Source organism: Leucopleurus acutus (assembly GCF_964270905.1).
Source record: "Leucopleurus acutus genome assembly, chromosome: 11".
Classification (NCBI taxonomy): domain Eukaryota; kingdom Metazoa; phylum Chordata; class Mammalia; order Artiodactyla; family Delphinidae; genus Leucopleurus; species Leucopleurus acutus.
Genome location: NC_139152.1, coordinates 10540654 through 10612742, shown reverse-complemented (window position 1 = coordinate 10612742; position 72089 = coordinate 10540654). Strand labels below are relative to the sequence as shown.

Here is a 72089-nt window from a genome sequence, read left to right as displayed (position 1 = left end):
CTAGTGGGCGAGACAGACATGAAGCAAGTTATGAATAGCGTAGTATTGCGAATGGCGATAAGTACTATGACTGAGAGGAAGCCAGTACCGTGAGAGACAATTACAGTTAGAACATAGCTTAGGCCGGGGGCAGAGGGGGCGAGGAGATGGCTCTCTGAGAACCCGAGGCCCGGGGAATGGGCAGAAGTTGGCTGTGTGAAGACCCGGGTCAGAAAAGAGCTTGGTTCTGTGGCGGAAACCAGCAGCCCTGGAGGCCAGCTGTGCAGAGAGCTGGTGGTGAGAAGCAAGAGGTAACAGCATCCGGATCACGCAAGCGACCTCCAGGCCTTGACCTAGAAAGACTTTGATCAAGAAGGGATGTGATGTAGTTGGCTGCTATGTGGAGAATAAACTGGAAGAAACCAAAAGTGGAGCTGGGGAGACCAGCTACAGGAAAGAGGTCATGGTGGATTCAGTTACTCATGCTTTGTCTCTCGGACACAGTGTATGCACAGATTCTGACTTTCCACCTGCTTTCCTGTTCTGGCAAAAAAGAAAATATGGGTGCTGTTTATCTTCCTCTTATCACACAACCTGTTGAAGCTTACAGAACTCACATTCCTTCTCCTGTGAGCCCGGCTGTAGATGGGACAGTTACCTACCCCCGGTCTGACGCATACCTGCCGCTCCAACAGCCAGGTTCCCTGCAGCCACAGATGGCTCTTATCCCTTGGACCTAATAACACACAGACACTGAGGCTCCCTGGACCTCTCTGCCCTGAGGGATGCCCCCGGCTAGGTGGAACTATCGCCTTAGATGACAGCCCAACACACAACGTATGGAAATCTGTCACAAAAGGAAGGTGAATGGCCATCCTATGAGATATACTATATAAAAAGTTCTCCCTAACATACAATCATGTTAAATACTAGCCATTATTCACATTCCTGTACAATTAACACTTTCAGTCTTCCTTATTTGAAGCACATTATAATAATGTAACTTTTGAATAACCTAAAAATTGTTTCTCAAATATTTGACCTAAAAATTATTTCATACTTTTCATCCTCTAATTATTTCTTAAATATTTTTATTATAATATTGCCTCTAAAATAAACTAACAAATCCTGATGACCAGGTACTTCTGGCCATCCTTCTAGGTTTGGCAGCAAGCTTGGTTCATCAGCCTGGGGTTTAATATAACACAGTACTTGATGTGATGCTTAGTTCATCGCTAGGATGTTATCTGAGGTTCTGAGAGGCGCAGTGGCAGAGCCGAGAGGATGTATGTAGCCACAGACTGGTCAGAGGTTGTGAGACAAATAAATCTACTCGACATTTGCCTCCACAAATATTTTCATTCATTCTTTTTTCTTTTACTTTGTTTTCCTTCCAAGTGCTTGTCCTTAAAGAACTAAAGGCTCTGAGAAAATTTCCAGAAACTGTGTCTATAAAGCTGCCTTTTATTTATCCAGTTCTTCAGATCTCATTCATTTCTTTTACTTCTTCCTTCTCATAAATTTTATTTGAGTCATCAAAACCTGTGAATTTTATTCTTTCATCTAAGTAATTACTTTTCTGTTTTTTGCGGTACGCGGGCCTCTCCCTGTTGCGGCCTCTCCCGCTGCGGAGCACAGGCTCCGGACGCGCAGGCTCAGCGGCCATGGCTCACGGGCCCAGCCGCTCCGCGGCATGTGGGATCTTCCCGGACCGGGGCACGAACCCGCGTCCCCTGCATCGGCAGGCGGACTCTCAACCACTGAGCCACCAGGGAAGCCCAGTAATTACTTTTTTTAAATTCCTTTACCCCAGTCTTAAAGACCACAGGTGGGCACTTAGAGATGAGATTTTGCATAAAGCTGTTTCCTCCTTCCCAACACAACTGTCTCGTTTTATTTCTTTCTCTGAGTTAACCTTAGAAACATGAGTTTTGTTCTTCACTTGGAAGATTTTGCATGAGGCTAATCTTTCCTCCACTTCCCCCGTCTTAAAAGCCAGCACTGGTCTGATTTGAGGAGATGTTTTGTAATGGGTTTCTATATTTTCTCCCCATCACTTTTTGGGGGAACACTTATTTCCCAGTCCCATATTTCCACATAGAGGCATTTCTGCTACAGCACCATGGAAGAAGTGAGTTTTCTGATTGGTGAGATCAGAAGAAGGAAGGAGGGCATGTTAGCATAGCTTCTTCCTCTTTGGGACTCATTCATTCATTCATTACTTTTTAAATTATTCATTCAACAAATATTTGAGTGACTACTACTTTCTGGGCTCTATTCTAGTTGCTGGGATGTAAGATCAAACAAAATAGTGGAGCCAGGTCGGGGAGAAGATAGATAAATAAATAAAACATATAGTGTATCAGGTGGTGATAAATGTCATGGAGAAAAATAGAATAGGGAAGGGGGAATGAACTGTGAAATTTGCTGGCAATGGGGGAGGGGATTCCCATTTTATTTTTATATATGTATTGTTTTAAATTATTTATTTATTCATTTATTTTTGGCTGTGTTGGGTCTTCGTTTCTGTGCGAGGGCTTTCTCTAGTTGCGGTGAGCGGGGGCCCCTCTTCATTGCGGTGTGCGGGCCTCTCACTGTCGCGGCCTCTCTTGTTGCGGAGCACAGGCTCCAGACGCGCAGGCTCAGTAGTTGTGGCTCACGGGCCCAGTTGCTCCGCTGCATGTGGGATCCTCCCAGACCAGGGCTCAAACCCATGTCCCTTGCATTAGCAGGCGGATTCTCAACAACTGCGCCACCAGGGAAGCCCCCAATTTTAAATTTGATGTCTAGAGAAGGCCTCAGTAAGAGGGTGACCCTTGCACACAGATTTATGGAGGTGGCATGAATAGCAAATGAAAAGCCTCTGAGGCAGAAGCATGCCTGGACTGTTTGAAGACCAACAAGAATGTGGCTGGAAAGGATGGTTCTAGGGGGAAATCAACAAAAGATGAGCTCAGATATGGCCAGAGCAGAAACAGGTTATGTAGACTTTGCAGGTATAAGCAAAAACCTTGGCTTTTAGTCTATGTGAAATAGGGAGCTATTTAAAGTTTGGGGATACAGAAGTGTTGATTTTAAAAGACTTAGATTTTATCACTTATATGTGGAATCTAAAAAAAATGGAACAAATGAACCTATTTACAAAACAGAAATTGAGTCACAGATAGAAAACGAACTTATGGTTACCAAAGGGGACAGGGGCAGGGGGAGGGATAAATTGGGAGATTGGGATTGACATACACACACTACTATATATAAAATAGATAACAAATAATAACCTACTGTATAGCACAGGGAGCTCTACTCAATACTCTGTAATGGCCTATATGGGAACAGAATCTAAAAAAGAGTGGATATATGTATACGTCTAACTGACCCACTTTGCTGTACAGCAGAAACTAACACAACACTGTAAATCAACTGTACTCCAATCAAAGTTAATTAATTAATTAATTAACAAACAAACAAGTAAGACTTAGATTTTAAAGGGATCCCTTTGGATCAGGATGGTAGTGGTGATGAATAGCTTTTGGCCACTGCAATAATCCAGCCGAGAACTGATGGTGGCTCAGACAAGGGTGGTGGCTTTGGAGGAGGGGGGAAGTGGTAAGATTCTTAATTTATTTTGAAGTTAGACCCCATGGGAATTGCTGATGACTTGAATGTGAGAGAAAGAGGAACCAAGGAGGCTTTGAGGCTTTGGCCTGAGCACCTGGAAAACTGGAAAAGGGGAGCTGGAGGAGAAGCAGGCTAGAAAGGGAGGTCAGGGGTTTGGGTTGGGATGTGCTAAAGTGGACATCCAATCGGACGTGCAAGTGGAAGTGGGAACTAGGCAGCTGGATATAAGAACCTGGAGTTCAGGGAGAAGTCCTAGGGGAAGATGTGAATTTGGGAGGCATTAGCATATAGTCCATATTTGTATGAGGTCACTAAAAGAGTGAGTGTGAAAAAGGAGAGGGGGGAGGGGAGGGGAGAGTGAGCCGTGAAGCATTTCAGCATTCACAGTTCACAGAGAAGAGGGGGAACCAGCAGGAAACCAGCAGGAGTAGCCAGTGAGATCGAAGAATGACCAGGGGAATTTGGTGTCCGGGAAACCAAGAGAAAAAAGTGTTTGGGGATGAGGGGTGCGGTATTTAATCAATTGTTTAAATGCTACAGAGAGGTGGAGGAAGGAAAGACTAGGAGTGATCTGCATGCTTTCAGGGCGTGCATTTCGGTCTACTCTGCTGCGGCTTAACGCGCGCGCCTGCAGTTCTCCTGCTATGCCAGACTGAGTAAGCCTCTCTAATTCAAAGAGAGAAGCTGCAAGCCTTTTTGGGCACAAATCTAAGCCACGTTTTTCAGCCTAGCTTTCGATAGTGAAGCTGATCTTTTTATCTTCATCTGCGTATCTCTTTGGTCTACTCTCCCTTCAATCGGAGCTGTGCAGGGAAGATGGGTATTAATTTATTGGCCCCCGAAAGCTTCAACGATCTCAAATATTCTTTTTGTGTATCTCTGCTTGATAGATGTGAAGTTCTGTTTTGTTATATATAGTAGGTTTCCCCAATATTATTTTCTCTTCTTCCTGCCCTGTTTTAGAAAGATTCTCCCCCAAGCTACTTACTTCTTCTCTAGTCTGGCTTTTAACACCCACCATAGGAGGTATAGATACCTCAGTGTGAAGCCAGGGACCCTAATCCAGCCCCATAGTGATTCTTTCTTCTCCTGGGAAGCAGATGGGATTCACAGACCTAATAATTCCTAATGATTGTTCTTAAACAAGGTACAGCAGGATTCATAAACCTCTTCCCAGAAGCCAGGCTGAACATCGGACACAAGCATCAGAATTTTTCTACAACTGCACCACTAAAAGCCTCTCTTTATGGAAAAACCATGTGTGTGTGTTTTCATGTTTCTAAGAGGATAGGAATAAACTTGCCCCTTGGTGACCCACATGAAGTAGAGAATATGGATACCTCCATGAACCCCCAGGATCTGCTCTGAGCAGAGTAACACATGGAGTGAAAAACAATCTAAGTCCTTGGAAATGTCACCGGGTCATGCCTGTAGACGCTCAGTTGCCCTCTCTCGTTCATGTCCTGATGGACGAAGACACTGAATCTGGGCAGAGGACCACGGGGAACTTTAAGGAAGACAACCTCAGGCAGAGAACAGGAGCCACAAAGTTCACAAAGATGATGAGAAATCCTCTGATGGCCTCTGGCTCTTGGGGTCTGAAATTTCCATCTCAAGATCAAAAGCATCAAGGTACAGTCCAGCTGAGAAAGGGCACTTGTCCTAATTTGGGAAGAGGCTAAAAATAAAACCAAGGAGGAGTTTTTGGAGAGATGATATGGCATGGGGTTACTCGTCCATGACATTAGACATATTTCTTCTTCATTCTCTCTTTCTCCTTGGAGTTACAGACCTTGGGGGTTTCTGTCGTTGTAGTTTTTGCCTTATCAATAGCTTTAAAGACTATTAGTAGTATTCTTAGGGAGATATACAGGAAGCTGTTTTCTTATTACCATCACATACACTTCATTTTCATTCTACCACCCTCAGAGGTAAGATATGATTCTTTTATACTTTCTCATTCCTGTGAAGAATGTTTATTTTTATGTTTCTCTTTAATACCTTGGCCTTAAAGTTGTGAAACTCTGTTGTCTTATTCCAGAGATTTTTATTTACACAAAACTACTCTCTCCTTCACTAACAAAATCTTTTAAGACAAGTAGATTTCTGATAGAGGACATTTCACACAATATTAACTTGTTCTTTCAGAAGACAAATTTCTTTCTTCCTCAGCCTTCAATACATAATGATCGAGTTCTCTTATTGAGAAAATCTGTGCACGTCTTTTCTCTTTTACCTTGAAACTAGGGCTAGAAATATTGGATGCTGAAGAATTTCATTTCACTACCTTTGGCTTTATATTACGTAATTCTTTCCCAGTGGAGTGACAATTTAATTTCCAATCTGTCTTCCATTACCCCATTATCCAGGTTTTAAAATATTAATCTCATTGATGACACACCATCTCTTCCAGTTTCTAGTACATGGTAAACTAGATATTTGTAAGTATTAATTTAAAGGAAAAAATTTGGCAAAAAAAATTTAGTTTAAACTGGAATGATAAATAAAAATCTTCTTTAATCTTCATCACACTCAATATATTCGCCTCAGATGCTGTTCATCGACCACATTTATTTATTTTTTATTTATTTACTTATTTATTTTTTGGCCGCACTTCACGGCTTGTGGGATCTAAGGACCAGGGATCCCACCCAGGTCCTCAGCAGTGAAAGCACGGAGTCCTAACCACTGGACCGCCAGGGAATTCCCCATCTACCAACTTTAACTTCATGCCTTCTATGCAAATCCAGAATGGCAATTTCAAAGGAAAGAACAGTACAGCCTTCACACGGGGGCAAAGGGGGCTTCTGTTGGGAGCCTTATGCCTCAGGGCTCCCCGGGCTTTGCAGTGTCTTTGTATGAAAGTGCTCTAAATCTCCTCCAGCATGTGGGCCATTCGGTTTCTGCCCTTAGGGGAGCTCTCTGACCCTGCCTCCACCCACATGTCCACGAATTCTGCCATTCATTTTAAATCAAACTCTTTATATTGCTGAAGCCCTGCTAGAAATATTTCCCGAGGTCATCCCTCTGCCCCCATCCGCCAACAGTCTCTCCATGGCAACAGAGCCATCCTGTGTCACTCCCACCCCCGTGTCCAGTGTCTGCCTGGCTGAATGGGATTTGAGAGTGTGTGTTTGTTTCTTTTAATAGCTCTGGATCTCAATGTTGGACAGGATCTCAGAGCTCTGCAAATCTAATCCCCGCTGAGCAGGAATGGCTTCTGTAATCCTCCGTCACGTCACCCCTGCTTGGACATCAGCTCCCGAGAGCTCGTGGTACGCAGCCGAAATCCACTGCTGGGTGATGTGACTGCCGCCTATGCCCACCGGCCCGCAAAGCTAATTTTCCCTCCCAAAGCCGCAACGAACAAGGCCTAATCCCTGTTCCATATGGCGACCCTTAAGAGGCCTGAGATACTGAAGCATGTTTGCTTGAAGTTATTTCCTCCTTTCTATCAAAAATATTTTCTCTCCCCCCTCCTTTCTCTTTCCCTTAAGCACATGAAGTTTTGTCTCCCAACGCAAGAGGTTTTCTTTGACGTTAATTTCTCCTTCAGTAGTCAACACTCACATTCCTTAGGGAGAAGGTTTTTTTATGGAATTAATTCCTCCTTCCCCTCAGAAATGTTTTCTCTCACTGCTTGGGCTTTAAATCTTTAAAGACATTAGACATTAGACATGTATTCTAAAAGCTGAAAATGCCCAGTGAAGAGCAAGAATTTATTTAGAGAAGAGAATGTACCTGGAGCTACTGCTCCCTATGACATCACAGAACCCGCCCCTTGTTTCTTTTTCTGAGTTAACCATAAAGACCTGAGGTTTTGTTCTCACGTCTAAGAACGAAGCTCTTTTTCTTCTTCACAAGACCAACCTTAAATAGAGAAAGCACCTTAGAGAAAGGGTTTTTACATGAAGTTTTTCTGCCTAGTCCACATAAATTCTTTTTACAAATTCTTTTTTTAACCTTACAAATTCTTTTTAACCTTACAAATTCTTTCTTTAACCTTAATTTTAATCCTGCATCTCTGTTTTCTTATCTGAAAAATTGTTGAATATAGTTTCTTCCACTCCCCAGTCTTAAAGGTCAGGGATGCAAGCGTCTATCTGCTTCCGTTACAAAAGTATTCCTTGCGCCACCAGGGAAGTCCCACCACTTCAGTTTATATTTACAATGTTTTAATTTAAAAGAATAAAAGAAGGTATAATTCATTTCAGTTGGATTTTTGTGTATATCATTTCAACAAAATAAAAATATAATTTATTAATATGTGTACAAAATTAATTTTAGCTACTCAAAATAATGACATAGATCTAAATGGACTAATATGAGAACATGCCCATCATAAATTTCAGAAATAAATCTATAATGCTCTATTGTGTGTATGTGTGTGTGCGTGTAAAAATGATTAATGTGTATAAAAGGTGCGATGGGCTGAATATTTGTGTCCCCCTGAAATTCATATGTTGAAACATAATCCCCAATGTGATGTTATTTGGAGGTGAGGACTTGAAAGGTCTTAGTGCCCTTATAAAAGAGCCCTACAGAGCTCCCTTGCCTCTTTGCTACATGAGGACATGGCAAGTAGACGGACTTCTATGAACCAGGAAGTGGGCCCTCACCAGACACCAAATCTGCTGGCGCCTTGATCTCGGACTTCCCAGCCTCCAGAACTGTGTGAAATAAATTTCTGTTGTTTATAAGCTACCCATCTATGGTATTTTTGTTAGAACAGTCTAAACGGACTAAGACAGGAAAGATAAACACAAAACTGTCAAGAATGATTATCTACGGGAGGTGTGTTGCATCGTATCCATGAAAGGAGAGAAGTGTTATAAGAGAACTTTCACTTTTGACTCCATATTCACTTGTATAAGTGGATAATAAGCATATATTTCTTCTAAAAAATGTTAAAGTTGCCACCAGAACAGAAATAGAAAAGAAAATATACTGAGAACCTAGAATCAATCTAGAGAAATTATATAAAATGTAGATGTTAATTTCCATTGAAATTCTTTTCTAATAACTATTTACATTTTATTAACCTCAAATTATGTCATCTAGTTTCATTTCATAATCTACGTCTTGTTATTTTAATGGTGATCATATTTAAGGTTGATTGTAACTTTTCTATGAAATAGTCAGTGATGAACTTTGACATCTTTCCCATGCATACTATAGATCAGGGAATACTTCTTAAGGAGACCTTTACCCATAGTAGAACTTCAGAGTTCTTATAACATTTCTTCATAAAGAGTCAATTTTTTATATTTTCACTCAGTTTGCAGTTCCTAGCTTTGTTGAGTCCTTGTTTTCCTGAACCTGACTCTAATCGGGTTCAATCTCTTTGGGATGTTTTCACAGGCTATTTGAAAAGGGATGATAAACTAGAGTTCCCCCATATTTTTTCCTCTTAAAAAATAAATATTCTTTTCCCTTGCTTAATTTTAAAACTCAAATAGAATTTCTGGTTCCTGCAAAGATGGTGAACTGGCACAGATGGCTGGCTCTCTTCCCCAGAGTCAAACAAGGAAAAGCTTCAAGAGAACATGAATTCCAGGAACTAATGACATCGACAGTAAGAAACCTCTGGGGAGGTAGAAGCAGTGCACCTGAAAGGGAATTCTATTTTTCCTTTAGACTATATCTTACAAGGAAGGTACACATTGCTGTATTTTGAAGTTATTGAATTAATTATTTTCTGTATAGTTAAGCTATCAACTTGATATATTTGATTTTTTTGTTTTCAATTTTCAGGATTAGTATTTTCCTATCTTGATTTAATTTTGTTTTATAATTACATAAACCATTTACGTGGTTTATCTACCTGAAAGGGGTGGGGGCATATGGGTTGGCTAGAGCCTGGGGCAGAAGACTGGCTGGGAGAAACACATTAGTGAAAACAAGTTGACGTTCCCTCCTGCCTCTTCCATACTCTGTTTTGAGGCAATGACTGCCTTCTTGTCCATCAGGGAAATCAGTGAAATAGGGGTCCGGGGGGTAAAATCAGGCAACCAAAATCTCAGCTAGAGTTAGGAGTTAACAAACACAGGGGTGACGTGACCAGCCTGGAGCATTTACTCCTCCACCCCTTCACCATAATCCCTGGCTATTAACTTCCAAATTATATGTCCAGCCTGGACCTTGCCCTTGAACTCCAGACTTGTCTATCCAGAACAGCCTACTCATAACTCTCCTTGGATGTCTAATAGGCACCTCAAACAAAATGTGTCCTCAACCAAACTCTTGATATTCCCCCCAAAACCTCTTCTTTTTGCTGTCCTCCCCATTACAGTAAGTGATAATTCTATTCTTCTAGATACTGATTCCAAATCTCTTGGTGCTGTCCTCCATCTATACCTGGATAAATTCATACAATGGAGAACTATGCAGCTGTGGGGAAAAAAAATAAGATTCCTATGTACCACTACAGAGTGATTCCATGATGCAGAGCTAAGTGAAAAAAGCAAGGTGCAGGATAAAGTGTATAGCAGTGTGTGCACCTTTACCTAAAAAGGGATGCAAAATGAGAAAATGCATATATTTTCAAAAATGGAAGAATAAATTAAAATGAAATGGGAAATGACTACTTTTAGGAGGAAGGAAGAAGCAGGTTCGAGGAAAAAGGGTTAGAAGATAAACTTCTCTGAATATACTTTGCTTTATAGCTTTTAACTTAGAAACCATGTAAATGGTTTATGTAATTATAAAACCAAAATAAATCAAGATAGGAAAATATTAATCCTGAAAATTGAAAACAAAAGAACCCAAATATATCAAGTTGATGGCTTAACTATACAGAGAAGAATTAATTCAATAACTTCAAAACACAGCAATTTGTACCTTCCTTGTAAGGTATAGTCTAAAGGAAAAATAGAATTGCAAAGTAATCTTAAATTGTATTCAGGAGTCATATTGCTAATAACAAAAGTATGAAACTGTTAAACACACATATATATAATAGGATAAAACAAGTAATCCATTAATGATGTTTGAAACTATTATATATACACATAGAATAAACTAAGGCAAATTAAGTAATTATGCTAATGAGTAAGCATAAAGAGACACAAATATAAAATCAAAGAAGTTAGGTTTTGAAAATGTGATATTTTATTTGAATTGGAAATACGAGTATTAACTTAGAATACAAGAATAAATGTTTCTAGCTCTGCCCAAGGAAACGACCTAGAAGCAATGACCAGCCCAATGAGGACCCCTAGTGCCCAGACTGTATTCTCTAAATACCATTTCCCGTGAAAAGGAACCAGGGCTCCTTGGGAAAATGGATGAATTCCTGTCAGAAGCAGGAATGAGCCTGGAATACCTAGTCATACTAGAAAACAAGGAAGCGATTAAAGTTCACTGGGGTCATGTAAAACAGTGCACGGGAACCAGTTTGAAGGAGCTCCCAATGGTCAAAACTGAAACAATTTGCAGGAGGTCCCAATAGCCAAAGATGGAACATTATCAATAAGAATAATGATCGAAGTAGAGTGAAACATATAAAATATGTTAAAATCCACAAGTTTATAATGATACTTTTTTAAAAACCTCATTGATCACCTTCAGAGGATACAAAAGAACCAAATAATTTTTCTAAAAACTGGAAATGCAAGAGAATTAATACCCCAAGAAGCAAGCTTCCTACAAGGACAGGAGTCAGTGTAAATACCCCTTTCTTCTCTTTCAAGCAACAGTTCTTCGCGGGCACTCTACATGACTTCCCAGGGTGTCCCTAGCAGGATGAACTCCTAGTTCCCCACAGCGGGATCAAGTCAGTGAGGTGCTCTCAGGTTACCTTTTCCTCCTTTCCTGCTTCAGTCTCCCTTCTTCTGCTCCTTGGAGGATCATTTTCCAAAACAATGACCATCATGCAAGTCCTTGTCGCAAGCTCTGCCTTTTTGAAGAACCTAGGGTTCTTCAAGAGTTGTTCCCTCAGAAGGAGATTCTGGAACTGGGTCACTGATAGGTCAAACATCAGTAATGACTCCACTACTGGTGATAAGTAAGAAAGACTATGGCTTTGGCTGACTTTTGTTCATGGCCTTAAAGGCCTTGAAGAAAAAAAATAAAAAAAGATGGGCTCAGGTTAACCAGACAACTCTAGACATACTGTGAAAGTGAGAAAGCCTCCATGGCAGTGTTTAAAGAGGTTCTTACCCTTTTTCACAGGGGCCTGAAAATCAAGTCCAGGATGTAACTGCTAGGCTAGCAGAGCTCAAAGAATACTGAACAACAGTCTAAACAGGTCTCACATCAAGTTCAAGGATCTGATATCATGATGCTGAGAATCAGAGACCTACCATGGGGATATCTGGGTGCATGAGCCTAACCACCTTGAACCCCGCTACCTCTTAATCTTCCAGGTTGGCAAAAGCAGCTTCCTCCTCCCTTGCTAAAGGAGAACAGCCTCCGTTAAAACGGAGACTCCCAAAAGACCACACCTGAGGCAGGTAGTTCACAAAATGATGCTTGGTCTCTTCTAGATCTGGCTCCATCTTCCCTACCTGCCTTCAAACCCATGACTAGGGGCAGGTCCGAGTGGAACCCAAGTGGGGAATTACTCCTCTGGAAGCATATTGTATACGCACTCTGTGAATATGAATACCTGGCCGGCATATAGCAACAGGAGCTGGGCATGTACGGAGATGGAACTCAAGGCTGTTAGCCAGAGAGGGAAAGATAAAAGTCAGGGTAAGGGAGCGATTGTTGACATGGGAGCACTGTTTCATGACCTGGGGCTAACTGTCCTGACAAGGGCACCTGAATCAGTCCTCAAATGCTGCTGGGAGGACTCCTTCAAGCTTGAACACAGTGTTGGTTGGCCACGAGATAGAAATGCTAGAACTGCCTTGACAGAGTGTGGAGGAAGGTTCAGGAAAGTAGAAATGTTAGAATGATTGCTATATGACTCGGAGAACCTGATACCTAACTAGGTCCCCCAGGAGGGCCCAGAGGGCACTCCCATCACGAGAGCAACAAGAGATGACACTGGTCATGGGGCACCAGAATCTTCGAGAAGTCCAGCAATAAGCGGGCCTCTGTACGACACCACTGACTGCAGGCGATTCTGCCATGGAGTCAAACTCTCTGTTACCACACGGGGTGACAGGGTTCCAGACCTACGACACCACTGATTGCAGGAGATTCTGCCAAGGAGTCAAACTCTCTATTACCAAACGGGGTGACAGGATTCCAGACCAGCAGAGGCCAGATGATGACACCTAAACTTAAGAGTCAAGATGAACAGGATTCTTGTAATACAGACCAAGCTTGGGATGATAGTCAAGGTCCCCTGACCTACCAGGACCTGTGGCAATGGCTAATAGACCAGGGTGTTACTAGGAACAAAACAGATGGACAACAGATTAGAATATTACTTGGTTTATGTAACCACACAAAAATTGAAAGCGAATGAGAAAAAGGTTGATATCAGTCACTACAATGGTTACTTACAATCTCATTTATCAGTTCTAGGACAGTTCTGAGACCTAGAGCCTACTGACTGAAAAGGATGCCTAAACCCCTTGTTAAAAGTCCTTGCAGTGCCACGTCAAACACATACATAAGCATTTCCCTATTCCTTCCCCAGAGGAATCTGCAGCCATTTTCTAGACACACTAGGGAAAGGGGAATACTACTGGATACACGGTCTGGACTGACAGTGATGCCATGGGACCCAACATGCCATCAGAGTTCCCAAGTGAGAGTGAAGCTTATGAAAGCGAGGAGAGAAATGGTGTCTTAGCCCAAGTTCATCTCACAGTGGGTACAATGTGTGCATGCATGTTGTCAGGTCCCTGAGTGCATCCCTTGGATGGATATACTTAGAAACAGGAAAACCTGTTATTATGTAGTCATTATGGTAGAAATGGTCAAGTGAAAGCCTCTGAAATGACCTGTTTCCTCTTCCAGCCATGATAGTATATCAGAAGGAATACCACATACTGGGAAGAATTACAGAAATTAGTACCACCTTCAAAGTATTCAAGAAAGCAGAGACGGTGGTCCCCATCACATCCCAGTTTAATTTACCTTTCTAATCCTGAAAAAAGAAAAAGAAAAAAGATTGACAGCTGCTGGTTCACTACCATAAACTGATATAAACTTAAGCAAGGGATAGTCCCAATCACAGGTGCTATACCAGATGTGATACCTTTACTGAAACAGAACAACATAGTTTCTGTCACTTGGTATACACTACTGACCTGGCAAGCGCATTCGTTTCAATTCCTAGCAATAGAGAGGACCAAAATCTTTTTTTTTTAATGTGGGACGGACAGCAGTACTCATTCACTGTTTTGTCCCAGGGGTATGCTCACTCTCCCAGCCTCTGGCATCTTTCATCACGGATCTGCATTTTTTCCTTCGGCCAAAACACAAAGAAGTCAAAGGAAAAGGTCCATCAGAAGGTGAAGGAGATACAGGCTTCTGCTCCAGGCCAACAAGGTAAACCAGCAGCTCAGTGATAACACGTCTGAGTTGCAATAGCAACTGATGCCCTACACTGACCCCGAGAGCATTAAAAAAGGGCTGCTTCTTCCCTTCCACCTTTCAGAAACTTGCACAAGTTTCTTTTGTCACCAACCCCAACCTGGAACCACACAGGGAAAGAAATTCTAAGAAAGGCAGTTCTAGCTTAGCTAGGTTCAAACACCCCACCAACTTTCTTGAGTTCCATGTAAATTATAAACAATAGTCCTCAAGTTTTATTGTGCAAAAGTGTCATAAGGCATTCTGATTGCCTACTGCTACAGACTAAACTTCCCCCAAATTAGTGACATAAAACAACAGCCATTTTATTATTCTCAGGGCTTCTATGGATCAAGAATTCAGAGCACAGTGAGGATAACTTGTCTCTACTTCACAATGTCTGGGTCGCTCAGGTGAAAAGCCTTATAGGTGGGGATGTCGCAAATGGCCGGAGGCTGGAATAAGCTGGAGTCTTCTTCACCAACATGTCTGATACCTGGGCTGGGATGACTCAAAGGCTGAGCTCGGGCTTCCCTGGTGGCGCAGTGGTTGAGAGTCCGCCTGCCAATGCAGGCGTCACGGGTTTGTGCCCCGGTCCGGGAAGATCCCACATGCCGCGGAGAGGCTGGGCCCGTGAGCCATGGCCGCTGAGCCTGCGTGTCCGGAGTCTGTGCTCCGCAACGGGAGAGGCCACAACAGTGAGAGGACCGTGCACCGCAAAAAAAAAAAAAAAAAAAAAAAAAAAAAAAAAAATATATATATATATATATATATATATATATATGCTGTAGGTTTAAAGAAGAATCCCCTGGACTGGGCATATTCCCCCGCCCTCCTCCTCTTCATCACCACCACCACCATCATCATCATCATCATCATCATCATCATCATCTCAGTCCATAAGGAGGTAAGAAAAGAGACAATTTACATTGTGAACTGATTTCATCTGGTTAGAAAGGAGTGGAGGGGGAGACCAAATGAATTCTCACATGTATCTCCGAATTGTTTTTTTAAATATCCCTAACTTGATACGTATTCTTACCCCTCTCTCTCACTGACATTCCATGAACAGCTGATCCAGTAAAAACTCAATCTATTCCAAAAAATTTTTTCAATGAATCAACTTTTGATTTCACTGACCGGTACTTCCGACTCTCTCTCTCTGAGGCTGCATTTAAAATCTTCAAAATCCCCCAAAATAGCATTCAGCCTTCCTGTATCCAGAGACAGGGGCCCAGAGACAAAAAAGATCAGGCCCCAGGCTGTTTTCAGGTGGCACAGTGGCGGACATTCCTACGCAAGTCTTTGTCAGTTTTTAACTGAAATGTCTTTAAGCTCTCCATCCTGAAATTTTTTTCTATGGCAGCTATGACAGAAATGCATTCATCTCTCATATATACAACTGCATGGGGGTGGGAAGGTGTGGGAAATCCATTCAAAATTGAGTAATCGAATTGGAACTAGGATAGCAGCTGTACAGAGACACAGAAAGGAAAAAAATGGAGGAGAGGAACAGAAAAAAGAGGGAGTCAAAAAACAACAGAAAAATATTTCTATAGACCAGATGAAAATTTAGACCAAACGTTTTGTCATGAATTATAATCAAGTTAAGATGAAGTAATTGGGGTGTAATCCAATATGACTGCCTCCGTATAAAAAGGGGAAATTTGGACCAGAGACAGACACATACAAAGGGAAGATGATGTGAAAACACAGGGAGAAAGCCATCTACCTGCCAAAGGATGTCTGAGACCACCAGAAGCTAGAAGAAAGCCCTGGCACAGATCTTTCCCTCCCAACCCTCAGTAGGAACCAGCCCTGCCAACACCTTGATCTTCAACTTCTCGCCTCCAGAGCTATGAGACAATAAGCTTCTGCTGTTTAAGTCACCCAGTTTGTGGTACTTTGTTACAGCAGCCCTAGCACACTAATTCAAGAAGGGAGGTGGAAGAACCAATATACTAAATTTACCATTGATCATTGCAGGGAATTAACTGGCATTATCTCAAGAAATACGGTGAAATGGTGTGTTATAAAGTAAACCACTTGTATAAAAATACAAATACTTGAGTGTTAACAGAAGAAACCCACACATAAAAACAAAGATGCTCTCTATGAATTGTGAAAACAGAAAATACACTTAAAAATTTATGACAAAGCAAGAACAAACATTAACCTTGAATTAATGTGAAATGACTAAATTCACCTTTTAAAAGAAAAGGTTTTCAGATTGGATCGCAGAATAAAATTCTGCTATGCATAAGGACACACCTAAAAGAGATTATCCTAGTGTCTATTGCTTTGTCTATTTGAAAATGAATCTTGAGTTGCTAAGTAGGAGCTGAGCCAAGAAAAAGATGACCTGGCCCATATTACCGTTGAATATGCAACATCATCTGTCACAAATTCACTTAGAAACTTCTCTGGTGCTGATCATATGTTTATGAATGCATCTCTGTATATATGAAGAGTATGAGTTCAGTTATAAAGTGCATTAATATAGCCAGAGGTAGGATTCTTTGTCCATAGTTCAAATATGTGTGCTCAAAATTCAGAAAAGTTAAAAATAAGAATATGACAGGGACTTCCCTGGTGGCGCAGAGGTTAAGAATCCACCTGCCAATGCAAGGGACACGGGTTCGAGCCCTGGTCCAGGAAGATCCCACATGCCGCGGAGCAACTAAGCCTGTGTGCCACAACTACTTAGCCTGCGCTCTAGAGCCTGCGAGCCACAACTACTGAGCCCGTGTGCCACAACTACTGAAGCCCGCGCGCCTAGAGCCCGTGCTCCGCAACAAGAGAAGCCACCGCAATGAGAAGCCCGCGTGCTGCAACGAAGAGTAGCCCCCGCTCGCTGCAACCAAGGAAAGCCTGCGCACAGCAACAAAGACCCAACACAGTCAAAAATAATTAATTAATTAATTAATTTTTTTTTGGTACGTGGGCCTCTCACTGTTGTGGCCTCTCCCGTTGCGGAGCACAGGCTCCGGACGCAGGCTCAGTGGCCACGGCTCACGGGCCCAGCCACTCCGCGGCACGTGGGATCTTCCCGGACCAGGGCACGAACCCGCATCCCCTGCATCGGCAGGCGGACTCTCAACCACTGCGCCACCAGGGAAGCCCTAATTAATTAATTTTTAAAAAAAGAATATGGCAATAGCATATCAGAAAAATCCAACTGAAAAGAAAGTTGAGGCTATGATCTTAATATAAAAATTGATTTCAGAACAAAAAAATATTAACAAGTTTTTTTGTTTGTTTTGTTTTGTTTTGCGGTACGCGGGCCTCTCACTGTTGTGGCCTCCCCCGTTGCGGAGCACACGCTCTGGACGCCCAGGCTCAGCGGCCATGGCTCACGGGCCCAGCCACTCTGCGGCATGTGGGATCTTCCCGGACTGGGGCACGAACCTGTGTCTCCTGCATCGGCAGACGGACTCCCAACCACTGCGCCACCAGGGAAGCCCTAACAAGATTTTTTTTTTTCATTTCAAATTTCCTTTTTAATTTTAAGTCATAGCTTTTTGTTGCAACACTACTTGTTCAAAAGTTAGATCATGAAGGTACCTTCCTATGACCTCCAAATAATTAATCAAAATGTTCTTCACCCTAACAAGATTTTTTAAAGCACTTTATAATGATAAAGGATGTAACTCACAGTAAAGATATAACAATTACCAGCGTCTATGCACCAAATCACATTGCACAGTCATAAAACAAACCTGTAGGTGATATAAGAATAGGCAGAAACACAATAGCAGTGGGAATTTTTAACCTTTTTCCACGCATGAAAGAACAAGTAGATCATTTTTTCTCCCACTCCTTTACCTCTAAAACTCCCCCAGAGTTGCATAATTACCATAACGTAAGGACAGCACCTGCACTACACAGGAAATGGTTTAGTGTTACTGGAAGGTAGATTTAGACAGGTCAAAATGTATATTATAAACTCTAGGGCAACCATTAAAATTTTTTAAGAAGTATAATTAAGTATAATAATAAACTAAGAGAGTAGATAAAAAATGGAATAACATAAAATGCTCATTAAAACTGGAGAAGGCAGGAAGTTCCCTGGTGGCCTAGTGGTCAGGATTCCGGGCTTTCACTGCTGTGGCCCAGGTTCAATCCCTGGTCGGGAACTGAGATCCCGCAAGCCACGCAGCATGGCCAAAAAAAAAAAAAAAAAAGATGTCAAAACTAGAGAAGGCAGGAAAAGAAACATCTGGCAACAAATAGAAAACAGTTACAAACATAGTGGATATTCAAGCAAATATATCTATAAATACACCAATTAAAAGACAGAGACTGTCAGAGTGGATAAGAAAAACAAGACCAACTATATATCGTCTACAGGACAAGAAACCCACTTTAATTATAAAGACACAGGTAGATTAAAAGTAAAGGGATGGGGCTTCCCTGGTGGCGCAGTGGTTGAGAGTCCGCCTGCCGATGCAGGGGACACGGGTTCGTGCCCTGGTCCGGGAAGATCCCACATGCCGCGGAGCGGCTGGGCCCGTGAGCCATGGCCGCTGAGCCTGCGCGTCCGGAGCCTGTGCTCCGCAACGCGAGAGGCCACAACAGTGAGAGGCCCGCGTACCGCAAAAAAAAAAAAAAAAGATAAAGGGATGGAGAAAGATATATTTATATAGATAATGCTAACATTAACCAAAAGAATGCTAGAAGAGCTTATTAATTTCAGACAAACAGATTTCAGAACAAGGAAAATTTTCAGCAATAAAGAGGGGTACTGCATAATGATCAAGGGATCAATTCTCCAAGAAGATATACCAATCATAAAGCTGTTCAACTCCAAGCTGAATAGAGAAACAGGCAAATTGCCTATTATAGTCAGAGACTTCAGCGTCTTCCTGTGAGCAATTGGTAGATCAAGCAGGCAGAATATTAGTAAGGGGACAGTTGACCTGAGCAGCACTGTCGATCACTTGATCTAATTAACATTATAGATCATTTGCCTTCAAAACGGCAGGAGCAGACATTCTTCTCAAGCCCACACAGAACATTCACCTCAAAAGAACATGTTCTGGGCCCTAAGACACATCTTAGCAAATTTAAAAGACTAAAAATCACACAAAAGAATTTCTCAGATCACAGTGGAATTAAACTAGCAATTAACAATAGGAAGACAGCTGAAAAATCCCCCAGATACTTGGAAATTAAACACACTTCTAAATAACACATGAGTCATAGAGGAAGTCTCAAGAGAAATTTTTAAATATTTTGAACTAAATTAAAATTAAAATGCAACTTATCAAAATTTAAGAGATGCAACAAAAACAGTGCTTATAGGGAAATGGAACGCCCATGTTGGAAAAGCAGAAAGCTCTAAAACCAATAAGCTGAACTTCCATCTTAGGAAACTAAGGAAAGAAGAGCAAAATTTGATCCTAAGGCAGAAAGAACAAAAGAAATAATACTGAACACAGGAACTCAATAAAGGGAATCAACAAAACCAAAGACCGGTTCTTTTGAAAGATTAGTAAAATTGATAATCCTCTAGCCAACCTATGGAAAAAAGACACAAATTACCAATACCAGAAATGAAAGAAAAAGATATACACACCCCAATGTGCACTGCAGCACTATTTACAATAGCCAGGACATGGAAGTAACCTAAATGTCCATCGACAGAGGAATGGATAAAGAAGATGTGGCACATATATACAATGGAATATTACTCAGCCATAAAAAAAATGAAATAATGCCTTTTGCAGGAACATGGATGAACCTAGAGATTGTCATACTGAGTGAAGTAAGTCAGAGAGAGAAGGACAAATGTCATGTGATACCACTTATATGTGGAATCTAAAAAAAATGGTACATACTTATTGGTATGGTACATACCATATAAGTAATGGTACATACTTACTTATTTACAAAACAGAAATAATTACAGATGTAGAAAACAATCTTATGGTTACCAGGGGGGGAAGCGGGGGAGGGATAAATTGGGGGATTGGGATTGACATATACACACTACTATATATAAAATAACCAACAAGGACCACCTACTATATAGCACAAGGAACTCTACTCAGTACTCTGTAATGACCTACATGGGAAAAGAATCTCAAAAAGAGCGGACAGATGTATATGTATAACTGAATCACTTTGCTGTACACCTGAAACTACACAACATTGTAAATAAATTATACTTCAATAAATTTTTTTTTTTTTTTTTTTTTTTTTTGCGGTACACAGGCCTCTCACTGTTGTGGCCTCTCCCGTTGCGGAGCACAGGCTCTGGACGCACAGGCTCAGTGGCCATGGCTCACGGGCCCAGCCGCTCCGTGGCATGTGGGATCCTCCCAGACCGGGGCACGAACCCGTGTCCCCTGCATTGGCAGGCGGACTCCCAACCACTGCGCCACCAGGGAAGCCCCAATAAAAATTTTTTAAAAAAAGAAATGAAAGAGAGCTCATCACTATTGATTCCATAGACATTAAAAGGATAATAAAGGAAGACTATGAACAACTGTGTGCCAACAAATTTGATAATTTAGGTGAAATGGACCAATGCCTTGAAAGACACAGACTACCAAAGCTCACACAAGAAAAAATAAATAACCTGAATAGTCCTATCTCAAAGAAACTGAATCAATAATTAGTAGCCTTCCAAAAAATAAATCACAAGGCCCAGATGGCTTCATTGGTGAATTCAACAACCTATATGGAAGATAATTTAGCAAGATCTATCAAAACTTAAAATGTACCTATCCTTTAGCCCAGGAAATTTTTAGTTATATAAACTTGTAAACAAGGGAAATGATATATGTAGTAGGTTATTCATTACAGCATTGTTCTTACTATCAAAAGATTGAAAACACTGTAAATGTCCATTGATTGACTACTTGTTCAGTAAGGTATGGTACATCCACACATGAGAATCTATACAGCTGAAAAAAAAGTGAGGACAGTTCTCATATACCAATATGGAATAATTTCTAAGATATATAGGCACACAGAAAGAAAACAATGTACAGAAACCATGAGTATAGTAGGCTACCATCTGTGTAATAGGGAGAGGGGAGAAGAACATATGCATGTATTTGCTTGTCTGTGTACAAAAATATCTTCAGAAAAATATATATGAAACTAACATAACAAGACATACCTCTGAGAAAGGGAAATGGGTGGTTGGAAAACAGAGGCTAGACGGAAATTCTTTACTACACATCCTTCAGTATGTTTTTAATTTTTGAAATATATGTTTTACTCCAAAAATATATGGAATTTTAAAAGTTAGTTTCCCTGTTGTCCCCTCCCAGAGATTCTGATTTGGGGCCAAGGAATCTGCATTATTAACAGGTTTCCCAAGTGATACGGGAGATGCAAGGAGCACGCTGTGAGTAACATATATCCACCTCACAGGTCCACATATAAAATTATTATAAAAGTGGAAACACAAGGAAATGAGGATGAAGAGAACCAAAGATGACATCCAGGCTCTGGTCCCTCAGAATGGGGAAATTATAACCTTGTCCTCAATAGGATAAGATGGAAGGGGAGTTTTCCAAAATAAAGGACGATCCATCCAGGCAGATGTAAATGAGAACTAGATCCCTTCTCCATTCTGACTGCAATTTTAATATAGACTGTGTCATCAGAAAGAAATAGCTGATGTGACAATTAAGTTACAGACATGTCAATAGAGCTCCTCTCTTTGGATTCCTCTTTTTCTCCAAAATTGCTGATGACGATCCACCTTTAAGATTCAAATAATTGTGCACAACGTTTTTCTTTCTCCCTTCTAGAAAATGTACTTGGTGTAGGATGGAGTGGTAGACGCTGGCACGCACACACACCACACACACACACACACACACACACACACACACGAATCTCTCCAATAACCATGTTCATGGTGCTAACTTTCCTCCTAACGTCCTGCTTCTCCCACACCATCCCATCCTGTCCCGCCTTCATTCATTCAACGAGTATATACCGAGAACTTATGTTTCTGGCGCTATTCTAGTTACCAGGGACAGAGTCCTGATCAAGGTCCCTCCTCCCATGATGTGTACATTCTAGCGGAAGGGGGCAAACAAAAGAAAACAGCATACAAATAAATTATACATTTTCAGGTAGTAATAAGTGCTCTGGGGGAGACGGAACACTTTAGGTTGGGTAGTCAAGGAAAGTCTCTCTGAAGAGGTGACCTGAGACCTGAATGACGAGGAGCTAACCACGTGAATTTCTGGGGGAAGAACATTCCAAGCAGAGGAAGAGTGAGTGCAAAAGCTCTGATCTCAAGCATGCTTACGTTCCTGAGGAGTGCAAAGATCAGTACGGGTGGAGAACAGTAAACTGGGAGGAGGATACTAAAATATTAGATCAAAGAAGGCGGCTGTGTGTGTATATACGTGCTATAACTCACCTCTACACCATTGCATCGTAGGTCACATGTATCATGGCCTCTTACCCCTTAATACTTCTGCGTGTATTTCCTAAGAACAAGGATATTCTCTTACACAACCACAATACGGTAATCAAGATGAGGAACTTTAACATTGATACGTTTCTCTAATCCACAGTCCTTATTCCAAGGCAAACAACTATTCCACTAGGTTCTTTATAGCATTTTTTCTGGTCCAAGGTCCAGTCCAAAATCACAGACAGCATTTAGTTGTCACGTCTCCTTGCCCCTGAATCAATTCCTCAGCCTTCACTTGTTTTTTAAGATATTGGCATTTTAAAAGAATACAGGTCAATAATTTCATAGAATTTGCTTTTTTTAGCTTATCTCAGATTGGATTTATTAAATTTCTTTTTACATATACATCTATCCACTCTATTTTAGATTCTTTTCCCATATAGGCCATTACAGAGTATTAAATAGAGTTCCCTGAGCTGTACAGCAGGTCCTTATTAGTTATCTATTTTATATACAGTAATGTGTATATGTCAATCCCAATCTCCCAATTTATCCCTCCCCCTGCCCCTTTCCCCCTTGGTAACCCTAAGTTTGTCTTCTATTGATACAACTGTAACTGTTTGTTTTGTAAGTAAGCTCATTGCTTCTATGTGGGTTTTTCTGATGTCTTTATGGTTAGATTCAGGTTACAAATCTATGGCTGGAAAGCCCCATGGGTGATTTTGTGTTCTCAGAGCATCAATCCAGAGGCACGCTATCCCTTGTTGGTAATGTTAATTGTGATTATTTGGGGGAAGGTATTGTTAGTTTCTCCACTGCATTGTTACTCTTTGTGGAATGATACTTTGAGAGCATGTAGATATCTTACTCCTCATCAAAGGAACCCTTTAAACATAAACACATTAATTTATACCCAGCAAAACAGACAATAACTCCTGGGTTCCACTTTCTGGGTTATTTGGGAAAATGTTCAAACTTTTTGTTTAAATCAGGGTCCAAAGACAGTATTTACAATGCATTTGGTTGCCATGTCTCGTGTCTCCTTCAGTCTATGACGAGGGAACATAAATCCTCGCCAATTCTTACAAGCATGAAATTCCGTGATCGAGAAGCTTCCTGGACACACATGCAGGGTGGTGATTCTACTCCAGCACCTGGCACATCGAGCTCACCGACTTTTCTCGAATTGTTGGGTCCTCACTTCCAACCAGGTACGCACATCGTCTCCCTCTGCAGTAGGTCGTGGCTGTGCTGTGTTCTGTCCAGACTCAGAAATGTCACCCCTGAGGGAGGACTAGAACTTGGGCAGACTTCCAGAACACGAGTCAGCCAAAGTCCTGGGCTGAGCCTGCTCACGGCACGAAGTGTCCAGGCCACCGACTCAGGGGGCAAAGATGTAACATGGAGGGGGAGTGGCAGGGAGGAAGCGGCCTTCTCGGTCATGACCTCAGGGCTGAGCTACTCACGACAAAGTGCCCCTTGCTATGACTGCTGGTGTGGAGAAGAGAATGAATGCTGGTTGAAATCTGACTGTAAAATATTTAAATACCATTATCAGGAAAGGTACATACTGAAAGACTCACTACAAACACTGCAAACGTGTGTGTGTGTGTGTGTGTGTGTGTGTGTGTGTGTGTTACCTTAGAGGCTCAAATGCCCTCCTGGTGCAGACTGTTATGTTGGGGAAAACTGCTCAAACGGGCAACTTAGATTAGCAAACGTGAAGCAGAAACCGTGGTGGGAAACGACAGTGTTTGAGGATCTGCGACTCCCAGGAACCAGAGGTCAGAGCACTGAGAAAATGCGTGGTCGGTGTGTGAGCCGAGGCTGGCTCTGCAGACCATCTCTTTTGGGGGGGGAACAAATGTCCATTTAGACTGTACTGTAGCTAAAAACTAATGACTATTTGGGGGAGATCTATTTGTCCTTATTTGAACAATTACGACCCAGAGGGGAATATGTGAGGCAAAGAAGAATTCAGGAGAGGCAGACGGACAGACAGCATCGGCACCCACTGCTGAGGAAGGGCTGTAAAGATCACCCCCCGCTGCTGTCCCACCTGCTGGATTTTTAAAGTTCTTCATTCTTCCAGGTGCTCAGGTCAAACACCTTGGAGTCACCCGCAACACCTCACAGCCCATTTCGCCAGCAAATATCCTATTAGCCGTTGCATCCAGAGCAAAGCCACTCCTCACCGTCCCCACAGACCCCACCCTTGTCTGGGCATCAGTGTCTCTCACTGCATCACCCGAGGGCCGGCTTCCTGGTCTCTCTGCTTCTGCCCTTGCCCCTACCGCCTAGGGGGTAACAGAGGCCCTTTTAAACCCTCCAGTGGTTTCCTATCTTGCTCAGAATAAAGCCAAAGTCCTTATGAATGACCTATGTGAAAAAAAAAAAAAAAAAAAAACACGAAGCGAACAAACCAAAACCCACAGAAAGCTGCAAATAAGAAAAGCGTTTATCTGGGGTCTTAAGAATTGCAATTCAGGAGACACAGATTAGGGTAAAACTGAAAGAGTGTTCCAGGGAAGAGACGAGGCAGGGGCCTATTAAGCCACAAAGCTATAGCCTGACATAAAAAAAGAAATATTTGTCCTAAGGGGTAGGCTGCCACGCGCTGTTTTAGGGTACGGGTCTAATAAGCAGGTAGACTGTCACAAGTTACTTTAGGGTAAGGGCCTGATAGGTATCTTGAGCTTCTGGAACATTCTGCAGATGTTCTGGATGCCTGCATGGGGAAAATAAGTGGTCAAAAGGCCAGATTCCATCCAGGCTGACGTGCGTAAGTCATACTTCCTCTATGGCCTCCTGGCTCCGTTTTAGAGAGAGAGCTCTCTTAGCAATACCGACTCCATGTTTATTTTCCTTTCGCACCCACAAGGTCCTACAAGATCCGCCCTGCACCCCATCTGCATTAGCCAGGGCTCTCTGGAGAAATGAACCCACATGAGATACATAGATACATACAGATTTTCCTTGACTTACGATGTGCCAGGCACCGTTCCAAGGGCTTTACAAGTATCCATCCTCGTAACAAGCCTATGAGGAAGATATTATCATTATCCTCATTTACAGATGACAACACTGAGGCACAGAGGAGGCAAGCAACTTGCCCAAGGACTCCCAATTCATAAGCAGTAGAACTGGGGCTTGGCTCCCAGGCAGCTAGGCTCCAGGGTCCAGGCTTAGCCATCCTTGCTACTACCTCTCTGTCACGTCAGCCACACCAGCCTCCCCACTTTCCTCAACATACCAGTAACCTCCCGCCACAAGACCTTGCACATGCACTTCTCACTGACTTGAAAACTTCTCCCCCAGCTATCTCCTTGATTACGCCCTCATTTCTTCAGGTCTGGGTTCAGGTGTCACCTCTCCACCTAAAGCGGCATATGCTGGCGCACCTGTGTCTCTAGCCACACCTCCTGACCTATTATATATTTATTAGTGCACTTATGTACTGCCTGTCTCCTGCACTGAAATGTAAACTCCAAGAAAGCAAGGATTTTTGTCTGTTTTGCTCATTGCTACAGTTTATAACCCCAGAGCCTACCTGAGAACATAGCAGGTATTAAATAAACGTGTCTACAGATGGCCAACAGGCACATGAAAAGGTGCTTAATATTGCGAATTATTAGAGAAATGCAAATCAAAACTACAGTGAGGTACCACCTCACAGCGGTCAGAATGGCCATCATCAAAAAGTCTACAAATAATAAACGCTGGAGAGGGTGTGGAGAAAAGGGAGCCCTCTTAAACGCTGATGGTGGGAATGTAAATTAGTACAGCCACTATGGAGAACAGTATGAAGGTTCCTTAAAGAACTAAAAATAGAGCTACTATATGATCCAGCAATCCCACTCCTGGGCATATACCCAGAAAAGACGAAAACTCTAACTTGAAAAGATACATACACCCCAATGTTTATAGCAGCACTATTTACAATAGCCAAGACATGGAAGCAACCTAAGTTGCTTCCAATAGATGAACTGATAAAGAAGATGTGGTATATATACACAATGGAATACTACTCAGCCATTAAAAAAATGAAATAATGCCATCTGCAGCAACATGGATGGACCCAGAGATTATCATACTAAGTGAAGTAAGTCAGACAGAGAAAGACAAATATCATATGATTTAACTTATATGTAGAATCTAAAAAAAATGATACAAATGAACTAATTTCCAAAACAGAAACAGACTCATAGACATAGAAAACAAACTTATGGTACTAAAGGGTAAGGTTGGGGGAGGCATAAATTAGGAGTTTGGTACACACTATATATAAAATAGTGTGCACCAAACACTATTTTATAGTGTTATAAAAGCAGATACACACACTATATATAAAATAGATAAACAACAAGGACCTACTGTATAGCACAAGGAACTATATTCAATATCTTGTAATAACCTATAATGGAAAAGAATCTAAAAATGAATAGACATATACATATGTATAACATTTTGTTGTACACCTGAAACTAATACATCGTAAATCCACTATACTTCAATTTTAAAAATAAACAAGCAAACAAACAAACATGTGAAATGAATTTAAGACTAAACAAACCAGACCTGAAGAAGCATTGAAAATTAAAGGAGATGCCTTTCATCTTGTAATTTGTAATGTGGAAGGAAAAGTGAAAGGAGGTGATTCCCTGGAGAATGGATGTCTGTGGTACTGATCACACACTGTTCTCTAAGAGGACACAGAGGTGAGACCAGCACTACTGTGATGGGCAGGGAGGGGGTGTCTCCTGAAGGCTGGAACATGTCCATAATCAACACCAGGTACAAAGCCCGTGCTGCATAAGCAACGCTGACCAACTGGGAAGGTAGGCTTCGTGCAGATGGAGGACAGAGGGTAATGAGGCGGGAACTCCCTCCCTGGGTTTCACACTCTTGGACTGGCGCTCTCCAAGAGTCCTGGTTGCACCAGAAGACACTCTCTGCTACTGTGAGGCAGGAATACCAATTATTTCGCCATGTAAAATGTAAACATCTTAGTGGGACGGATCCCCATTACCTTGACAATAAATTCTGGCCTTCTTAGTATTAGGACAACCGTATTCTGTTGCCTTACTGCCAATTATTGTTGGATTAGCCTGTGCCTTGCTAATATGGAAAGAACAGCCAGTACCTGTTCTATCCTCCTCCTACCTGTTCCATCATCATCATAACCTATTTCACAGAGAAAATGAAAGGCTTCCAACATGAGCTCCCAACACCTCCCACTTCCAACCTACAAAAGTCTGTACACCTATACGCATCTGTGCCTCTTTCCCTCCTTTTTTTTAAATTAATTTTTATTGGAGTATAGTTGATTTACAATGTTGTGTTAGTTTCAGGTGTACAGCAAAGTGATTTAGTCATACATATACATCTATCCACTCTTTTTAGACTCTTTTCCCATACAGGCCATTACAGAGTACTGAGTAGAGTTCCCTGTGCTATACAGTAGGTCCTTGTTAGGTATCTATTTTACATATATAGTAGTGTGTATATGTCCATCCCAATCTCCCAATTAAACCCTCCACCCCCCTTACCCCCTGGTAACTGTAAGTTTGTTTTCCACATCTGTAACTCTATTCCTGTTTTATAAATAAGTTCATTTGTACACTTTTTTTAGATTCCACATATAAGTGACATCATACGATATTTATCTTTCTCTATCTCACTTCACTCAGTATGACAATCTCTAGGTCCATCCATGTTGCTGTAAATGGCATTATTTTGATCTTTTTTCATGGCTGAGTAACATTCCGTTGTATATATGTACCATATCTTCTCTATCCACTCCTCTGTCGATGGACATTTAGGTTGCTTCCATGTCTTGGCTATTGTAAATAGTGCTGCAATGAACATTGGGGTGCATGTGTCTTTTTGAATTACGGTTTTTTCTGTGTATATGCCCAGGAGTGGGATTGCAGGGTCATATGGAGCTCTATTTTTAGTTTTTTAAGGAGCCACTATACTGTTCTCCATGGCAGCTGTACCAACAGGGTTCCCTTTTACCCACACCCTCTCCAGCACTTATTGTTTGTAGATTGTTTGCTGATGGCCATTCTGGCCGGTGTGAGGTGACACCTCACTGTAGTTTTGACTTGCATTTCTCTACTAATTAGTGATGTTGAGCATCTTTTCATGTGCTTTTTGGCCATCTGTATGTCTTCTTTTTATAATGAAGGCTATATCCAACCTCCCATGTTCTGATTCACATTTGTTTTTAACTTCTCAGGAATATCCCTCAGTCAACCATCTTGTCCCTGAATCTTTAACATCTTCCTTCTTCCTAGCTCCTTCCTTTCAAAATTAAAGCTTGGGCTTCCCTGGTGGCGCAGTGGTTGAGGGTCCGCCTGCCGATGCAGGGGACACAGGTTCGTGCCCCGGTCCGGAAAGATCCCACATGCCGCGGAGCGGCTGGGCCCTTGAGCCATGACCGCTGAGCCTGCGCGTCCGGAGCCTGTGCTCCGCAACGGGAGAGGCCACAACAGTGAGAGGCCCGCGTACCACAAAAAAATAAATAAATAAAATAAAAAGTATCTTGGCCCTACCTCTTCATTGAGCTGCTGTGTGTTTCCCTCCTCCTTTTAACAGCCAAACTGTGTTGAGTCCACTTCTTTCCCATCCACTCACTCCTGGGGTCTGCATCCACCAGCCTGCACCGTGACTGTTCTGGCCAAGGTCAGAGGCATTCTCATTGCTACATCCAGTAACCACTTCCCAGTCCTTTCCTCACTTGAGTTCTTGGCGGCATTTGACACTGTCCATCACTCCTCCTTGGAACATCCTCTTCTCTTGATTTGGCTCAGTGGCTCCCTGGATTTCCCCCTCCTTGTGTCACCACTTTCCCTCCTCCTCCTCCCTAGTGCAGTTGTGCCCCGCTGCCTGTCCCCTTGAATGCTGACATTCCTCAGTGCCCCGTCCTAGGCTCTGTTTTCCTATGCTACATACTCTACCTGGGCAATTTCATCACTTCCGAGGTGCCGGGGGCTAGGCAAAGATGCTGATGACTTTCATGTCGATTTCTCCAGCCTACATCTCTCCCTTGGGACACCACAGTGCTAAGCCTAATTCTCAGCCTCAGCTCTTGAGGCTCAGGAACTTGGTTGACCAGCACACTCAGAGCGGCGGCACATTTTCCCTTGGGGAAAACTAAGTTATAATTGTCACATAGTAAAGACGCCAAAGGTTAGGGTCTACTTTCATTGCATTGATGTTACTGGTGGTGTTGTTAGCATATTCATCGTGAATTTTTTTGTTTTTTGGTTTTTTTTTTATTAGAGTATAGTTGCTTTACACTGCTGTGTCAGTTTCTGCTGTACAGTAAAGTGAATCAGCCACACTTATACATATATCCCCTCTTTTTTGGATTTCCTTCCCATCTAGTTCACCACAGAGCACCGAATAGAGTTCCTTGTGCTATACAGTAGGTTCTCATTAGTTATCTATTTTATACATAGTAGTGTATATATGTCAATCCCAATCTCCCAATTCATCCCGCCCCTCCCTTCCCCCCTTGGCATCCGTAAGTTTGTTCTCTACATCTGTGTCTCTATTTCTGCTTTGCAAATAAGTCCACCTGTACCATTTTTCTAGATTTCACATATAAGCGGTATTATACGATATTTGTTTTTCTCTTTCTGACTTATTTCACTCTGTATGACAATCTCTAGGTCCATCCACATATCTGCAAATGGCACTATTTCGTTCAACCCTGATCTTTTGAACTAATCTCTTTCCCTGGGTATCATTTCCAAGGAAACAAATACAAGAGTTGCAGCAACTGCTCTGATTAACTGTAAAGTCCTCTGGTGTCTTTTTTCCCACCGTTTTCAGCACTTGGTGATTTGAAAGTTGGAGTTCAACTTCCTGCCCTGACAGCCCTAGGCAGTGAGAGAAGCGTTGAGTCAAAGCACAGGCTTGTCACTAGCTGCCTGCTCTTAGGCAGATAACCTACCCTCTCTAAGTCCCAATTTCCTAATCTGCAATGTTGGGGAAATAATAGTACCTTCCTCCTAGGCTTACTGTGAAGGTCAAATGTGATAAAGCAAATAGAGCACTTATGATGCTTACCAGCTCATACCCAGCCCTCAATAAGTATAAGTTATTATTATTTCTCTCCTACCAAATTCTGCTTCATCGTAATAATATTTTTATTAAAACTATTGCAAAAATACATACATCTGTCTACAGATACATACATACATGTGCCTACAGCACACACGCGTGTGCGCGCACACACACACTGAACATTATTCAATCATAATACCTAATAAATTGTAAAGGAAAGTGTCTCATACCACATCAAAGTCTTTAGATAAAGGAAAATATCTAATAATCTGTGCTTTAAAATGCTGCATTTATGCCATGCTCTTGAAGTAGCTGGGTTCAGTTCTTGGTAGCAGAACCAACCCAACCAGGGGAGGGAGAGAGTCTAGCCCTTAACAGTGTACACAGTGCTTTTAAGTGCCTGACAGGCTCTTTTAATCCACTCTGCAGTACTGTGAGGTGACATTATTACCCCAACTTTGCAGGTGTAGAAACTGAGGGCTGTAACCTTCTGACCAGATGTCCTCTGATTTCCAAATGCTTTTGCTACGTGACGCCAGGGAGAATTAGGCCCCATTTCATTGTACCTAGTTTAGTAACTAAAATAGATGATTAGCTCTAATATCAAGAACAGTTTTGTTAATCATTCAACAGTTGTTAAGCAATACCTGGGTGTGGTAAGAGAGGAAAAGGCTAAAGAAAAATAGATCTTTGCCCTTTTAAGAGCTTCGTCTGTAATAAAGGGACATACCTATGAGCAGCAAAAATACTCAGGGACTCTTACAAAGCAACATAGTTTCCCATGAATTGTAAGCTGCATGCTACTTCATATTTTAATATCTCTGGATGCTGTAAAATCAATTGAACATCACAGTTTACTTGTTAGCAGTTGTTTGCTATCTTAATAGCACATAAAATAACATGCCTCTTATAATCAATAGCCTCTTATATAAGAGCCAAGAAAATATAAATAATTAAATGGCCATTTCTTTAACAGCAATCAACAAATATTTGCCAAAAAGTAAATCGTTTTATCCGTAGGTAATAAAGTTAATATCTGTTACCACAAAACTGGAGGTCATCAGTATCACCATTATTGATTCCTACTGTCTGGCTCAGGTTCAAGGTCTTCTTTCCCAAGAGGCAGGCACAGCAAGAGGCTCCTCAGCGTTGGGTCAGAGCAGCCTGCACAAATTAGGCTAACAATTAGTTTAACAAATTCAGATGACAGTGTAACAGTGGGGAAATGTGCAAAAAGAACCCTCATGTGGACAGAACATTTCAATAAACAAAATGGTACAATGAGTTCAGACAGAAAGAGCGCATTGTTCCTGGAAACACAGTGAAAGTTGTATTTTCAGAGAAGTCGAATTTCAAGGGGTGACTTAGAAGGGGAGGACGTCCTGATGGAGGCGGCAGCGTGGCAGAATTCAGAGGGTGTATGGAGATCTGTAAAAGTCTGGGTGACAGGGGGGCCACAAAAGCATGATGGACACTGAACCACAGTCACAGACTCAAATCCTGACCAAACCTCACACTGGTTTTGACCTTGGGAAAGTCACTTTATTCTTTTAAAGTCACTTTACAGGGAAAGTCATAATTATGTTGAGTTTCGGTTCCTCCTTTGTAAAATGACTATAAAATACTTACTTTTGTGCTGTGAGGAGGAGAGGGAATATTTGTAAAGTATTTGGCAGGGAGCAGACAATAAATGGTAATAAAATTGGTTAGAAGGTTTTGAACAGAAGAAGTGAATAAGCAAAGCTATGATTTGGGAAATTAACGTAGAATCTGTGATTAAAACGGGCTGGAGAAAGTGCTAAGTAGCAAACTAGTTAAGATGCTTTTTCAATCGTCTGGATGAGAGGTGGCAGGGGCGGAGGGCAAAAGAGGACATCTGTCGGTGGAGATGCAGCAGCCAGGGTCCCTAAGGGCGGCGGCTACAAAGCCTGTGAACCTGATATAACACCTGCCTGGGGACAGGGCCTGAGGGTGGAGGCCCGGCAAAGCACGCGAGGAATCCGAAAGTTCTGCAGTTTAGCGCCCAGGTACCTGAGAGAGGACACGGCGGGGGACAGTCTGGGAGGGTTGGCAGAGGGGTGTTCACCACCGCTGCCTAAATCCCACACCGGGGCGCATCTGTTTCAGGCCGCCAGGGAAGAGGTCAGAGTCAGTACGGGAGGCAGGGCGAGCAGAGGTCGACCGGCTTTCCCACCGATCCGCGCCCCCGGCGGACGGCCGCGAGGAGACAGAGCGCGGCCCCTGCTCCGCCCCTCCCGCCGAGTCCCACCTCCCCGAGCGCGCTCCGAGGGGCGGAGCCCGAGGCGCCCCGCCCACCCACCCCGCGCTCGCCTCGCCCATTCGACACGCTAAACCCTCCCCGATCGCCCCGCCCATCCGTCACGCCCCGCCCTCCCCCCCACCCACTCCGGGTAGACCAGCTGACGCCAGCCGCAGCGGCCACCCAGCTTCTACCCGTGCATCCAGAGCGCCGCGGCGACACCATGTTGGGCATGATCAAGAACTCGCTGTTTGGGAGCGTAGAGACTTGGCCTTGGCAGATCCTGAGCAAAGGGGGCAAGGTAGGCCCACAGGGCTGCCGGGGACTAGAAGGGCGGCCGCGCCCACCGCACCCTGTTCGCGGCTGGAGCGTGGACAGGTGGGGCAGGAAAGTGCCCGGGATTGTGCGTTCTGGCGTCTGCCGTGGCCACGGCCCTCCGATGCCCAGCGCTTGGACTGGGAAGGAGGGGAGTAGGAGGTCGGGTGCAGCGGGGCGGAGGGCTCTGCTGGGAGGAGGGGAGACAATGAGGCAGGATGGGTTTGAGGGGAGAATCCCAGCTTACCGAGATGGACTGCGCCTCTTGAGTGCATTCGTCCATTTAAACATTCCAAACTTTATGAATATTTGTTCGCTGAGAGGCCTTCGGTTGCAGGAAAGACTGGAAAAGTGCTTGTCCTTGAGAAACTCCCAAACTGTCCTTGGTGGAGAACTGAATATAAAAAACAAGATCTGCTCTGCGAAGGAGGTAACTGTTCAAGTCCGGGAGCGCAGGCGAAGGAGCAGTCCGTTCAGCCAACGGGTGATAGTGGGGCCTGCGCAGAGAAGGTGCCGTCAGCTAGGCCTCCGGGATGTGCAGGAATGCACGGAAACAAGAAGAGCCCGTGCAAAGGCCCAGAGCTGTCAAATGGCTTGTTGGCCTATGGGAGTTGGACTCCTAGAATACAGGATGAGTGAGGAGGGCATCATTGCAGTTTTCCCCCAAATTAACATTAGTGCTCACCCAGGCAAATTGGACTGCCCCCTGAAAACAAATCTGCCACTAGATGATAATCTCCTGTGGACAGGTACTTTGCGCACCTCGCGGCTGTATACTCAGCTCCCTGCCCGGTGCTTCGTCTGTTAAAGGACTGTGTTGTCTGGGGGGCCAAAGTCAGGTACCCATTACATTGATCATCACACAAAAACCCTCAACTAGAGTCTGGACTCTTCAAGCAGCTATAGCCAGAGGCCTGTTACTTCATCTGTCTATATCTGTTTCCTTAGCCTTACGTAGAATAAGCACTTTAGCCCTGATCAAAGGTGACCTATTCAGGTACCTACAAGCAGCCAGGCACATAATGAAAATGAGTGACAAAGTATAAGGCAGGGTGTGAACTGAGGCAAGTTGGAGACAGAGAACTCAAGTCCCCATCTGCAAAGGGTAATTCAAGGCAGTTGTCATGCAGTGAGGTGAACCAGGGTTGCTGGGTTTTTAAGGAAAACCAGTAATCCAGACTCTTCATGTGAAATCTCTAAATTTAAAATTTATTCATTCAACAAATAACTGTTGAGTGGGCCGGGTACTCTTATAGGCAATGGGGATAAAGCAGTGGACAAAACTGGCAAAAATCCCTGTCCTCATGGAACTTCTATTTTAGTGACTAGTGAACAAGTAAGTCAAATATTTCATGTATCAGGTGGTGATCAGTGCTGTGATCAAAAATAAAGCAGGGGGGCTTCCCTGGTGGCACAGTGGTTGAGAGTCCGCTTGCCGATGCAGGGGACACGGGTTCGTGCCCCAGTCCGGGAAGATCCCACATGCCGCGGAGCGGCTGGGCCCTTGAGCCATGGCCGCTGAGCCTGCGCGTCCGGAGCCTGTGCTCCGCAAGGGGAGAGGCCACAATGGTGAGAGGCCCGCGTACCGCAAAAATAAATAAATAAATAAAAATTTTAAAAATTAAAAAATAAAATAAATAAAGCAGGGAAGGGGAGGAGGGACTAGAGAGTGTTAGGGGTGAGGCTACGGTTTTAAGTAGGACAACTGTGTCAGGTGTTTTTTTTTGTTTTGTTTTGTTTTGTGGTACACAGGCCTCTCACTGCCGTGGCCTCTCCCGTTGCGGAGCACAGGCTCCGGACGCGCAGGCTCAGCGGCCATGGCTCACAGACCCAGCCGCTCCGCAGCATGTGGGATCCTCCCGGACCGGGGCACGAACCCGTGTCCCCCGCATCGGCAGGCGGACCCTCAACCACTGCGCCACCAGGGAAGCCCTGTGTCAGTTTTAACTGTTACAAATGTTTGTAAACCCTGCGGGTCAGGTAGGCAGTAGGATCTGTCTGTGGTGGGATGTCGCCTGTGTGCATACCAGTCTGTGGACACGGCCCGAGGATCTCCAGGGTCCTCGTTGGCCTTGACACTTGAGGAATCCACGTGTTAACCCACAGCTTGCAGAGAACTTTCCTTTCTGTAGTAGAATTGGGCTCACTTTGTCTTTGCTGTTAACAATTATTTGCAGTGCAGGCTGAGGGTCTGGGCTCCCAGTGGGAGGCACTAGAGGGAGATAGGAGGGCTGGAAGAAGGGAGAGGCCAGGGTATTTCTCCCTCGCCTCCTCCTCCCTGTCAGGTCCCTGGAAGCAGGAGCTTCTCTGGGGCTCCAGTTCTTGCTAGCCAGGCCACCATGGTTTTGGTTCTCACCAAGTGATCCAGGTCTCTGAACTCAGGTAAAAGATGACCCTCCCTCTACCTCTGCAGGGCGCTTACTAACCTCAGGGGTGCTTCACTGTCCCTGCTGGGCATCTCAGCTCTTCTTGATCTGTGAAATCAGTTCTCTGAATCAAGGTGCCTCTGTTCAGAATACTCCAGTCATTTGGTTTTCTGTTAGCCCCTTATAGTACAGTGTCACCTGCCACTGATTTGGCGTCTCCAGGGATAAATGCAGCTCCCCGATCGGCATCTTCCCTCAACATCTGATAAGAATATGGAACCATACGGGATATTGTTACCAGGCGGAAGCAGATCATTTAACCTGAATGAACCTCAGTTCCTGCACCTGTAGAAAGGGCATCAAAATATCTTCCCCATCCACTCCCAGAGTTGCTAGAAATATTAAATTGTTTAAGAAACATGAAGATGATTTATAAGCTAATACACCCTCCACATGTAGTAATATCGTTACGTTGGAACTCATTTCAGCTCCACTCTTACTAGCTTCGTGGTCACAGCTCACTTAACCTCTCTGATGCTAATCATGAGAGAAAATAATAATCCACGTCTCATAACATTGTTTTGAAATGTAAAGGAGAAAACCAATTATAAATTGTTCAACAAAATACCTAGCACTTGATTGTTAACTTGCCCTTAGTTTTCCAGGTAATTTGGGTTAAGTTACTTAACCTCTCAACCACTCTGAACCCTGAAATTCCTCAGCTGTAAGATGAGAATGACAGTGCCTTATGTGACAATTAATTAAACAGCCGAAGATTCTTGTAATCTTTTTTTAAAAAAATATACAAATTCAGGGTGTTGTTATTGTGAAGAGAGCCTCTTTCTGAAATGATCTCTCTCTTCCTGGAAAGAGCCTGGGTCAGAAACCATTGTTCACTTTCCTGGGTGAATGAATATATTACACAGGGTGCCCCACGTAGCTCAAAGTCAAGACTCAACCAGATGTTCAGGGCTGATTCCAGGCACCTGGTGGGGAGGCCCAGGCTGCTGCATACCTTATCAGGTCCTTCTGCATTTCTTGGGGAGGGCGGAAGATGCACAGCTCTCTGTGTGGGGTTGGGTGGGTCTTGTGGGTACTGAGAGCAGGACTGATATTAGTAATGGACATCTTTATGGGATTTGTTTCCAGCCTGTGCACATTGATTAGGACCCCACTGCCTGGCTTGGAATCCTTACCCCACCTCTTGCCACTGTATCTTGGGCCCGTTACTTAACCTCGTTTTCATCCGAAAATGAAGATAAAAACACTTACTTCTTCACAGGGTTGTTTAAAATAATACGTGACACATAGAAAGTACTCAGTTAGGTTGATCATTATTATAATAATTATTGTTGTTTTCTTATAGTGAGAAAGCTAGCTTCCAAAATCAGCATGTATACCAGCCACAGCAGGTGGCAAGAGAAAAAAACACCCTCGCAGAGGACCTTGCGAGGCATTCTTGCAACATCTCTGTCTGGGACTTGAACTTGACCAGGGTTCCAACTGAATGTTGAAAACTTCTATTTGTGGCCACTGGCTGAAATCCTCATCTAGTTACTGATGTGGGAGCACAAGCTAGCTGAATGTGGGGCGAGGGAAGGCCATTATGCCATTATTTTGTTACACGTAACAAGGAAATGCACTCAAGATGTTAAATTTGAAGAATCACATGTGCTAACAGTGTTAACTTAGGCGCTTTGTTTTCTGCAGAAATAGAGCTCTATTTAAATTCAGCTCCCTGGAAAATCAGAATAGTTGGATAATATCCATCTCTCAAAGCTAAATTTTCATAGTGATGCAGTGGTTCAAATGAGAAGTTACAGACATAGATGCTGTGAAAACAGGCAGTACCTGTTGGAGAACCACCTTCAGACAATGTGGCACAACCTTCCTCCAGGATGGATATATATAGTTAGGCTAGGTTCTCATCTCTCCAGCCAGCTATGGCTACCATATTCCTTTTCATTAGAGTAAAGCCAGGCTTCACTCCACGGCCTCCTTTCCCACAGATCCTTATAGAGGGCCTACTATGTATATGTGTAAGACGTGGTCTTAGATGCTGGGAGATACAGCGGTACACAATACAGACAGTCCATGACCCATGGGGCTTACGATTGCAGTTGGAGATTAAACACACTATTATTCCATTACAATTTCCATTGTAATTATATTCCACTATAATTCCATTGTAATTATAATTACAATATACTATGTTGTGAAAATGCAAGGGCCTATAAAAATATCATGGGGAACCTGTTTTAAACTGGGATCCTCTCTGCGGAAGTGACTTTTAGGTTGCGACCTGTTGGGTGAGTAGGGATTCATTGGGCAGAGACAGGAAAGGAATCCCCCAGGCAGAGGAAGAGGCAGGTACGGAGGCCCTGAGGCAGGAATGACTGTGGCATTGAAGCAAACAGCAGAAGGCCAGTGAGGAGGTGCTCTGGGTATGGCCGGCAAAGTAGGAAGAAGCTCAGTGGTGCCTGGACCATCACAGATAAGTTAAGAACTTGGTGAATGACAGCATTTAGGCGGGGGATTAATTAACGTGATTAATTTATATAGAATGCTCTGTGTATGTTCCCTGGGCAACACAGCCTCATTCACAGCTTTGGTTGCCCTTTATGCTGATGCATCCTAACTGAGCCAGGCCTCTGCTGAGTCCAGACCCATGTGTCCAACTGTACAATGGACAGTCTGCTCATCTGTAACAGGAGACAGATAAACCAGTGGATTTGTAAGCGCCCTTCCAGCTCTAGTGTCACCTGTCTTTGAAGTTCATGGGAAGGCAAGATCATTCAGGAAGAAGAGGTAAAGTTAAGCTCAGCCTTAAAGGATGGTAGACTTATCATGGGGGCTGGGCTCCCCGAATCAAACTGGATTCCTTTCTCTGCAGCCGTTCCTTTCTGGCCGTGGACTTTTCTGCCTCGGGGCACAAGCTGAGAACATGCTCACTCAAGACTCAGACACACCTGCAAAACCCTATATTTAGATTAGTAGGTTGAACTAATTTGGGGTAGATGAAATGAACTTGCTGTCAGATCACCATCATTGGACTAATGGTTCCAAAATCCAGCTCCCTGTGAGAGCCTTCAGATGTTCGGAGATCTGGGTCCTGCCAGAGTCTCTGGCCTCCTTTCTTGCCATGCCCTGCTGGACCGTTCTTGCTCCAGTGGCAGTGAATTACTTGTATTTTTCACCGTCACCATAAAGTTCTTCAGCTCTTTGCTTTTACCCCTAGGGTGCCCGCTACCTGAAATTGCCCTCCCTGAACTATCAGAGCACTTACTACATCATATAATGATCATGTAATGCTTCTCACCATCCAACGAGACTGCCCGTATCATATTAATCTCCAACTCTGTAGCACCTGGCAGAGGTTTTCAGTAGATGTTTATTCGATGAATCAATGCATCGGTGACTGAATGTCCAGTTGGATGCTCTGTAAGCACCTCAAATTCAGCTTGGCCTACCCAAACTTGTAAACAGACACCCATGTCCCCCAAACTAACCTAGGTGGTCCTCTCCCATGCTCCCACACTGCCCTGGAGCGCCTCTCCCCTTAAACATATCGTCAAGTTATAACCTGTTTTCCTGGCTACTTCTATTAGACCATGCCTCCTGATGTCAGGGACCGTGTCTTTCATCTCTTTAGTTGTTGGTTGAATGAATAAAGGAAGGAAAGAAAACAAAGGAGAGAGCCAGCCAGCTCTTTCTCCCGTGAGAATTGGTCATTGGTTTCTTCATTTGTAAGAGAAGGAGCTGCATTGAATGACTTTTGATGGCCCTGTTCTGAGTGTGATGCGAACCTACAAATGTCTGTCAGAAATAACTACCTCAGTAGCTACAGAAAGAGGTTAAAAAATACCCAATTCATCCCCTGTGGAGCATAGAGCCTTGTGGCAAGCATTAGACCAGAGTTTGGGGATTTGAATTCTGGTTCCAGCTTCACCACTCAGCAGCTGTGTGGCCTTGGGCAACTCAGTCTCTCTGGTTCTTCATTTCCTCTTTGGTAAAATGAGTTTGATTGGGTGAACCTTGAAACCTCTTTCAGGCTGAAATTCTGTGACTCCCAGAGTGACAGTTCTGGAATTTAAAACATTTTAAGTGGCAAGACTTAGTGGGACCTCCAAAGAAGGCTGGGTCTGGTCTCTGCTATGACAGAAGGAGCCAGAAAGAGCAAGATACCCCGAGTTTACATAACACAGTTTGCTACTGAAGGCTCTTTGGAAGTGGCAGACTCACTAAGGGGAGGGCCTCACAGCAGTCCTCAGAATTAGTAGGCACAGTGCCCCAAAGTCGAGGCCAGTTTGTGGCCTCTTGATTCTTGGTCTGGTGCAATTTCCCCTGCCCCATGTGGAGGGAAGTATATGAAATTGGCACTCAGCGTTTATGTTCAGATTTCCCTAACCCTTTCTCACTACTCGCCTTCAATTTTGCATTACAAAAACAATAGGTGTTTTTGCATTCTAAGTTTATAATATTAAGTGTACTTTTTCAGACAGTATAGGCCACTCACAGTCCTACCCTCCTCTAGAGATTCATTATATCCCCTTGGAAGTTGAATCTTCAGTCTAAGATGTTGTAGGAAGGCCTGTTTGACCAGCCCAGGGCAGCCAGGTCCTCTATCATGTGTCTATTTTTTACAATCATTAGTAAGAGAGGCACCTCCTTAATCAATAAATAAATATCTTTTGAGCATCTAACATGTAAAGCTCTGGGATATAGTTTCTGTCCACAAAGACCTAGCAGATTTTTCAAACTGTACTGGTGTTCCGTTACCAGATAGTAAAATTAATATAGATCAAGGTTTTTTTTCTTTTAGTGGACTAGACTAAAATTCACTTGAGTGGAGCAGAATAGAAATAAACAGGATAGAAAGAAAAGGCATGTCGCTATGGAGAACAGTATGGAGGTTCCTTTAAAAACTAAAGATAGAGCTACTATGTGATCCTGAAATCCTACTGCTGGGCATATATCCAGAAAAAAACATAATTCGAAAAGATACATGCACCCCAATGTTCACTGCAGCACTATTTACAATAGCCAAGACATGGAAGCAACCTAAATGTCCATCGACAGCTGAATGGATAAATGAGGTGTAGTGTCTATACACAATGGAACATTACTCAGCCATAAAAAAGAATGAAACAATGCCATTTGCAGCAACGTGAATGGACCTAGAGATTATCATACTAAGTGAAGTAAGTCAGACAAAGATATACATCATATGATATCGCTTATATGTGGAATCTTTAAAAAATGATACAAATGAACTTATATACGAAACAGAAATAGATCCATGGGCATGGAAAACAAACTTATGATTACCAAAGGGTAAGGTGGGGGGAGGGATAAATTAGGAGTTTGGGATTAACATATACACACTACTATATGTATTAAATAGATAACCAACAAGGACCTACTATATAGCACAGGGAACTATACCCAATATTTTGTAATAACTTATAAGGGAACAGAATCTGAAAAAGAATATATATATATATATATATATATATCTGAACCACTTTGTTGTACTAACACAACATTGTAAATCAACTATACTTCAATTTAAAAGAAAAGACATGTATAATCATGCATCCGGTCCATACAGGTAAAGTGTTATTTTGTGAAACTTTGCTTCAAACGTGTATGTTCATGATAGGGTGTGGTGTAAAAATGTATTTCTTGTTATGGATTGTGGTTTTTTTTTAAAGTTTGAAAGTGCTGCCTTACAGTATGTTCAGGAATACAAAATTTTTTCATATGAGACATCAAATGGTGAAGAAGAGGAAGAGGGGTGAAAGAGAGCTGTGTGGGTCTATAGGGAAAGGGTAATGACCTTAGGGCAGAGACTCAACACAGAGAGGGGATCACTGCCAAGGAGGAAGGGTTTGGGGGGGAAGTGACAGTGCAGCTGGTCATTGAGGGGCAGATTGGGAAGAGGAATTGCATCTGGGAGTACAGTGTGAAAAGAACTACTCTGATTCTTCTTGAATTGCAGCCCTTCTACTAGATTGAGGCTAATCTTGGGGCCATAGAGTTTTGTGGGATGGTTGCTGTATTTCTTTGTTTCCTCCTTCGCAATTTTCTCTTCTCTTTTCCTGGGTCTCCTATTATTCAGAGGTTGGATCTCTTGGCTTGATCCTTTGATTTTCTTTTCTATTTTCTACTTCTTTGCCTTTTTACTTGACTTTCTAGAATATTTCCTTCAATTTTCTCTTCCAGCCTTTCCACTGAATTTTTCCTGTTATATTTTTAATTTCCCAGAGCTCTTTGATTTCAGAACAGTCTATTTTTATAGCATACTGGGGATGTTCTCGGTGGTTTGGGTTGTAATACCTTCTATTATTTCTCTGTGAATATTGATTATATGAAGTTTTTTCTGCTGTCTCTACATCTGTAAGAAATCTCAGAATCTGTTTGTCGTGGCCCTTCATTCTCTGGCCAGTCTCTTCCCTGTCACCATCGTTGGGCTCTTTATGGAAGGTTCCTTAGCAGTGTGTGCCTCTGGTAACTGGACTTTCACTGTTTCTAGAGTCATCACAGGTTGCTACTTTCTATCTCTTAAGTGCTGCATATTCTCTGCCTCTAGGGAGAGGTCTCCTATGAGGAGAGGGCCTGTGAAGGTGGGAAGTTTGCCACAGTGGAAGTGACTGATAAGCCTGTGGATGAGGCTCTACGGGAAGCAATGCCCAAAGTTGTGAAGTATGTGGGAGGCTCCAATGACAAGGGTGAGTATCCCTGAAGGATTGGCTCTGGTCTCATAGGCCAGGGCTGCATAGTCTCACGTCATCAATGGAAAACACAGGGAGGGACCACAAGGCACCTGTCACTACCTGTTTCAGTGGCACGTGAACTTGCTGTGCTCCGTGGGCAGGGAGGCTCTGGGGAGACCCACTGACTTCATGCCAGTCTCCCCCGACTTTGTGGGATCCCCGCTCAGTAGCACTGAGTTCATGCTTCTCTTCCAGGTGTGGAGATACAACGCTGATTGTTTGTTTCTTTGTTATTTTTTAACCCTACAGTGCTTATCATGTCTTTGGGTTAGTGGACTGGGTAAGGTGTGCCCACGATAAGCCAGGCCACAGAATAAGGCCAGCTTCTGACATGAGACCTCTGCCCCCACACTGGAAATCTCCAGAGTCAGCCCCCTGGTAGCTCAGATTGTGTGGGGATACCGAGGATCAGTGAGTGATGATTATGGAGGGTCCATGGCTCTGTTCCGGCAAATAAAGAGCCTGAGAATTCTTAGGCTGCTCCCCTGTTAAAGTCCTGGCAGTCCAGGGGAATTCCCTGACGGTCCGGTGGTTAGGACTCAGCGCTCTCACTGCCGGGGGCCCAGGTTCGATCCCTGGTCGGGGAACTAAGATCCTACAAGCCGTGTGGCATGGCCTAAAAATAATAAACAAACAAATAAATAAATAAATAAAAAGACTTGGCAGTCTGTGCTGGCTGCCTCCCTGTTTTAAAATGAGAGGCCTGAAGTTTCAGTGTGCCTATTAGTATGTAAACCATATTTAAATACGAATTGAACTCTTTAGGTCTCTAATTTGTCCTGCACTTTGGAACCAGTGCAAACCCAAAATGGGTCAAAACACAAGGTGAAAAAAGAGACAATGTGTTGAATTTTTAGGATATATCTCAAGTTGATAATTGAGAAAGTTAGAAACTAGTATTAACCTTAGTAACACTTACTAGGACCAAAGTAATCAGGCTTTGGACATAAGTTGACCAGTAGGAGGTCAAGAAGAAATCTTTTCCTTCTTAGCACTGTCATAACATTTTCTTTAGAAGAAAATATGTGTAAAAATTATAAACTCATTAAAAAATTTTGAAAATAACAAAACAGCACCCCTAATCCATCTTTTCTAATATAATCATTGTCGTCTTCAAATGTATTTTTTAGGGCTTTTTAATAGGTTTTTAAAATGTAATCATAGTGTTTGTGCAATACATCCTGCTTCTGTCACTTATTTCATAATTATTTTACACTGTAGCTAAAGAGTCCTAAGCATAACTATTAACAGATAAATCAAATTGCATCATGTGCCTATCACTTACTTAGACATATTCCTATTTTGAACATTTATATGAATCCCAATTTTTCACAATTATAAATTCTGCTGCAAGGAAAATCCTATTACCTATAACCTTTTCCGTATCTTGGATTATTTCATTAAAATCAACAATTAGATAGGAAGTAATTAGATACTGATATATTTACAGTCTTAAATATATATTACCAAATAATTTTTTCCAGACGAGTTGAAACACTCTTACCTCCAATATATACAAATAAGAGGCGTTTTGTCTGTGTCTGATGATATGTTTTAATGCCTGAAACACTTATTATGAATTTCAAGAACAACAAATATTGTCTTGGAAGAAGAATGAGACCAGCAGATGGTCCATGGGCCTGAGCAGGTTCTGTCTCTAACACCCACATCCATCTGTGGGGTTTTGTGTTTTCAGGAATCGGGATGGGGATGACAGTTCCTATTTCCTTTGCCGTATTCCCCAGTGCCGATGGGTCCCTACAGAAGAAATTAAAAGTCTGGTTCCGGATTCCAAATGAGTTTCAAAGCGACCCACCAGCTCCCAGCGATGACAGCATTAAGATCGAAGACAGGGAAGGCATCACTGTCTATTCCACGTAAGGAAACTATTCTTTAGGCATACACGGGTAGCACTTGAATCATCTGCAGTGAGCACTTGCATTTTCTTTTTCCAGTTTTGAGATGGAATTGACATATAATATTGCATTAGTTTAAAATACAACATAATGCTTTGATATATGTTTATCTTATGAAATGATTACCACCATTTAGTTAACATCGTTCATTAAACAAAGTTACAAATTTTTTTCCTGAGATGAGAATTTTTTTTTTTTTTTTACAAATTTATTTGGCTGCATTAGGTCTTTGTTGCTGCACGCAGGCTTTCTCTAGTTGCGACGAGCAGGGGCTACTCTTCATTGCAATGCGCAGGCTTCTCACTGCGGTGGCTTCTCTTGTTGAAGAGCATGGGCTCTAGAGCACAGGCTCAGTAGTTGTGGCGCATGGGCTTAGTTGCTCCCTGACATGTGGGATCTTCCCTGACCAGGGCTCGAACCCGTGTCCCCTGCATTGGCAGGTGGATTCTTAACCACTGCGCTACCAGGGAAATCCCCATGAGAAATTTTAAGATCCACTCTCTTAGTAACTTTCAAATATATGACACAATGTACAATATTGTTAACTGTGGTCACTGCTGTACATTACATCCCATCCCCAGAACTAATTTATCTTATAGCTGGATGTTTCTACCTTTTGACCACCTTTAGCTAGATCTCCCACCCTCCACCTCCCCACCCTCCAGCAATCACCAATCTGTTCTCTGTATCTGTGAGTTCAGTTGTTGTTTTTTTTAATTCCACATATGAGTGAGATTATACAGTATTTCCCTTTCTCTGACTTATTTCATTTAGCATGGTGCTTTCACAGTCCAGCCATGTTGCTGCAAATGGCAAGATTTCCTTCTTTTTATGGCTAAGTGATATTCCATTGTATGTATGTACCACATCTTCTTTATCCATTCATCTGTCTATGGACCCTTACGTCATTTCTACACCTTGGCTATGGTAAATAATGCTGCAGTGAACATACGGGTGCTGATACCTCTTCAAGCTAGTGATTTCATTTCCTTCAGATATATACTCATAAGTGGAATTGCTAGATCATATGGTAGTTCTATTTTTAATTTTGTGAGGAACTTCCATACTGTTTTGCATAGTGGCTGCACCAATATACATTCCCGCCAGCAGTGCATAAGGATTCCGTTTTCTCCTCATCCTTGCCAGCACTTGTCACTTCTTGTCTTTTTCATAATAGCCATTCTAACAAGTGTGAGGTGACATCTCATGTGGCTTCGATTTTCATTTCCCTGCTGATTAGTGGTGTTGAGCACCTTTTCATGTACCTCTTGGCCATTTGTATATCTTTTTTGGAAAAAGGTCTATTCAGATCCTCTGCCCACTTTTTAATCTGATTGTTTGGGTTTTTTTACTCTCGAGTTATATTTTTTTTTATATATTTTGGATATTAACCCATTACATATATACGATTTGCAAATAATTTCTCTCATTTAATATGTTGCCATTTTATTTTGTGGATGGTTTCCTTTTTCTGTGCAGATGGTTTTTAGCTTTATGTAGTCCCACTTGTTTATTTTTGCTTCTGTTGCCTGTGTTTTCAGAGTCAAATACAAAAAAAATCATTGCCAAGACCGATGTCAGGGAGGTTACCCTCTATGGTTTCTCCTAGGAATTTTACAGTTTCAGGTCTTATGTTCAAGTTTTTCATCCATTTTGAGTTGATTTTTGTGTATGGTGTAAGACAGTAGTCCAGTTTCAATCTTTTGCATGTGGCTATCCAGTTTTCCCAACACCATCTACTGAAGAGACTGTCCTTTCCCTATGGTACATTCTTGGCTGCTTTGTTGTAAATTAGTTGACCATGTATGGCTGGGTTTATTTCTGGACTCTCTGTTCTGTTCCATTGATCTTTGTATCTGTTTTTATGCCAATACCATACTGTTTTGATTATGATAGCTTTGTAATATAGTTTGAAATCAGGAAATGTGATGCCTTCAGCTTTGTTCTTCTTTCTCCAGATTTCTTTGGCTATTCAGGGTCTTTTGTGGTTCCATACAAATTTTAACATTGTTTTTCTATTTCTGTAAAAAATTCCATTGAAATTTTAATAAGGGTTTCATTAAATCTACAGATTGCTTTGGGTAATATGAACATTTTAACAATATTAATTCTTCTAATCCATGAGCGTGGAATATCTTTCCATTTATTTGTGTCTTCTCCAGATTTTCCATTAATGTCTTAATAGTTTTCGGTGTAAAGATCTTTCACCTCCTTGGTTAAATTTATTCCTAGGTATTTTGTTCTTTCTGATGCAATTGTAAATGGGATTATTTCTTTTTTTTTTTTTTTTTTTGCTGTACGCAGGCCTCTCATTGTTGTGGCCTGTCCCGTTGTGGAGCACGGGCTCCAGACGCGCAGGCTCAGCGGCCATGGCTCACAGGCCCAGCTGCTCCGCGGCATGTGGGATCTTCCCAGACCGCGACACGAACCCGTGTCCCCTGCATCGGCAGGCAGACTCTCAACCACTGCACCACTAGGAAAGCCCGGGATTATTTCTTAATTTCTCTTTCTAAATTCATATTATTGATGAATTAAGAAATACTGAGTACTGACTTTCTTCTTAAATTTCTTCAGCCTACACACAAACATTTGCACTGTATCTAAGTAAACGCCTTTGCCAGTTGCCAAACTGATTTGGATATAGAGAATATCCCCTCAGCTTAAGCTGAACATCTACATTAGCCACAGCAGGGTTCTGGGAGATTCAGAGAATATCTAAGTCAGTCTGTAGTTTGGGGTCATGAATATCTGGGGAGCATAAAGGGCTAGAGATACTTCGTTTTTACCCCACACTCCCCTTGAATGCCAGAAGGGCAGAGAGCATTTGCCAGAGCCGGACTGCTACTGCCTTAGTTATTCATGGTCTGTGGGCCTTTCAGCAGAGAACATGTGCCTCCTATTATTCTAGTCCTGTTTCCAGGGCTTTACTTGGGGTCCAGTTCCCTTGACTTTAGAGAAAAGCAGGTGCAAGTGGTTGCATGATTTTATTCTTTAGGCCTCAACCTCCCTTCAGAAGCCAGGTCTCTTCTAGATAATCAGTGACTCCCCAGTTGTTAAAATCCTCCTGTGTGACAGGTGCCTCCACCTCTTCTGCTCCAGCCCTCATTCAGACTTTCCAGCTTTCACTGCAGAGGCTGCAGAGAAAGCAAACTCTATTTAAAGAATACCTAGACTATCTTTTCCCAGGGCTGGGACTAGGGTGAGGAAGCAGGTGCACCTGTTGTGCAAAATTTAAGGAGACACTCAGTCTCATAGTTGTCCAAGTGTATGTAGGGTTGGCCCTGAGAGTGAGTACCTCCTTAAATCTTGAGCCCCAGGCATCTCAGCTGTCTCATTCTAGTTCCCACTCTGTCCTCTCCTAGTTCCCACTCTATCCTCTCCATCCTCTTTCCTGCGTCTTGGGAGGCAGCCTGGTGTAATATGATGAACAAGTATATTTTAGTTTGATCCTGGATGATGCTTGGGAAGTTACTCAGCCTCTATAAGACTTGGTTTTCCCATCTTGTAAGTGCTGATAATATAATCTACCTCATAGTATTATTGTTAGAGACTATCTTTCAGTATTTACTGAGATGCTATTTATAAACTGCTTAATGTTTATGACCTGTAGTAGGTTTCAGTAATTCTTTCTCTTTGCCCCTTCTTATTTCATAAGAAATGAGGTTGACATGATTAAATCAGGTCACATAAGACTTCAAGCAGAACGGACTAGTTTCTAATCATTTCTCTTTCCAAACCCAGGATAATAACTTGGTCCCATTTTTTTCTTTTGCCTTTAACTTTTTAGTAGGGAAATCTTCAAACTTATAGAAAGATAGAATAAGAAAATGAAACCCTATGTACCCATCATTCATCTTAAATGATAATTAACTCAAGGCCAATTTTGTGTCATGTGTATCCTCACAACTTCAACCTGGTCCCGACCCTAAATTATTTTTAGGCAAATTCCAGGGCATTATATTATTTCATTCATAAATATTTTATTGTGACTACTGAAGACTTTTTAAAAATAGAAAAAAATCTTATTATTCCTAAAATTTTAACAATTCATTACTGTTATAATAATTTTAAATATCCAGTGTTCAGTTTTCTCCTACTAGCTCATAATTTGTTCCTACAGTTTGTTTGAATCTGGCTCCAAATAAGATGCATCCATTGCAATTGGTTGGTACATCTTTGAAGCTTTTATTTATCTGTTGATCTTCTCACCACCACACGTTTTCATTTTTCCTTGCCGTTTATGGATCATTTATCCTAGTGTTTCCCACAGTCTGAATTTTGCTGGTTTCCTTCCTGTGGCATTTTAACATGTTTCTCTGTCCCTGTACTGCCTGAAATTAGTAGTCAGAACTAGAGGCATAATCAGATTCAAGTTTGAGTTCGGGGCAAGGATATTTCAAAGATGGTGTTGTGTATCTCCATCAGGGGCTCATGCTTGCCTCTGGTTTTGTGATATTAGTGACCTTAGATCACCATTTCCCAGATGCCATGTTTCCTAAGAGGTTGTCAAATGATAATATTCTCTGTTTTTCCTTCTTCATTTATTAGCCGGAGTACTTTGGTAAAGAGAAACTTCCCTTCATCTACTATTTAGTTTCCCTGAGAGAGAGTTGTAGAAAAAAGGCCAGATACCTTCTCTTTATCAGTTTTCAGAATAATGATTTCATTTCTTAACATCCTCCAAAGGGGCGGCAGTGTTGATCTCTGGTTTTTGAGTACCGATATAAACATATGAATTCAAACATAATTGATGTGTTTCAGTTCTTTGCGGTTATTATTCTCACTGATGCTCAAACTGTCCCATCTTTGGCCAGTGGGAACCTCTTCAAGTTGCTTTCTTGGTCCTTTTGACATGACCCTGGTAATCTTCAGTAACTTCCTTGGTTTCTGGTAGGACAGGATATTTCAAGCGCATCCTGACATTTCTTGTTTTAGAGCTGGAATTAGCCATTTCTCCAAGGAACCCTGGTTCCTTATGGTGGGAAAGGGAATCTCTTTAAAAGCTACTATTCAAGCCAGGTCTGTCGAAGTTTCCTTTACTGCAACCTAAACAGAGAGGAGAGTGACAAAGACGGCATCTAGCATGGCTCAAGGAATTTTTTTTAACCTGTTAGCATCTGATCCTAAGTTAGCATCTGTTCATTCCTCAACTAGCCACTAGGTGTCACTGCACAGTCAAGTGTGCATTTAAAAGTACCTTTCTGTGGAAGGCAGAGTTGATGACATAATAGAAGGCACAAATACTGTTTCAAATACACAGTGCATCCTTAACGCAGTCTTCCTTTTTTATGACCTTGTGAAGGGATGTCCATTGACTAGCAGTATGTATTACCAACACTGTTTAAATGAATAGAAGGCTATGAAAAATTAACGTGATCAGAGTTTTTTCAGTATTCACAAGAGGCAACAGAGTTGTCCTCACACTTCGATGAGTGGCCTCATTCCAGACTACTGTCCTCCCTCTGTGCTCTATAAAGGCCACTTAGGTTAGAGCTCAGCCTCCTCAGTGCAGTTCAACAGAGACCAACAGCAGGAGAGGTTCGATGGTGTTAACGAGACTTTCATGATCTTAATGAAATGTCTGGGTATAAAGGGAAGAGTTGGAAACAAGGAGCTCGTTGTCGGGGTGACCTGTGCTCCAAGGTCAGCTCTACCGCTTAATGGCCAGAGGACCTTTGGCATCTCACCGAGCCTCTGTGTGACTCAGTGTCCTTATCCGTGAGATGGGGGTAAGAGTAGCACCCCAGGGCTTCCCTGGTGGCGCAGTGGTTGAGAGTCCGCCTGCCGATGCAGGGGACACGGGTTCGTGCACCAGTCCGGGAGGATCCCACATGCCACGGTGCGGCTGGGCCCATGAGCCATAGCCGCTAAGCCTGCACGTCCGGAGCCTGTGCTCCGCAAAGGGGGAGGCCGCAGCAGTGAGAGGCCCGCGTACCGCAAAAAAAAAAAAAAAAAACCCAAAAACAAAAAAGTTGGTAAATAAGGGGAATTCCCTGGCGAGCCAGTGATTGGGACTCTGCGCTTTCACGGCCGAGGGCGCAGGTTCAATCCCTCGTCTGGGAACTAAGATTCCACAAGCCACGCGGCCAAAAAATGTAAAACTAAGATAAAACAAAACAAAAAGGGGGATTTGAGGGCTCTTTAAAAAATATTTTTAAATTAAAAACAGAAAAGTTGGTGAATAAGTAAATGAATGAAAGTCTTGGACCTTGCCTCCTGCTCTCCTCCCTCAAGATCTCGGCCCCTCCCGATAGCTTCAGCTGCAGCTGCCACCCTTCCATCAGTAACTCTCCTGCCTGACCTCCCTCCAGCTCCCTTAAACGTCTTACCATTCCTCAGACTCACTGTGAAGACAAAGGCGAGGCCACTTACGCATTCAATCATTCATTCATTCCAAAAACATCACATCTTCATCACTCACTTACTCTGTGCCAGGAAGCGTTTTAGGTGCTGGAAATATAGCAGGGGGCAAAGCGTCTGCCCCTTGAGGTGGGAGAAACATTATAGTGGAGAAAACAGACAAAAAGCAAATGCCTTGAGATATTTCAGGACAGCGTCGTTCCAGAGATAAGAAGTGGTATCTGAACTGAAATTATAGGGAAGCCTATTTCTACTCAAAAATAAATACATTCGGGGGCTTCCCTGGTGGCACAGTGGTTGAGAATCTGCCTGCTAATGCAGGGGACACGGGTTCGAGCCCTGGTCTGGGAGGATCCCACATGCCGCGGAGCAACTAGGCCCGTGAGCCACAACTACTGAGCCGGCGCGTCTGGAGCCCATGCTCCGCAACAAGAGAGGCCGCGATAGTGAGAGACCCGCACACCGCGATGAAGAGTGGTCCCCGCTTGCCACAACTAGAGAAAGCCCTCGCACAGAAATGAAGACCCAACACAGCAAAAATTAATTAATTAATAAACTCCTACCCCCAACATCTAAAAAAAAAAATTAAAATAAGTAAATAAATACATTCGGGACTTCCCTGGCAGTCCAATGGTTAAGACTCCACACTTCCCATGCAGGGGGCTCAGGTTTGATCCCTGGTCGGGGAACTAAGATCCCACATGCCATGCGGCACAACCAAAACAAAAAGTAGAATAAAATAAATAAGTAAATACATGTATACATACCTTCTGGCACAATCTGTCTCAGAGTAAAATGGACAGATGATGAGGCGCTGAAGCCCTAGCCCTGGAGGAATTCAGATACCATCTGAACGGATGTGCGACAATTATGCATGCAACGTTTGTCCCAAGTGGCAAGTTTGGCTGCATTTGACAAACGTTTATCGTGTACCTCTGCTATTTAAGCCCCTTCCCCTCTGAGCCAGCGATAAGATTCTGTAACTAAAACCTAATCCATCACTGTTCACTCCCCCCACAGCTGCTCAGTTGTCCCTTTAGTCTAGTACTTGGAAGGGGCTTCAGTCACTATTTCCAGGTGGGTGAACCCAGATCAACACGGTAGTGCTGCTGCCTTTTATCACAAGCTCCCTGGGCAGCATCGCCGTGTAAACCTCCTCGGGCGGCTCCCAAATCAGCACGTCCGAATGGAACTCCCATTCCTTCCCACATCTGACCCCCAGTGTTCTGTCTTCCCAGAGGCCCCTCCATCCTGCGCATCCCGTTCACATCCATCCTGACTCCTTCATCTTCAGCGTCAGTGTTGGCCGAGTCCTGGTCACCTCCTGGCTGTGCCTTCCCCTCGATCCGCACGGCCACGGCCCTCATCACCTGAACCGTTGCCTGAACCGTTGCCGAGGCCTCCTTAGCGTTTGTCGTCCCTCCAGCTCTGCCTCTGCTGAGAGGTCCTTTTGTCTCCGCCAGCCCTAAAGCACAGGACCGATCGCACTACTGCCCCCTGCTGTTGGGCTCTGCCCGAGGCACATCCGAGGTTTGGGACCAAGGCCAAGCTAGTAATAAGAAGGGGGATGGGTGGACTTTGGGTTGGGTCCCCAAATGTTTGGCCGGGCAGTGAAGCCTAGTAAAATGCCTTGTTGTGGCGTGTACTGTCCTCCACAACACAGCCCCACTCCAGGGGTCCGCCTAGCCTCAGAGCATCCCACCCACACCTCCCAAGCCCCGCCTCAAACACATGCACATACGATATCCACTCCCAGACCTTCACTCACTCGCCCAGCTCCTCTCAGCCCTTCCCCAACCTCTGCTCATTGCAAGCTCTGTGAGGGCAGGAATTTTTGTCATGTTGTTCATTGCCGCCATCAGAAGAGACGCTCAAGAGATAGACAGCAGCTTGATATCACGTCCGTAGCATCCTCCCCTTCATGTTCTAAGTCAGAACCAATCCGTCCCTGTTCCCTGCCCCCAGAGCGTTCTGCGTGTACCTCCGTTCTGGTGTTTTCTCCTGCCCTGCCTAATCTTTATGTGTGTCTCTGTCCTGGCCACTACAGTGAGACCTGGCCCGGGTAGAAAGTCTTCCCCGTCGTCTTTACGGCTCTGTGCTCTCGAGAGCGTGTGCTTCCCGCTTGAGCGATGCTCAACTCGATAAGCCTGGTTCAATCTGACTGAATGAAATGCCACACGGTGTTAAGCTTCTTTCCTGTTGATGTGGAATTATCAGCTCTTCGGCTTACGCTTCTTCTGCTTAGCACAGGGCTGTGTGCGTGGCAGACTCTCCACAGATCTGTGCTGACCTGTTGATTGTGAAAGTTCTAGGCCACGTCGGATGGTCAGGCTCAGAGCCATTCCATCTCTCCTCTTCCTCGCTGCCTGCCTGCTCCAAGCACTCCCTGAAAGATAACACGTTCTGATTTTTCGGACCTGGGACCAAAGTCTCCGTCTGTTAACCCGCCTCAATGACACCTGCATCATCCCCCCCACACCCCAACTCTTCCAGACCTGTTTAGACAGTTCCTTTTTTTTTTCATCTTTATTGGAGTATAATTGCTTTACAATGGTGTGTTAGTTTCTGCTTTATAACAAAGCGAATCAGTTATACATACACATATGTTCCCATATCTCCTTCCTCTTGCGTCTCCCTCCCACCCTCCCTATCTCACCCCTCTAGGTGGTCACAAAGCACCGAGCTGATCTCCCTGTGCTATGAAGCTGCTTCCCACTAGGTATCTATTTTACATTTGGTAGTGTATATATGTCCATGCCACTCTCTCACTTCGTCCCAGCTTACCCTTCCCCCTCCCCATATCCTCAAGTCCATTCTCTAGTAGGTCTGTGTCTTTATTCCTGTCTTACCCCTAGGTTCTTCATGACATAGACAGTTCCTTTTGTATTCTGGAATCCAGGGCATGTGTGTCCTTCCTTGGTTCCCATGGTAACCAAATTCTTGGGAATACTGAGCTCTGACTACAGAGCCCTGGTGGTGAGCGGCTTTGAAGAGGGAGACTCGGACACTGGTTAACAGGCTCGCAGAAATGATGTATAGACTTCCTGTTTCTTTCCTTTGAGAAGCTCAGAGCGCTTTACAAGCATTCCTTAACTCACACTCAGATGTGCCCGTGGACTTGGAGAGCTGGGGGTACAGCGTGGTTATCCTCCGAGTGCTGCGTGGAAGCTGAGCCCTGGGGAACGAGGCAGCCGGAGCCGGGCCTCCTTCACGTCTTAGGGCTCTGCGCCTGGGAGGGTCTGGCTTTCTGGCTTGTTTGTGCGGTTCTGTGATGGGGGTTCGGGTCAGCTGGTTAGACTGGCAGCGGGGAGCACACGCGGATCTGTTCCGCAGCTCATCCAGCTTTGCTCGTTTCCCAGTAGAATGCTTCCTTGATGAAGCAATAGGGAAATTTTCATCCTCGTTACAAGCATCTTAGTCAGCCTGGGAAAAAATAGAAAAAGTCAAGGGTTTTTTTTTTTCTTTTTTCTGGTAATGGATTTAAGAATCCCTGAACGATGACGTTCTCCGCATCACTCTCTGCCGGGTCTCCTTGGACTCAGGTGGGTCCTTCTCAGCGGCCTTTGCTGAGTCTTCATCCTCCTCCCAGCAGCGGGGGACTAGGATCTCTGAGAACAGCCTGCTGACTTTCTGTACGCTTACCACCTGGGCCCCATCGCCCTCTTCGCTCTGACCAGAGCCAGCACCTACTCACAGGTGTCGCCCAAGTTTCTGTCGCTAGACCCGTCTCTTTCCCCGGTCGTATCTCTGACTCCAGTTCCTGCCCAAGTCTAGGGAGATTTCACAGTGCCCAGCACACACTTAGGGGCTCGATAATTGTTGCACGAATTCGTTTCATCGAGGCACCTTCGTAGCAATATGCCCCAAACCAGATGAAAAACCCACCCGCCCCGATTCCCTCTTCTGGTTGGTGGTGTCAGTTTCCACTCAGAGACTTAACTGGAAGCCCTGGAGAATCCTTGACTCCCTCCACCCCACCCCCGCCCTGGCCTCTCCCCGCCCCACGCTCACGTCCCACATTTGCCTTTGTCCAGGCTTTCGTCATCTCTCTATCAGCTGTTCCTGGCCTCCCGTGACTCCCTTCCCCTCATCCCTCTACCCACCCCACCCCAGAGGGGTCTCTCCAAACTACAGTCCGATCACGGCAGTCCCTTAGCTTTAAAACCCCTTCCCGAGTCCATCTTTGCATCTAAGGTCAGGCTCAGAGTCCTTAGCCTGCCCTTCAAGGCCCTTTCCAACACGGCCCCAGTCCATCCACTTTGTTTGAATCCCCACCACTGTGCCCTTAGTAGGTGCTTCAGATTTTATTCTATGAGTGAGTGAAGATGGAGGCCAACAGACTTTGCCCTCATCTGTAAGCCTATCAACCTGAAGACAGCGACTTCCATCATTTCTCCCAGACGGTTCATTTAGCCAAGAGGTCTAATATGTGTGTTAGGTGCTCAGAATACACCAGTGGCCAAAGAGTGACAAAGATCCCTGCCCTCATGGGGCCTGTATTCTACCAGGGGCCTCAGACCATAAACAATGAATAACTTTTATATAGTATGTTAGAAGGTGAGAAGTTCTGAAGAAAGAAAAGGATAGGAAAGGACGGAGGGAGGAAAGAAGGAAGGAAGGGAGGGAGGAAAGAAAGAAGGGAGGGAGGGAGGAAGGGAGGAAAGAAGGAAGAAAGGGAGGGAGGGAGGAAAGAAGGAAGGAAGGGAGGGAGGGAGGGAGGGAGGAAAGAAAGAAGGGAGGGGAAAGGAGGAATGGGGAAGGGGAGTGGGGTTACAAGATCGAAAGCATTTTTGGAGGAGGCCTCTTTGAGAAGATGAGGTTGTTAATTGAGCCAGTTCTTCATCATTAAGCTCTCTTGCTAGTTACTTTACATCACCATTCTGTCTCTCACCTCAGGCATCAGGGAACTGAACGACTGTTCTGAGCAAATTGCAAAGTAACAACAATAGCTACTGTTTGCTGTGCATTTCCCACTTGATGGGCAGGAGGCTGAGTGAGGAGTTTGCGTGGTTTTCTTTTTTGATCTTTACAACAGCCTTCTGAAATTGATGCCCTCATTCCTACTGAACAGATGAAGGACCTGAAGGTTAGAGAAATGCAAGCATTTGCCCAAGACCATGAGCTAGACGGTGGCAGAGGTAGGATGTGAGCACACAACTAGGCATTTTGCCTCTCAACTGATGAATGAAGGTATTTGAGGACCACTCCTTTGGATGTTTGTAGAAACCAGTAGCTTAAAGAGCCAACATCATCGATTTACACAGAAAACAGCTTAGTATCACAGCGTGAGAGGGGGCTGCAGAGGCATTTAACACCTGATCACCCCACCCCCATCCAGCATCTGATTCGTTTCAGACCCGCGGTCCTCAATCTATAGACATTCTTCAAAAATAAGCCCAGGGTCTTACAGGCTTTTATTGTCAGAACAATCCTTCCTTAATATTCATCCTCTGCCTCCTAATCCAGTTTTATCTCATTTGAGCCTCAATGAAGCTAGAACTCACCTTTCTCCATCTGCCTTATAATCTTTCTTCAGTAGACTTGAAGGACCAAGCCTCCTGTCTCCCAAATTGGTCTCAGCCCTGTCCATGTGCTGTAGCTATTGTCTAGACATCAGAACAACCAACTCCTTAGAGATGAAATCCTGGGTATTTTCAAAGCAGTAACCCTGTAATCAATGTGCTGAATGCTTAGCGAGTTATAAAAGAATAATGCATTTGGCCGCATCTTGGCTGGGTGCAGAGTCAGACCTCTGAGTCATCAAGCTCGTTAGAAATGGGGATGTGTCTGACACTAGTCAAGACTGTAATGCAGCCCCAGATTTAGAGTGGTGTATTTAGGGTAGGTCACAGGACGAATTTTGGAGCGAAGGCAGGTGACGTAAGGAGAGAATAACAGTCGTGAAAAGACAAACTTTATTGCTTCTCTATCTCCACCTTCTGCCATCAAGAGAAAAGCCTGATTTGGAAAAATCATCTTTACTTACTAGAAAAAGAAGGCTTTCCTGATTTGAGGAGAAGGGATCTATTAGAAGTGATTTCTCTTTTGCGGTACGCGGGCCTCTCACTGCTGTGGCCTCTCCCGTTGCGGAGCACAGGCTCCGGACGCGCAGGCTCAGCGGCCATGGCTCAAGGGCCCAGCCACTCTGCGGCATGTGGGATCTTCCTGGACCGGGGCACGAACCCACGTTTCCCCTGCATCGGGAGGCGGACTCTCAACCACTGCGCCACCAGGGAAGCCCCGAAGTGATTTCCTTATTTGGGGCAGGCATGCTTAAAGCTTGCCTGGGGGCCCTGCCTTTGGTAGCTCTGTTTTCTTTTGTTTGTTTGTTTTTTAACATCTTTATTGGAGTATAATTGCTTTACAATGGTGTGTTAGTTTCTGCTGTATAACAAAGTGAATCACCTATACATATACATATATCCCCATATCTCCTCCCTCTTGAGTCTCCCTCCCACCCTCCCTACCCCACCCCTCTAGGTGGTCACAAGGTAGCTCTGTTTTTTAACAAAGCTGCTACTTGTCCTTAGAACTGCTCTGCAGTGGGAGAAACAGGAGCTCCAGCTCCACCCTAACTCCCTTGGTTCTCCTCCCCGCCAGCTGGCGACAGAGAGGCAGGGAAGAGAGGCGACTGGGGCAGCAGAGGAAGCTAGAGAAAAGGGTAAAGACATGGCTTTGGGAAAAGTCAGCTTCCCATCTCTTCAGGAAATTTCAGAAAGGGAAGGGAAGCTCGCCTTTAGTACCGACTACAGTAGTGGTTCCAGACTGGTTCCAGGACCCTCACAGATACCAAAATCCAAGGATGCCGGAGTCCCTTACCTAAAGTGGTGTCGTATTCGCATATAATCTACATACGTCCTTCCACCTACTTTAAACCATCTCTAGATGACTTATAATACCTATTACTGTAAATGCTATGTAAATAGTTGATGGCACGTGGCAAATTTAAAGTTTGGCTTTTTGGAACTTTCTGGAACGTTTTTTTCCCGCCAAATATTTTCAATCTGCAGTTGGTTGAACCTGCGGGTACAGAACCCCCCGACGCAGAGGGCCAAACGTAGTGTGGTTCAGGCCCTGCGTTAGAGTTTTTTACATCCGTGATTGTAGTTAATGCTCATAACCGACTGGAAGAAAAAGGAAACACATCCCTGTTTTACAAACGAGGCTCACTCTCGGTGAGATTCGTTCCACCCCTGTAGGAAGGGGCAGATCTGAAGTCTTAACAACTAGAGCATGCTTGTCGTAATAAGAGTAGTGAGTGACTCTTTTGACGTCCCCCCATCTCTCTGAGACCCTGTCCTTTCTGAACCAGTGACTTGCTTTGTGTCCTCAGGCAGTTTGGCGGTTATGCCAAGGCAACTGACTACGTAGCTCATGCCGCCGAGCTGCGCACCACCCTGGAGGGTACAGCCACCTGCCGGAGTGACTTCTACTTCTGCACTGGGTATGACCCTCCCATGAAGCCCTACGGACGTCGCAACGAGGTCTGGCTGGTGAAGAGCAATGAATAATTGGCTGAACTAGAGCTCCCTGGATGCTTGCGTCTGTGCCCACTTCCTCCAGGAGGAAATGAAGTTCCCTGTGCAGCTCCAGCAGGGCCGACTTTCCTTCAGAGCCAATCAGTCACTGCCAATTTCCTGAAATAAGCACGTTCCAGATCCTGAGGCTCTTGTTCTCGTGGAGGGAAATAAGGCACCCACGATACATATGCGTCCTTCTAAATGACTTAGAAAATTCCGTGGTAGACCAGAAAAACCCAGCAGCATTTTCCCAGCTCTCTGGATCCCTAAAAACTGATTTTTAAAAATTATTGAAACCGTATTTTTGTTATTGAGGAAGAAGTGTGATTTACGTGTGATCTTTCATCTCTGATTCTTATAAGAGCTTTCTTTAAAAAGAAACTGGAAATAAAGATCTTTGACTTAAACAGCTGAGGCGAATCCTAAGTGTAGTTCTTTTCCAAGATTCCACAGGCGTATAGATACTACTGATGGTGTTTACTGTCACAGGAATCCCGTGTTTACAGTTCCAAAGTCCTTCATCATAGAAGCCCAAAGATCCCAGGGAAGGAGGACACGCACCACATGCTAAACCACAGACACTTACCGTGACCGTGTCACAGCGATTCCACGCTCTGAAGTTGAGGAAACTGTTTGCAGCTGTGGGCCACAAAGGGTTCCAGGGACCACAAAGATAGACCAAGAAGAAAACTCACTACCCTAGATGCATAACCATGGAGACGGGAAGACCTGCCCAGAGGGTTTATGCAGGATGATGAGACGAGGTCAGAAAAGCTGGGGTCCAGTTTCATTCACTGAAGAGGATAGAAGTGAAAGAATCAATGTGCCTCTTGGCCAGAAGAGAAGGAAAGGGGGCTCGAGGCTGTGAGGGGCGGTGGGGAAGGTAGCTAAGCTGGACCCAAGTGCCTGGGGGAGCCAGTGAGGATGAGAGCCAGTGGGCCACAGCACCGGGAGGGCGCGCCATCCTCCCAGGGTGCACAGGGCCAGCCCTGTCAACAGCCCTCCACGGGGTTTGCTGAAGAGGAATGAGAGCTATGTCTTCACCTCTCCTGGCCGTCTTTCAAAACAGTGGTCTCTTCTAGGGGATGGGCTTCCCCCTTTCTGAAGATCATTGGGAAATCACAGTGGCTACCGGCCTTGACTGCTGTCAGAGGCCATGCTGGGTGCCTTCCATGCACACTTTATGAAGGAGGTGCTGTCATGACCCCCATGCACATGAGGAGCTGAGAGTCCCAACATTTGTAATGTTTGGACTTACTCATTTCCTTTTTTTCCATCTCTCACACTTGATAATATGTTTGATAGGAAAGAGGTCCACACCTGCTTTGTTCTCCATTATATCCCCAGCACTCAGTTCAGGGTCATCCATCGTTTAAGAATGAATTAAGCTGTAAGTAACAGAAAACTAAACCAGCAGTAGCTTAAGCTAATAAAATTCTATTTTCTCATGGAGCAGGACATCTAGAGATAGGTCAGTGGCTCAGTGCTTACGTCTCTGTACTCGCCTTGCTCCTTCCCTCATGATTACAAGATGGCTGCAAGCTCCTGCCATCTCATCCATGTTCCGGGTTGGAAAAGGGGAGCGAAAGAAAGGCTGTATTAGCTGCATCTGTCCCATTTTATGAGGAAACAAAAGCTTTCCCAGAAGTTGCCCTAGCAGATTTCCACCTACATCTAATGGACCAGAACTGACACTTGGAGCCACCCATACCTGCCACGGAGACGGGGAAAGTGTGTGTGTTTGGCTTTCCAGCCTCTATGGTGGGGAGCAGCAGAGGAGAGTGATTTTCAGAATGGCTTTGGGGTAGCTAATCTCCAAGGTTTTCTGCAAAGGGATGATGACTAGGTGTGTACATCTGGAATCAAGAGTTAGGGAAGGTGAGAAGTGAGAGACAGCGGGAGAAATGGGTTGAAGCCAGGTTGCAGAGGATCTTAAAGGTTTTAATTCTGCATTTTCACTTCTGAGCCCATGCAAATGGCTCGGGAGCACTTTGCTGCCTCTCTTGCAGTGTCTCCTGCTCCTTCGCTCTCGTCTATCCCTAAAAACCCCAAACAGTGGAGCATCATTGGATGGAAAAGGGAGGGCTTTCAGGCTCCTGCCCCACAGTGAGGACACAGGTGACTGACGGGATGGCATCAAACAGTGAATTAAGAAAAGAGAGGGACAGGAGCCAAGGAAATAAGTTGTTTATCCTCATTCTGGATTAAATAATGAAAAATAGAACAACAGAGACCAGGGTTGCTAGTTGCCAATCTATGGACTAATGAAGCAATCTATTTTTTTTAAAGATTTTTTTTTTTTTGATGTGGACCATTTTCCAAGTCTTTTTATGAATTTGTTACAATACTGCTTCTGTTTTATGCTTTGGTGTTTTGGCCCCAAGGTATGTGGGATCTTAGCTCCCTGACAAGGGATTGAACCCACACCCCCTGCGTTGGAAGGCAAAGTCTCAACCGCTGGACCGCCAGGGAAGTCCCTAAAGCAATCTTTTTTCCCAACTCCAACCCACTTTCTTGTCTGTATCTTTCCTAAAATAGAGGTCAATGAAAAGACCCTCTGGCCCCATCCCTCTCCTCCTCTCCCTAGAGGAGTAGAACATATGGCCGGTATTTTAGATTGTTGTATAATTAAGTTTGAAAACAGTAAACAGTAGAGATATTAGCAAATATTCAAACTGTGCTCTAGGTGTAACGCTCGGAATCACAGCCTCAAGGCAGCAGCCTCCCTGGAGCTGCACGTATAAGGATGCTCTGCCTTCCGCCACAGGCCATCTTCCTGTGCCATTAGTATTCTTGTATGCAACTCATTGTGTACGTGTATACAATGGAATACTACTCAGCCGTAAAAAAGAACGAAATAATGCCATTTGCAGCAACATGGATGCGACTAGAGATTATCATACGAAGTGAAGTAAGTCAGAAAGAGAAAGGCAAATGTCATATGATATCACTTATACGTGGAATCTAAAATATGACACAAATGAACCTTTCTACAAAACGGAAACAGAATCACTGACATGGAGAACAGATTGGTGGTTGCCAAGGGGGACGGAGTTGGGGGAGGGAATGGAGTGGGAGGCTGGAGTTAGCAGATGTAAGCGATTATATATAGGATGGATAAACAACAAGGTCCTACTGTATAGCACAGGGAACTATATTCAATATCCTATGATAAACTATAATGGAAAAGAATATTAAAAAAAGAATACATATATGTATAACTGAATCACTTTGCTGTACAGCAGAAATTAACACAACACTGTAAATCAACTATACTTCAATTTTTAAAATGTTGATAAAATTAAAAAAATTTTTTAAATGTCCCTTGTATGTTCTGTGAGCACCACCTCATAAATTTTGTCCTGCGTGTACCACAACACAATTCTACACTTTCCTGCTTACGTGAGCGCTTACAGGCCGTCAGGTGATTGTGTATAAACACCGTGGGACTCTTGGCGGAGCTCAGGGAGTTGGTCATCCCCTGTTTAAGGAAGACCTCCTTCATTTACATTTGGCTTCTCCACTCTTGAGTAACGTTACATTGATCTTGAGCACAGTAATTAGAGCTTCATAGCATGCCACGCGGATGGGTATTGATTTGGTCGAGTGCCTTGGGTTTTGCCTTTGAATTCATATCCTTGACAAACTCTAGGTTTTTCCTTTAAAGTATTTGGTTTCTATAACAACCAGCTTTCTCTAGGAATTAGGGGATAGTCTCAAGCAGTATCTACAAATGCAGAAGCAAGAACCAATCCATGGGGACTTTCCTGGTGGCACAGTGGTTGGGAGTCCACCTGCTGATGCAGGGGACACTGGTTCGTGCCCCGGTCCGGGAAGATCCCACATGCCGCGGAACGGCTAGGCCCGTGAGCCATGGCCCCTGAGCCTGCGCGTCCGGAGCCTGTGCTCCACAACGGGAGAGGCCACAACAGTGAGAGCCCCGCGTACTGCAAAAAAAAAAAAAAAAAAAAAGAACCAATCCATGGGGACTTTCCTGGTGGTCCGGTGGTTAAAACTTCACCTTCCAATGTAGGGGGTGCGGGTTCGATCCCTGATCAGGAAGCTAAGAGCCCACCTGCCTCGTGGCCAGAAAACCAAAACATAAAACAGAAGCAGTATTGTAACAAATTCAGTAAAGACTTTAAAAATGGTCCACATCAAAAATATCTTAAAAAGAAAAAAGAACCAATCCATGTAAGGTGAAAATGGCCAGAGTCGACTGAAGGTGTGGCAGGAGTTGGCGTGGGCTGTGTAGAGCTATCGCGTAATCAAGCATCAGGTAGAACTTGAATTACCTTTTCCCTGGCAATGAATTAATCAGACCCTCATCAAAAAGTCAGTTTATGAGCTGCCCCACACAGCCGCTTCTCATACCATGCCTCTTCCTCTCTCTTGGGTTCCTTACCCTCCAGCAGAATGAGAATAAATGCTGGTTCCCCTGCACTGTCCCCCACTTTACTCGCCTTTACTCGCTCTGTTCCCACGCCTAGAATCCCCCGCACGTCTCCCTATCCATCCTCTACCCATCCCTCGAGTCCCAGCTCAAGAGTCTTTGAATTCTTCCCCGATCCCTCCATTTACACCCCTCTTCCTAGTGATTTAGGGTCCCCACGTCACCCCCTAGCATAAGGCTATGTGTACATAGACGCTCAGTCTTCTTAATGTAGATCCATTTGAATTTTTAAAAATAAGAGTTATTGATAGCTCACATTTATTACGCATTCACTGTGCAAATTCATTCCACGAATTACCTTATTTATGAGACACCACAGTCCTATGAGGCAGCCACAGGCACTGTCATCTCTCCCCATTTACAGATGAACTGGAGCAGCTCAGAGAGGTTCATTAACACGCTCCAGGCTACACAGATGGTACCCAACTGAGCCAGAATTGGAACACAGGCAGTTGAACTCCCAGAGCAAACACTACTAAGCACTCAGTTCAATGTCTGTTTTCCTTGTCTGGCAAGACAGGAAATGAGGCAGAATGCGACTCTACAAGTGAGTGTACTGGGTGGGTGCTCCCTCTTCCCTGTATCACTTATTCTGAGGCTCAGCCGCAGGGGCAGTGATATGATCCCTATGTCCCTGGGCATATGCCGCTGCCTGGAATGTAGATAAACAAACTCCAAGAACTTACAACTCCAGAAACAGCACGGAGACCCAGCAGCAACCTATTTGCTCCCTGTCACAGCAGCAGCCCTGTCTGTCTTCTCTCCCTCTATAGATTAAAAGTGAGGGCTTCCCTGGTGGCGCAGTGGTTGAGAGTCCGCCTGCCGATGCAGGGGACACGGGTTCGTGCCCCGGTCCGGGGAGATCCCACATGCCGCGGAGCGGCTGGGCCCATGAGCCATGGCCGCTGAGCCTGCGTGTCCGGAGCCTGTTCTCTGCAACGGGAGAGGCCACAGCAGTGAGAGCCCCGCGTACCGAAAAAAAAAAAAAAGTGAGCTAAAAGAAGTTCTGGTGTACTAACACAGGACCATTGTCCCACCTTAAATAATGTCTACAAAATATGGACTTTTTTTTCTTCAGGTTTCAGTGAGATATAATTAATATACAGCACTGTAGAACTTTAAAATGTACAGCATAATGACTTCCATACATCATGAAATGATTATTACAATAAGTTTAGCGAACATCCATCATCTTATATAGAAACAACGTTAAATGGGAGCTCCCTGGTGGACTAGTGGTTAGGACTCTTGGCTTTCACCTCCGGGGCCCAGGTTCAATCCCTGGTCGGGGAACATCCCACAAGCCATGTGGCACAGCCAAAAAAAAAACCAACGTTGAAGAAATAAAAATATATATATTTTCCTTGTGATGAGAAAACTTCAGGTTTACTCTCTTAACATCTCTCCTGTGCGACAGACATCAGTGAGAATTATATTTATCCTGCTGTGCATGACATCCCCAGGACTTACTTATAACTGGAAGTTTCTACCTTTTGACCACCTTCATCCAATTCCCTCTCTCCCCACCCCACGGCATATGTGCCTCTGAACATATAATGCGTGTATGTAATCATGTTGTCTCCACTCCCAGAGTCCTTTCCTCCGAGCTGCCACGCTGTGGACTCACGCAGGGTATTTGCCGTGTGAGCAGACCCACAAATGAACGGGGTCTCCTAAACCAGAGGCAGAGCCCGGCAGAGCCTCAGCCACTCTAAGAATCCGGAGGATCCTTCAGCACTTGGACGCATCTGCAAGGGCTCCGTGGAGGAAGGAGGGTTTGGGGAGTCGGTTTCATTCTTAGGAGAAGCAGCTTGGTACCCAGTGGAGTACGCCTTCCTTGCCTCCTTGCCTCTCTCTCGAGGATGAGGTGTCCCACCTGCCAGCCAAGGCGAATCCTGTCACTTGTGCTGGGAGCCAGGTCTCTCCCTTCCCTCGGAATTCCCGTCTGTTTTACTCTGTCCTTATGACTTCAGTCTCTCCCTCTTCCGTGGCGCTTTCCTCCTACCACATAATCATGCTCACTCGCACGCTCCAATGTGAACAGATGAAAACCTTGCCTCGGTCCCATCTGGCTTTCCAGGCACCATGTCAGGGCTCTCATTTCCCCCACAAATTGCCTAACAAGTCACTCCACGCACAGAATGTTCGTCTCCTCCATTCATAGACAGGTACTTCCTCTGAAACTGATCTGCATCCACAAAGTGCAGCAGGCACATTTTGGTCCCCACTGGGTTGAATGCTCCTCTGTACCAGCTGACACTGACACCTCTCCTTCCCCCTTGAGTTCCTCCTTTGGCACCTGTAACCTGTCAATCTCCAGGTGCACCCACCTTTGACCACTTCCTTACTTCCCTCATTGGCTTCTGTCTCCCGCCCAGCCCTTAAATGTTGGCGTTCTCCAAGGTGGCGGAAGGGAGGATGACATTCTCTGTCCTCTTATTACCGCATCACATCACTCTGCACACTCTCCCAAGATGAGCCCATCTGTGACGATGCAGATCACACCCACTGGTTCTCTGACCATCCATGTCCCGGTGACTCCCAAGCGTTCATTTCCAGCCCATCTCTTCTCCTGACTTGATTTTTTTAATGCATCCCATCTCCTTTCAAAATGTGACCCTCAGGCATGCAGAAATAAGAAATGGGTTCATTGCTCAGACATACTCTGAACTGTCCCTCAAGTTTTGTCCTGCATGTTTTGTGACAAAAAGCATAAAAACTTTGAAATAACCACTTGTAAGGTCTCATAAGGCACCACTAAGATCCATTCTCTTTTGAGGGCCTCTTTCTGGCAGGAGGTGGAAGTATTAATTTATTCTTTAAGTTACGCACATCTCAGAGTACATAAACCTCAAGTATTTGTCAGCAAGTCTCACCAACTCAATGTGATTTTCCTGAGAGCTGATACTCAGTAGTATTCATTTTTGTTCTCTCAGCTCCCAGTGAAAGCTCAGTGTATGATTGTGGGATGGATACATGAATGATTGTATTTCCCAATTCTTGCAACTGCTGAAAGCAAGCTGGGAAATGAGGATGGAGAGGGATAGGCGGTCCACCTGTGTGCTATCCAGCTTGGTGTATATCTACGATGCCAACAGGAAGTTGGACATAAAAAAAGTACAGAAAGGCAGAAATAAATCTATAAGCTCCAGACGCACAGATCCAACGAACTGCTTGATGTATCCACACAAGTAATTCACAGATTTCTCAGACTCAACATGCCCAGAACAGAAAGTCTCGGTTCAGACTCTTCCATCCCCCCAAACCTTTTCCTCCCTCCATCTTCCTCGACTCTCTAAATAGCACCACCATTCATGAACTTGCTCAAGTCAAAAAACCAGAAATCAGGGCTTCCCTGGTGGCACAGTGGTTAAGAATCCGCCTGCCAATGCAGGGGACATGGGTTCGAGCCCTGGTCCAGGAAGATCCCACATGCCACGGAGCAACTAAGCCCATGCGCCACAACTACTGAGCCCGTGCTCTAGAGCCCACGAGCCACAACTACTGAGCCCACGTGCCACAACTACTGAAGCCCACGCACCTAGAGCCCGTTCTCCACAACAAGAGAAGCCACCGCAATGAGAAGCCCGAGCACCGCAACGAAGAGTAGCCCCCGCTCGCTGCAACTAGAGAAAAGCCCGCGCGCAGCAACGAAGACTCAACACAGCCAAAAAAAATAAGTAAAAAAATAAAAACAAAGAACCCCGGGGCTTCCCTGGTGGCGCAGTAGTTGAGAGTCTGCCTGCCAATGCAGGGGACGCGGGTTCGTGCCCCGGTCCGGGAGGATCCCACATGCCGCGGAGCGGCTGGGCCCGTGAGCCATGGCCGCCGAGCCTGCGCGTCCGGAGCCTGTGCTCCACAGCGGGAGAGGCCGCAACGGTGAGAGGCCCGCGTACCGCAAAAACACAAAAAAAAACAAAAACAGGAACTCATCCTAAGAGACAAATCTTCCTTATTTCCTGGAGGGTCCTCAGGCAGTTTCCCCTCCCCACGCAGCTATCATCTGAGGTCAGAACATTCCTCTTGCCAACAGGGCCATTCCCCGCCCCCCTCCCCGGGAAAGCCCCCTTTTCACCTTGATGTCTTGGCCTCCCAGCGTCTCTTCCAGGAGATGGAGGGGCGGGTGGGGAAGAGTGGGAACCCTCTCCTGCGGCACGAAGTCAGCCGCAGTGCCGCCAGCAGTGCCCAGTCAGGAGTGGGCCTCTGGGAGAGCGCGCGCACGCGCGCACGCCTTTTGCTGACTCCGCTTTTAAGTCTTCCCCCTTCGCCCTGCTTTAGCCTGTGCTTATTGTTTGTGATATTTGGCTCCACCCTCTGGCTAAACACCTTCTGAATTCCTTCTCATCATTCATTCATTTCACAGGTATTTCCCGAGCCCCTGCCATAGGCCAAGCACTGTTCTGGGCAATTAGATTTATCAGTGAGCAAAACAGACAAAGACCCTTGCCGTTGTAGGGTAGGGAATAGAGAGAGTGAACAATTCTCTGTTACGTTATATTTTAGAAAGCAATAAAGGCTGTGGAAAATTAAAAAGTAGAGCGAGGGGCTTGCCTGGTGGCGCAGTGGTTGAGAATCTGCCTGCTAATGCAGGGGACACGGGTTCGTGCCCCAGTCCGGGAAGATCCCGCATGCCGCGGAGCAACTGGGCCCGTGAGCCACAGCTACTGAGCCTGCGCGTCTGGAGCCTGTGCTTTGCAACAAGAGAGGCCGCGATAGTGAGAGGCCCGCGCACCGTGATGAAGAGTGGCCCCCGCTTGCCGCAACTAGAGAAAGCCCTCGCACAGAAACGAAGACCCAGCACAACCAAAAATAAATATAAAAATAAATTTAAAAAATTAAAAAAAAAAGTAGAGCGGGGTAAGAAATTGGGCAGCGTGAGAGAGTACAGGATGGAGAGGGTGGTGTGAAACTTTGACGGGTATGGTCAGGGGAGGCTTCTTAGGGAACAAAGCCTTGAAGGCAGCCCTGTGGGGGAAGGAAGTACATTCTAGGCAGAGGAAACAGCCAGTGCAAAGACCCTAAGAAAGGCGAGCCTGTGTGATTATGGAACAGGTCAGAGAGGCTGAAACGGCATAAGCAAAGGCTAAGGTCAGAAAGGTAATGAGAAGGGCCTGGTCATTTAAGGCCTTAAAAGGCTACTTCTTCTTCTTCTGTTTGTTTGTTTGTTTTTTTTTTTTTTTTTTTTTTTTGGCTGCACCGTGCCAAAAAAGTTGTTCCCAGACCAGGGATTGAACCCAGGCCGATGGCAATGAGAGAGCCGAATCCTAACCACTGGACCCGCCAGAGAACTCCCTTGAAGGCCACTTTAAAGACTGGCTTTTCCTCTTATAAAATAGAGAAGCCTGCTACCGGATTTTAAGCAGAGGGCCGACATAATCAAACTCAACTTTTTAAAGAACCCCTCTGGCTGCTGTATTGATTATACACTGGAAGAGGTCTAGGGTCAGGGTTGCAGTTGGGAGACAAAAGTGGAAGCAGACGGCCAGTTAGGAGGCCACTGCAGCCATCAGACAAGAGATGGCAGTGACTCAGGCCCGGCTGGTGACATCCAAGTGGTGAGAAGTGATCAGAGTCTGTATATATTTTCAAGATAGAACCAACAGGATCTATACATGCGGCATGAAAGAGAAAAGTCAACATGAGTCCAAGACTTCTGATTTGAGCCACTGGAAGGACGGATTTACGATAAACGCTGGAAGGCTGCTGGTGGAACAGGTTTATGGGTATCAGGAGCCCAGTTTTCCTTCATTCTCCGTCTCCCAACCACCAGCCAGACAGAGAGTCCACTTCCAAAGTGTCTCTTGAATCTTACTGGCTCTCTCTATCACCCCCACGCAACCCCAGGAAACTCACAGCCGCCATCACAGCTCACCTGGACTCTTGAGACAGCCTCCTGCCTCCTATCCTGATCCCCTGATCCATTCTCAAATGCCTCGTGTTTCTTATGAGGTTACACAGTCTGCAGCCAGAGTGATTTTTTTCACGGTACAATTCATCTTCCCTACTTAATGCCCTTTAGTGGTTTCCTGTGACATCAGACTCCATTCCCTGGGTCGCAAGTGCCTGTACCATCTGATGCCCACTTCCATCTCCACTCTCCTCCTTTGCTAAACCCTCCGTGATGCAGACAATGGGCTTCTCGCAATTTCTCAAATTTCCACGTTCTTTGGCACCTCCAGGCTCCTGCCCATCTTGACCTCTCTGCCTGGAACGCTCTTTCTCCCCCTCTGCATGGGCATGGCTGGTTCTTCCCCATCCTCCAGGTCTCTGCTTCTCAGAGAGCCCCCCCTAACCCACCCTAACAGAGGCACCCCACTCCATAGTTCCCCATCACAGCATCTTTTATAGTACTTTCCACAATCAGTAAATATTTATATATAAATATATACATACATATACTTTTTTTTTTTTTTTGCTGTTTTATTGGCTGCTCTCCCACCAAACTGTAAGCTCATTGAGCACGAGAAACATGTCTCTTTTGTTCATCACTATAGCCACAGGTCGGCAAAAGAAATAGAGATGCTCCACAATGATGTGTAAATAAATATATATATAAATAAATATATTAACTGCAATGCAATATAAAGCTTAAACACAATACATAAAATTACTCTCCGAATAGCATCTGAACTCCTTAAAATACAAGGCCTGGGACCCTCTGTCTCCTTCTCTCTCACCCATTGGTGCTTCCTCCACACTCACCTACTCGCCATGGCTCACGTTGGTCATCATGGGGGCTGTTTCCTCTGTCTGGAGCTCTCTTACCCCTCATTTCACATAGCTTCCCTCAGCTTAGACATCTGTCCCTCTTGAAACATCTTCTCTGACCCCCTCACTGGTGTACACACAGAATATTTGCTGTTTTCATTACCTGCTTACCCTCTACTCACCCCCAGTCTGTAAGCAACTTGAATACAGGTGATGGGCCCTAAGCCTCATGTGATGTGATATTGTAATAGGGAAGAACCTTTATGTTCTATTACAAGTTAATCACTAAAAGGATGTTGCCTATAAGCTTAAATTACATAAAATGGCCCATCTCTTGGAACCCTGCCTCCCAGGTAATGAACTTTAAGCTAAGATACCTTTGTTTAGCTTGCAAGAAACATACTAACCAGGCCCACATCTGAACGGCTGCAGGAAGAGTCTGGCAGGCACCAGGACTTTACCTCCACCCCTTTTGTATAAAGCCTGAATTCTAACTCGGGGAAGATGGTTCTTTGGGACACTTGTCCGCCATCTTCTTGGTCTGCTGGTTTCCAGATAAAGTCGCTATTACTTGCCCCAACATCTCGTCTCTCAATTTATTGGCCTGTCATGTGGCGAGCAGTATGAGCTTGGACCTGGTAACAATAGCTCAAGCACAGGCATGGTGGCTGGCACAAAATAGATGCTCATAAAAAGTCATTAGAAAGGACTTCCCTGGTGGTGCAGTGGTTAAGAATCCACCTGCCAATGCAGGGGACGTGGGCTCAAGTCCTGGTCCAGGAAGATCCCACATGCCACAGAGCAACTAAGCCCATGTGCCACAACTACTGAGCCTGCACTCTAGAGCCCACGAGCTGCAACTACTGAGCCCGCAATGAAGAGTTTCCCCCGCTCGACACAACTAGAGAAAGCCGGCGTGCAGCAATGAAGACTCAACGCATTCAAAAATAAATAAATAAATTTTTTTAAAAAGTCATTAGAAGAATGAACAAGCCCATGAGTAAGTTAATGCCAACAACATATTTCTAGGGAAAGGTTCTAGGAGTAAATAAATGGGCTACTTTAATATGTAAGACCTAACATTTGAATTTAACATAATACTTTGCACACTGATAATTAAGGTATAAAAGTCCTTTAAAATTCGTAGTACTCTTAGTCTAAGCAGTCTTACTTAACTTTTGGTGTGGTTTATACCATCATGTTGCTTTCAAAACTCTTAACTCAGCCCAGACCAAATGATCACAAAAATCAGTTTTTCCGTTATGTAAATATACCCACGGGAAGAGGAAACATTTATTAAGCTTAAAGAGATCAAGACACTTGCCCAAGATCATAGCAAACATCCAACTCAAGTCAGAGGGTGAGCAAGTGCTCATTTGATGGGACTAGTATTTTTCAAGCTTCTTTTTCATCCCAACCCAGCATCAGAAATACATTTTACCTTTCAATCCAGAACGAGCGCTCACACACACACGTAACACATGTTTCATGAAAAGGTATTTCCCATTGCTACCCATAGTAAAGTGAAAGCAGAGTGGGAGGGGGGGATGAAGAGGTGGAGCACAGGGGATTTTTCGAGCAGTGAAACGATACATATGATCCTGTGATGATGGATACATTTGTCAAAAGCCGTAGAATTTACAACACAAAGAACAAATGTAAACGTCAGAAACAATAGACTTCAGGTAATAATAATGTATCGATATTAGTTCATCAATAGCAACAAACGTACCATATACTATTTCAAGGTGTTAATAACAGGGGAAACTGGAGTAGGAGGCGGGGAAGGGGGAGAATGGGAACTCTGGATTTTACACTCCATTTTTCTGTAAACCTAAAACTGCTTTTATTTTATTTTATTTTTGCGGTACGCGGGCCTCACACTGTTGTGGCCTCTCCCGTTGCGGAGCACAGGCTCCGGACGCGCAGGCTCAGCGGCCATGGCTCACGGGCCCAGCCGCTCCGCAGCATGTGGGATCTTCCCGGACCAGGGCACGAACCCGTGTCCCCTGCATCGGCAGGCGGACCCCCCAACCACTGTGCCACCAGGGAAGCCCTAAAACTGCTTTTTCTGAAAAGCCTGTTAGGGACTTCCCTGGTGGTCCTGTGGTTGAGGTTCTGTGCTTCCACTGCAGGAGGCGTGGGTTCAATCCCTGGTGGAGGAATTAAGATCCCACACGCTGTGCAGCATGGCCTAAATAAATAATAAAAAGTCATTTAAAAAAGCATAGCAGAGACAACATTGCATAGTATTTTATTGATATTTATATAGAATATAAAAACTTTAAATAACAACACAGAAACAAAAATTTAGACATGATTTTTATTTAGTGAACAGATGTGCTTACCTGCTTGTAAATTCATTCCATGGACTACCAGAGGAGAAAGCAACGTGTACATCTGGCACACTGTTGGACCTGGTTCTTTCCCTTTTTAAATCCAACCGAAATTGAAAACCCTAAAAATTCACCCAGATAGGTTGTTGTGATTAGTAATATAGTAATACTCTCTAGTTAGCACTGGAAATTTTTCTTTAATCTTAATCCACATGATAAACATAATGTCTTTTTATCATTCTTCAGTATAAGAATTAAATGCAATCATTTATTCTCTTCATTGTTCAAGTTTAATTCAATTATTGATTCACAGTTTTGAAAAGCAAATGGATCTTTTTTTTTAAAATATTTATTTATTTATTTGGTTGTGCCGGGCCTTAGTTGCAGCATTCAGGCTCCTTAGTTGTGCATTGCGAACTCTTAGTTGCTACATGCATGTGCAATCTAGTTCCCTGGCCAGGGATCAAACCTGGGCCCCCTGCACTGGGAGTGCGGAGTCTTAACCACTGCACCACCAGGGAAGTCCCTCAAATGGATCTTTTTT

The 72089-nt window shown here is 44.2% G+C and overlaps 1 protein-coding gene across 1 annotated transcript; it reads left to right on the top strand.

The window, feature by feature from the left end:
• The first annotated feature begins 32958 nt into the window (after positions 1-32958).
• Positions 32959-58460, top strand: HEBP1 (heme binding protein 1). Its single transcript, XM_082850881.1, has 4 exons — positions 32959-33096; positions 42069-42207; positions 43949-44129; positions 57862-58460. The coding sequence occupies exons 1-4, from the start codon at positions 33019-33021 to the stop codon at positions 58037-58039; spliced, it is 576 nt and encodes a 191-aa protein (XP_082707007.1). The 5' UTR covers positions 32959-33018; the 3' UTR covers positions 58040-58460.
• Positions 58461-72089: the final 13629 nt, after the last annotated feature.

Bases quoted from the DNA above. Each gene is read 5' to 3' on its own strand.
- HEBP1 (XM_082850881.1), top strand. From the start codon at position 33,019: ATGTTGGGCATGATCAAGAACTCGCTGTTTGGGAGCGTAGAGACTTGG. The intron at 33,097-42,068 runs GTAGGCCCACAG...CTCTGCCTCTAG, and splicing joins TCCTGAGCAAAGGGGGCAAG to GGAGAGGTCTCCTATGAGGA. The intron at 42,208-43,948 runs GTGAGTATCCCT...TTGTGTTTTCAG, and splicing joins GGGAGGCTCCAATGACAAGG to GAATCGGGATGGGGATGACA.